We start from the raw sequence: 71,586 nt of genomic DNA on the forward strand, positions 1-71,586 counted from the left end.
GAGAGAGGAGTCCCCTGGGCAGGGGGCAGCAGAGTGGGCCAGGCACAGGCTCAAAATCACTGCCAACCTCCGGCCTGAGTGCTCTTACCTCGGAGATGAGCGTGTTCAGATCTTTCATTTTTAATCTGCGGCGGTGCCGACACCTGATTCTCAGACGCCTACAGGTTTTGTTCTACTCGACATTTTCCTTTATTCGACAGAAAACAGAAGCCAAGAAAATGGCAGGCTGACTGGCAGCCAGCGACGCAGTCCTTGGTTCGCAATGGCTTAACAAGGCGCCTAACGAGCCCTTTCTGCCTGTGTAATTAACAGCTAATGCCACATTTGCTGGCAGCAAATGGCACAGGGTACGCACGGTGTGGAAACCGTGAGAGGCTTTCGCTGTACCCGTGGGAGAGAGCCACGTAAGGCAGGTGGCCTCTATCTGATAACCGGATCCGCCAACCTATGTGGCCTTGAAATTCAGAGAAACGGGTATCTCCTCGCACATTGTGTAACTCTCCAAACTCTTTCTCAGCATTTGAGAAAATTATCACGTTATCCAGACTCCCCTTAAACACGGTGCACAGTGTGTAAACGGTCATGTGAGTCGCCCCTATCCCCACAGGACACGCTGGACGTGTAGAGCTGACGGGAAACCCCTCCATCTTTTACAACAGTAGAGTCCTTGTCACCGAGCTCCCTCTTGACTCTTTGAGACACCCGTCCCTTCCTTAATAAGGAATGCCCACAGATAACGTGCCCCCCCTCCCCAAGAAGTTCAGGTCCCCATGACCTGAAGTAGGCCCTTTCCTCTCCTAATCTGCTTTGGTCATGGTCCTTGTCACAGCGTGAATAAGATCAGGATGATACACAAACACACACACACACACACACACACACACACACACACTCAATTTCACATCTTGACTCAAAGCGAAAATGAACACAGATGGTTAGTGGCCGAAAAGGCCATGTAGAAGGACTTCCCTACAAATCACAAGAGGTGTGCTGTGTCTACGCCATCTACCCTGGCGGCAGGCCACCTTATTAAACCGAAAGTCTCTGGTGTGGCTATGTATGTACCCTATAGTTTGCAGATTAGAGCCTTGGAAACAGTACCTGTCTTAAAGAAAAAAAAATACACGTACTGATCTACCACAGTTGGCGTATGTGAAAGTGTTTTTAGTGTGCCTTCATGTATTCACATGTATCTTAGTTAGCTCTAACTGGCAAGTTGACCAGCCTAGAGTCACCTGAGAAAGGAGTCTCAAATGAGGACTTGTCCAGATCAGATGAATTCATCTTGACTGTTTCTTTGCTTGAGACGGGATCTCACTGTGCAGCCCTGGATGGCCTCAAGCTCACAGAGATCAGCTCGCCTTTGCCTCCAAAAGGCTTGAGCAACCACAGTAACTGTCCTGATTGTTAACTGAGGCAGGAGGGCCCAGCCCACGGAGAGCACGGCCGTTACCTGGGTCTTGAACTGTGAAAGAAGATTAGCTAAGTGTGAGCCTCCGAGCCACCCAGCACACATTGTCCTTCCACTGTTCCTGATTCACGCTTCTGCATGAGTTCCTGCCCTGACTTCCCCCCAGTGATGGACCGTGACCTGAAGTAGGCCCTTTCCTCTCCTAATCTCCTTTGGTCATGGTCCTTGTCACAGCGTGAATAAGATCAGGATGACACACACACACACACACACACACACACACCCACACCCATACACCTATTCATGCACACACACACTGCAGTTCTTCAGTATCAAGGACACCAGCTTTCAAAGTCTTAAGGACTGGAACCAAAGTCCCCGTTAAGAACAAAGCACAGGCTTGATGCTCCTTCTACCGTGAAAAAGCAAGCTTGCTGCAGCACAGAGCTTGCCACCAGGACCAAGGTAATTCCAGTTGTCACAGGTCTAAACACACACACACACACACACACAGTGCCACAATTACCACACACAGCACCATGCTTACATGGGGTAGGGCAGACACGCCAAAGTTCCCCGTGGCTTCAATGCTCTTGGCAATCCTAGGTATGTGACAGAAGTGTCTCACTAACTGGTTTCCTGGTCTGGCCAACACACTCCTGTCTGCAGGACAGTTAGAGAGAGGCGCAACCCTCCGCTGAGTGACAGGACTGAATCCCCTAAGACCGAAGCTCTGAGTTTTGAGGGTCTTCACGGTCCCTTGACACAACTTGGGCACTGGCATCCTCCAGGGACTGTTGCAGCATTCCCTGCGCTCCACCTTGGTAAAGACACCCAAGAAGAAGTTTTCATCTCTGTCAACTAAGTCACCACATCTGTGCCCATGGTAAACGAAAACAGAAAAGCCGCCATGAAAACATGAAAAGCCCACAGCCCACATGGCTTGCCCGCGAGGAGGGGAGCGTCCAGGACATCCGTCGCAGGGCATTTCCAAACCTGCTCTTCTCCTCGCACCCAGGTGGATGTGGTGGTGTGGTGGGTGGCAGAGGTCGGTGGTGGCCCAACCGTTCCGTGGCAGCTGAAGGCATTCTGGGCTGTCACTCAGTACTGGCTTCACGGACTTGGCCCATGAACACCCAAAAATGTCAGGGCAGAAGTCCCTTGCAAAGGGTGCCAGCTTGTCCTCTGGCAGTTACGGGTTCCATCAAAATTGCTGTGGAGCGTGTCTCTGAGCACCATGCAAAAACAGGTGAGATGGCATCCTTCTTTGCAGAGCCATTTGTCCATGAGCAGCTGCTGACAGAATGCTTGACTCTGAGCCCATTTCGTGCTGCCTTTCATGCCAGTGCAGAGGGCACAGTTGACAGAGATTTGACAGAGAGAGGGCTGCCTCTCTCTACCTTGTCAAATCTCGTTGCCATACTTGCTCGCTTTAAAGTCCTTGGGGTAGGGTGGGGAACTCATGGGAGGCCTGTATTGTCACAGCCACCAGGCTATACCACAGCAGACTCTCCGAGGCCGCATGCTGGGGAGTTAGCAGGGAGAGATGAGGATCTGCTATCAGGAACATCCCTGGGAGAAGAGCCCCCCAAAGGAAGGCCAAAGATGTTCTTCTGAAGCTCTAAGTTTCCATACATCACAGCGGGGGTGGGGGTAGGGAGACAGCACAGGGCAGCAAGAAGACATTCAATCCATGGCATCCAGGAAGCCAAGGCTAGCCTGATGGATTTTTGTTGTTGTTGTTGTTGTTGTTTTCTCTTTCTCCTCCCTCCCTTTCTTTCTCCCTGCCAGGAAGGCCAGAGCTTTCCAGGCATAGCTTGCAATACTCCACCCTGCCAGGGAAATCCCAGGCTGGAGTAGCCAGAGACAAGCTTCTGCCCCCGAGTTCTTTCCTCGGATACTTGGACCCGGTCTCTTTCTGCTGAGTCAAGGTCAGGAGGGGATTACCTGGGGCTGGAGGGGACAGGCTTGAAGAATGGCTTCCTTCCCTCAACTTCCCCTCTTGTGCTTGACAGGTATTGGGAATTGAGGAATGGGCTGCAATCTAGCTCCAGCCACCAGGTGTCTGGGTGGAGGAGAGTTCTCTGCATGGAGGCCAGAGTGAGGTGGCTCCTGCTGCATCAGCATCCGTTTGGACCCATCCTCTGTGGAGTCAGGGCTTGAAGAGGCCAGCTGGGCTCAGAGATTTCTGGCCTGCCAAGGATTTCTGTTACCGGGAAGCTTGGAAGCTTGGAAGCTTCATTTACTGCCCCAGGAAAAGCCTAACCCCTCCCCCCCCCACTGCCGGCCACGATACATAGCCTGGTAAGGTTGTGCTTAAAAACCTGTGCACTAGCCGGATGTGGTGGCACACTCCTGTAATCCCAGCACTCTGAGAGGCAGAGACAGGCAGGTCACTGTGAGTTTGAGGCCAGCCTGGTCTACAAAGTGAGTCCAGGACAGACAAGGCTACACAGAGAAACCCTGTCTCGGAAAAAAAAAATCAAACACCCAAACAAACAAACCAAACAAAAAACCTTTGCAGTTCCCAGGCCTAGGCACTTACCAAAGTTTGCCTGGTAGGTCTCGTGTAGGAAGATTGACTTCCAGCCCAGATCTGAGGCCCAGCCAATGCCTGAGGTCAGTGGGGTGCACTGACCTCTAGGTACCCTGGACTGTTGTGCTCTTCCACATCTTTGTGTTCCTAGCCGATTGCTCTGTGCCTCTCTCTCTCTCTCTCTCTCTCTCTCTCTCTCTCTCTCTCTCTCAGACCCTGGGTTGAGATCGTCAAGGTGTACTTCATTCATGTCAGGTGTCCCCAGGGAAACGGAGAAAAGTCTTGAGACGCCTGTCCCCTTTCCAGTTCTAGCCCTCACCCCATGCCTTCCTCCTCCTACCTTTCCAGGGCCTCTCCAGGCTGCCAGAACTTTTGTTCTGGGCTCTCTCAACAACGAAACAAGTCATATACGGGCTGACTCACCTGGCCCTCCACCCACCTACATAGGGGAAACAGTGGAGAAATAACCATCTTTACGTTGTCCTGCAGACAATTCAACGGGCCTGCCCTCGGGGTCCTGACAACGTCTTAGGTCACCATCTGTGTCCTATGTCATCGCCTGCACCAGGTGCTCGGTAGGTGATCCACCTGCCACCCCACAGTCATCTCTGGCTTGCTTCTTGTCCATCCCTCTTCTCTGCCTGTCCCTCTGATTCTCTGTCTCCCTCCCCACTCTGTGTTCTCTTCTCTGTCCTCCCAGTGTCTCTCTCTGACTCATTCTGTCTCTTTCTCTCTCTCTCTTTGCCCTCATGGTTCAATAAATCTTTTTGTACCACATCTGTAGCAGCACGTGTGGTATTTATCTAACAACCGTGTCCCCTGAGTTTGGTTCCCTGTTGCCCCTGCCCAGCTACCCATCACAGGATTAGCACCTTTCTTCTTTGAAGCTTCCCGCAGTCACCCTAATCCTGGGCAGCTCGGCTGAGCTCCTCATGACTGAGACCCTCCACCCCCTTCCTTGGGTAGGCTTTGGGCCCTCCAGTGGGAGCACCCAGGCCACGCCCAGGAAGTGACCTAAGAGCGGACTATCAGGACTTAACAGTAGTCCACCTGTAGAAATAGAACTGTGGATGATACAAAACCCAGCAGCCAGAACAGCTAAGGTGGAGAGGGACAGGAACAGCTGCCTTCTGTTCTGGCAGGGACCTTAAATATGTCCTAAATGGAGTTCTTTTGTCTCTGCTTGGATAAACACTAAGAGTGGGTAAGCATCAGCCTCCTTAACATTTGCAGTCCTGAGCTCTTGAACACAGCTTATAGGCTGGGCTTGTAGCTCTAGGTTTTAACAACAAGGAGACTGTGGCTCCAGGTATTTAAAGGCCGAAAGCCTGCAGCTCAAGGCCCAGGTTTGAGCACGTTCGAAGCCTTCGTAAACTAGACAGACTTTTGGCTCTGGGCCCTGAGAACCGGAAAGTTACCAGAGACTTGTGGGTTTTCAGGTCGGCAGCTTATTGCTTTAAGACTTGAAGACCAGCAGGCCTGAACTCAGAAGCCAGCACTCACCTCGGGGTCAAAGGCAACTGGGCACTATGAAGTGGGGGCGCAGTGGAACTGCTGGACTAGATTTGCTTCATGGGTAGAAAGATAGGTTTATTGAAGATGAAATTGCCAAGGCTATCTCTCAAGAGGCAGAGAGAGGAGCAACATGGGAGGAGGCGAGCAGATTTTACGGCGTCAGCGGGATGGGGTATTTGAGCTGATATGCTGTTCTTCGGATTGACTGGGAACTAGAGATCTTTGCCCTAAGTAGTTGACCTTTGGGGCTGACTAAGTTTCTTGTAAACAGAAACTGCCTTAAGATAGCTGTTTTTCCAGTAAACAGAAACCAGGCTTTAGGCTCATTTATCCAGTAACATTCCTTCTGATTACCCAGCCAAAGCCCTTCTGTTAAGGACATTGTCACCAGGGCTGCCATTTTGGGGTGCTGCTTTGAACCTAACAGGCACCGGGGAAGGTGTCTGTCAACTGTCGTTTAAGCACTGACTGTGACAAAACTGTACACAGAAGACATAGTAAGTTGACATTCCTAAGACCATTTAACCCATGTGCCCTCAGAGAGGGTGTGTATCCATGATGCATCTCAGATTTGGCTGTGAGGTCCCACGAGGGCCACTGACCCATGTCACATACAGAGCGTTCTGCCGAGAGGGTGGAAAAGGACCCACATAACTGGAAAAAAATTTCTATACTGTATTTACATTAGAGAACTTTAAGTCGTATACAATCTGCAGTGTGCGCATGTCAACTGTGTGGTAAACATTTATCAGCCCTACACACCCAGATAAGCACCATCAGATCAAGAAGGGGAACACTCCAGTCCAAGCTGGCATCGTGGGTCTGTGCCTAGTCACTCTCTAATAGGAGCTACTGCTCTGCTTTCTCTCACTGTACAGCAGCTGCACCTGCTATTGAAAAGACTGTGATAAAAGACAAAAACTGATGCCCTTGTACGTGTGTGGACTGTGCCTTATGTATACTTAGGTGACTCAGCCACGGTCAGCACCGCCCCCCTCCAGAACATTCCCACCTCCCCCAGCTGAAAGAGCACGGCAATAAGCCATTTCTCCTTCTACCTTCTGCATCTGTAAATTTGACTGATGAGGGGGCCTCATCTAAGTGACATCACACCGTGTCTGTTCTCTTGTGCCTGGCTTATCTCACTTCGTAGGAGATTTCCTCAGGATTTATCTAACTGTGGCCAAGGTCATAATGTTCTTCATTTTCAGGTCCAAAGGAAATGCCAATTCCCCAAGCTCCGAAAGGCAGTCTAAATATTCCGGACTGAGCTCAACCTAGACTATAGAAGGATTTCTGGCAGTTAGATAAAAGCCAGCATTCCTCAGGAAACTTTGAAACCAATTCCCTTTACCAGAAGGAGTCATGTCCCTTACCTCAGGCAAAAGGGACATATGGCTACCTTTGGTGCCAGGCTCCAAGGCTTCAGTAGCCCAAGGACCTGTTACATATTTCAAGGCCCACGCCAGCATCCTGGCCCTTCTCTCCTCCTCCCCTACCCCGAACCCCCTCCAGCTCATAGGCTTCCCTCCCCCATCTCCTTATTCTCCATAGAACCCTGCTATCCTTCACTCTCTTGCTCTTTCCCTCTGTCACTCTCCCTATGCTCTCCTCCTGCTTCTCTCACTATGTTTTCTCCATTCTCTCTCCCAATCTTCTCCTCTCTCTCACAGATAGCCCTGGCCAGGTCCAGTCTGCTTGTCATGTTCAGTCTACTTCCTCTCCTCTCTGCCCTGGACTCTTCCAGATGCTTCTGGCCCTTCTTTTTCTCATAGCTGCGATGAAAGCCTTGCCCTTAGCCATACCACGGAGCAGGTGGCTCATCAGTTTATGGTGCCAAACACTCAGGGATGGCACCAATGGACCCATTTCCAAGGGGCTCGGCCTCTCCTAACATAAACAACAGCAGCAACAACAAGAAAACAACAGCAACGAAAACCCCACTGACTTGAGTGTCCTAAGGTGTGTATGTCTGTTTCTGCTGGCTCCTGCCACCCACCATATTGGACTCTCGGTTTTAGAGTCTGCCTCTTCAACCACTTCTCCCCTCCATCTGTTCTCTCCTGGTACCAGGGTGTATGGCACCTCAGAGCGGCTTGCTCTTTCTCTAGCTCACTCCGGTCTCTAACCATGGACTCCTCCCATTCAGAATGCCGCCTTCTCTAACCTCTTTCCCTCCTTGGACTCAGAGATTCCATAACGCCTCACTATTTTACTGCAAGCGGTGAGGTCTCAGTACAGCTCAGTGGCTAACAGTGACACCCCGGAGTTGCAAATTCCCCCAGATTGTAACAACTGTTGCCACTACATAAACAAATAACCCCCAAATCTCTCATCTCTAATCTTCCTCTGCTCTCCACTCTCAAAAAAAAATCTCTGATCTCTGAGCCTTCTTTGCTCTCTGCTTGCTCTAGTTCCTTCCTCTGTATTCAGCCTTACAGAGATTCAAACGTCTTTTGGGTATGGATAATGTTTTTGTTTTTTGTTTTTTTTTTAAATTGCTTTATTCTGTTCTACTCTATTTCAAAAGCTGTCTCTGGGGTTGGGTTATGGCCTTCCCTCTCCAGACCCAAGCATGGTTGTCTAAAAGTTTCTTCTAAAATCTCTATCCTGGGTCAGGGTGGGCACCTGACTCTGTGATTATAGCCTTCTGTATATACTGTCAAGGTTAAACCTGAAGCAAATAAAATATTAAAAACAAGCAAAAAAAGTTTGTTTAAAATCAAGTATGCTTAATAGGTTAGATGATGGCCCTTAAATTCCTCAGAGAGCTCTGCTGAATATAGCACTTAAAGTGTTCAATGTAAAAGGTTTCCCGACAGACAAAAATAGCAGTTTCTGAGGCTACGTCCAGAAAATGGGCAGCAATGGACACCCCCTGGAGCTTACTTCAATTGTGGTAATGCTGTCCACAAATGCTGGGCAAATAACGAGCCTCACCTACCATCAGGGCCCTGCCTGAACTGTGGACACCATTGGGTAGACTGTGCTACTCTACCTCACCAAGGTAGGTCAGTTTCCCAGGCTCCTCCTCCACAGAAAAATCTTTTAGACCTTCCGGGTCTGGTGGCCGGAGGCTGAGGCTGCCCTGTGTGAAAGCCAAAGACTGAAAACCTCTGTCCCCAGCTAAGCCATCGGAGATCAGCATGGAGGATCCCAGGCTGGCTGTTCAGGTATCGGGCAAGTCTCCATCATTTCAATTGTTACTTCCCAGTTAAATTATCTGTTTCGGATCTCTGATGGTGCTGATGGCCAGCTGTAGCTTTACCAGTTTGGGAGCAGCTAGCTGACCTTAGTTCCGACCGCCAGGTCAGTTGCCTGGCCAAAAGCCAGGCCTTACTTGTTCTAGAGCTGCTAGGTCTCCTGCTGAGAAAGGCACACTCGCAGACAGGATTACAAGATTCACACTGTAAAAGATAAATCCATGGAACTCAGCGTAAAAACAAACTCACACTACCACGCTGCTTTTACTAAGTACAATTTTACTTTTTCTTTATTGGAAAAAAACAAAACAAAAACATAAAACTTGCTTTTTTGATGACTGCTCTTGGTAATCAGCCTTCTATGTCTCCAGGTAAATGATTGGACAAGGGGACAAGATTTAAAGGTTGTGAAAGTTGTCAGGGTCTAAGGAAGTGATTTAAAGTAAGGCTGCTTTCTCTCCCCTGTCCGTATCTGTCCCAGCAGATTTCCACTCGGCTGATGGACCCCATCCAGGAATCAGCGGCAGCCTGCCAGCTGCTCCAAATACTCCAGCCCCAGGTGGTTCTGCGGAATGGGCAAGCCCTGGAAAGTCCATGTAAACCGGTCCAGCTGACGTGGCTGTTCCTTGTCTCTTAAGCTGGGGCAGCAAACCAGATGCTTCTGACAAATGGCCCCTACCATTGCCTGAAGCTCCTCCCCCTTCCAGCCTTTGACCAGCATTCCGAGCTTTCCAGGGCCCCTACAGCCAAGAGGCAGCTGTGAAAAAGATGGCATCACTCCTCCTCATCAACAAAGGCGGGAATGTCAGGTCCAAAGGAAATGCCAATTCCCAAAACTCCTAGAGGCAGACCAAATATCCAGGAATGAGCTCAAGGAGAACTACAAAAGGATTTCCTCTGGTTAGTTAAAAGCCAGCACTCCTCAGGAACTTGCGGAGCCAATTCCTTTCTACCATAAAGGAGTCATTTCCCTTACCTCTGGGACAAGGGCTACCTTTGGTGCCAGGCTCCTTCAATACAACAAGTACCTACCACACATTTCATCCTAGCCCTTACCTCCTTCCTTACCCTAAACTCCCTCTAGCTCATGGCCTTCCCTCCCCCTAACTACTCATTCTCCTTATAACCCTGCTATCCTTGATAAGCTCCACCCCCTTTGCTCTTTCTCTCTCTCATCTATGAAAAAAGCCTTTCCCTTAACCATACCACGGAGTGACCATGTCATCAGTTTATACAGTGGTGATGGTGCTGCTGGTGCTGGTGCTGCTGCTGCTAGTGATAACGATAATGAAAATGGTAATAATGGTGTTGGCAGTGATGATGGCAATGGTGAGAAGGAGATAAGGATAGAATATTGTGGCGATGATGCTGAGTGTGGTGATGATGGTGATGATTTCCGAGTGATTTTTCAGAGTTCCTTAGAAGCTCTGTCATCTCAGGTTTGATCCATACGAGCTCTGTAAATACCTCTTTCAAACATGTTCGCGACACTGTCAGGCGCTGCGAGGTGCCTCAGTCTCATCTTGTAAGATTTTTGCTCCAGCCTTGGGCTCACTCCAGGTTATTCAGACTCCTCATAGTGTAGAGCCAAGGAGTCCTTGTACCCTCTGCTGGGAACCCCTGCTCTCAGGCATCTTGTTGGACTGAGGCACTGGATGAATAAATCACTGAGGGAGAGAATATCTTCACAGCAGGTTCACACTGATCCTGCCAGTTTCAACCCATCGCAACACACACACACACACACACACACACACACACACACACACACTCACTCCCATCCCTGCTGGGTTGCAATTTACCATCTACCAGGGCAGGATTGCACTTGCTGAAAGTCAAGTGAAAGTGGAAACTCCTAATGCCACAGCAATGGGAACTGTTTTGGAAATGTAGTGTTCACAGAGCCAGGTGTGGTCCCAGCACTCAGGAGACAGAGGCAGGTGGAACTGTGAGTTGGAGGTTAGTCTGGTCTACACAGCAACTTCCAGGCCAGTCAAGTGACTCAGTGAGACACTGTCTTAAAAAAGATCGTGTTTACATGTTAAAGTGAGGCCTTAGGGTAGACCTCTTCATGGGACTGGTGTGATTTAAATGGCATTTAAAGACTGACAGGGAGACTGTGCTAAGAGTCGAAAGAGAAAGGTGACCCTGAGCTGGAGAGACACACCTATAATCTGAGGGTCACCAAATATTGCAGGCGAAGCCAGAAAGTAGAAGACACTGCAAGAGTCCTCAGGAGCTGCCTGAAAATCACGCTCTTGAGTCAACTGGATTTTAGACATCCAGTGCCCAGAAGTCTGCCGGATAACAGACTTTCATTGTTTAAGCTACCCAGGACGCTGAGAGACCTCCTCACATCAGCCCTGCTGTCAGTGTGCTTCCTCCTAGTATGCAGCAAGATAGCTTGATGGTTTCAGCTGAAAACACAAGCGGGGAGGAAAGAGGACATCTGGAGACAGAATTTGAATTCAAAGCCATCTGTGTACAAAAGCCATATACATATTTTTTGAGACAGGGTTTCTCTGTGTAGTCTACATAGTCTTGGCTGTCCTGGAACTCACTCTGTAGACCAGGCTGGCCTCACACTCATGCAAAATTAATGCAAATCTGCCTGCCTCTGCCTCCCAAGTGCTGGGATTAAAGGCATGTGCCACCACGGTGCCCTGTTCTTTTTGTAGAACACCAAAATAAGCCAATTAGTTAGTGGATTTAAAATAAATTTTTTGAGGATGGAATTTAAGCCCATGGCCATGCTAGACAAGTACTCTCTACTCCCAAGCTATATTCTCAGCAGGCAGGTAGACCATAATAGTTGCTATAGAAGGTTCTGGAGCACTGTGGCCTACAGACCATAGGTTGAGAGTAAAATACTTAGGCAGGGCCAGAGAGATGGCTCAGTGTGTTCAGGCATTTACCACCAGCCTGAGTTTGATCACCAGGAATGGAAGGAGAAAGCTAACTCCTACAAATTGTCCTCTGGCCTCCACAAATGTCCTCATCCCAGTAGATAAATAAACAAAACCATAATAATACTTAAGGGGCTGGGAAAAATCAAAAGAAGAAGAGTGTTTCATGACGTAGAGAAGGGACATGAGCTTAGGAAGATTCCAGTTTCCTTGGGGCACACCTGTGCTCGTTCCCCATGATGGAAATGTCCTGGAGTTGAAGCAGACTGGTCATGGTATGACCTGAACAAGCAGATTTGCCCACTGGTCCTTTACGGGAAAGTTGGCCAACCCTGTTCTAGAATAGGCATTTGAACTGCGTCTTCTGTGATATGACAAAAGAGATTTCCACCCGGGGGTCAGAGGAGAGCAGGAAGAGACACCCAGGGGCAGGGCTGAGCACTGAGTTGTGATGGGGGGCATAAGGTGTTGACATTAATTTAGTCATCTACCCAGCAAGCACTGAACTCCTGCAGTGTGCCCGTCATGAGACATGGATGTGATGTGGAATTTACAACTCAGGTTTGGCTGGACACAAACCTGTGTGCTCTGTGTAGCAGGAGGACACACCAGAAGCTCATGGAGGCCCAGAGAGTGTGCTCCTGGGAAATCCAAGCATAAGGCACGGAGGAGGTGGCCCCTGGAACTGGCTGTGCTTCAGAGATGATGGTGGTCATAAGACCTGTGTTCTTAGAGATTTTGCCTGAGGACTCGGCATTCCTGCTATCCACTCAGTCTTCTGGATACCAGGTTGTCAAGAGGACCAGGACAGGAACCGACCCAGACCCCCTTCCTCTCACACTCAGCAGGTGCTGCCCCAAGCTCACAACTAGTGGCTGAGGAGTTGAGGCCATATTCCTCTCATGGCCTCCGAAAGGGGTCCCGAGAGCAAACATGGAGTCTTGGGGCTTCTGTCCCTTTCTCCCTGTGGGCTGCACCTCTTGGAACTTTTAGGAAGCACCATGGCTACGGCGAGGGAAGCCCAACTTGGCCTCGTGTCCACAGGAAACTTCATGAGATCGGATCTTTGCCCCTCCCTCCTCTACAGAGCTGATTTTACCATCTTCCAGCCTCTGCTGGAGATGCTTACTTCCTGTCTTCCTTGCTAGCCCAATAACCAATCAGGACCAGGGGATGTGTTGTCATTTCTTATCCCCTGTGCTGAGGAGCTGGAGAGAACAGGTACACTAGGTTGCCTGGTACGCTAGGTTGCTCAGAGAAGGCAGAATGGGGCAGATCAGGTGGGAATCGCACACGCCCCCCCCCCCCCCCCCGGCAGGATTCCCGTCCACATGGATGGATTCCCCCCATGGATCTCAAAAGTCACAGGCCCTCTGGAAGGTCCTCTGTGGCAAACGCTGCCTCTCCAGAAGGATCTTATCTGGTTATTGATCGCCCCCTTTGCGTTTTTCAATTTTATGGTATCTGAGTAAACTTCCCTTTTCTCTCTTGAGCAACTGCAACTACTAAACCTCAATTCTTTATCTCCCAAGCCCGGCAGCCCTCAGCCTGCAGATGCTCCCACAGAACCATCGGCACGTGGGCCCTTGGCCTGCTTTGTCTTGCCTGTGTGATCAGGCCTGGGTGTGCGTCCGTTCCACTCTGGCTTTGCTTTAGATGCTGGTCCCTCCTGTCATGTCCCCACCAGCTTCCTGCCACACGCTTCAGCCTTGTATCTCTTCCTCACGGGACTGCCCACCAGGGTTGCCAAGGTTCGTTCTTGAGGGTAGAGGATCACAAACCATGCTTCCGGTTTGCCTAGTGAAGGACTGCATTTCCTTAACACCCTGGCCACTTAGCTACCGTGGGCAGAGCATGCCCTGCTGGAAATACTTGGGACCAGAAGGTTTAGGAATCTTCACACACGTACAATGAGCTACCCAGAGGGTGGGCCCAAGTCTATGCAGGAGATTCACCTATGTGTTCTGTGCATCTTCAACGAAGTAAGCCCTCTCTAGAGCCCTGTGTTTACTGCAGCCTGACCCACAAAGCAAGGCATGAAATTTCCCACTTGCAGCACCACGCCAGCTTTTGTAATGTTTTGATTTGGATTCTGGGGTTAGGCTTTCCTAGCTTGAGTTCATCTGTTTTAACCCCTGCTGCATCTCCTCCCTCTCACACCCCTTTGATCAAAATCCCCACCTGCCGCCAGCACTCAGGCCTGACCCTTTTGTGAACTAAGCTTAGAGCTCCAGAACTTCTGAACCCACCTAACTTCCTGTGAGCAGGGTGGTGGGCTCCACCTCTGACCAGCATCTATAGTTTTAAAACTCTCTGTGTGTGTGTGTGTGTGTGTGTGTGTGTTCATAGAGGGTCTATGGGCATGCATGCACATGTGTGCATATTCGTGTGGAGGTCAGAGGTCAACCTGAGGGGTTGTTCCTCAAAAGCCATTTGCTTTGTTTTGTAAGTCAGGGCCTATCACTGAAATCTGCTAGGGTTTATCCATTAGGCTAGGCTGGTGGGACCTGCCTGTCTCTACCTACCTCCCCAGGCCTGGGTTGAAGAGCATTTATCACTACACACTACCCCCTGCCCTTCTTAAAGATGGGTTCCAGGGATCGAACTTGGGTCCTCACTCTTGCAAGGCAAGCACTTTACCCACCGCGCTGTTCCTCAGCTTTAGAACTTCCCAGACGGTGGCTCTTCACTACCCCACGACCTCAGCAGATTCCAGTACTGGAAATGTTCCCACGGCCAGCTATTTTGCACACCATCTCAGCAGACCAATGATAAAACCTGCAAAAGAAGTAACAGCCGTCAACAGAGCTTTCTTACAACCCAAAATAACAAAACCAAAAACTGTTCTTGCTGTCATCACCGAAGGAGCAGCCAGGAAGTACCTGTCTGTTCGAGATCGACCGGCCATTTTGCCGCACAACGGCCACACCCTGCTGACAGCCGGGAGAGAACTCACATTCGGGGTGGCATCTTGAGCCTTGCACTTAAATGGAAACGATCCCCTTACAGCCACACCTGGGGACCGAGTGCTATCTGTTGGTCATCCTGTCCCACACAGCCATCTGTGTATGATAGCATGGCTACAGGGACAGCAGTGACATAGAGACATGGACAATAATACTGAGATTCCTGTTTTTGGGCAGATAAACTTAGCTCTCCCTCCCAAGTGTGGCTAGAGACATGGGGAAAGAAAAAAAAAAAACGCCAATCGAGGGGTTACTGAACTTTCACATTTCTACCCAGGGGATGTACTGATTTTACAATCGTTACAAAGTAACAATTTTTCTGGTTGTGGCAGCGCCTACATTTCATCCCAGCACTTAGGAGACAGGGGAGGGGGATCTCTGAGTTTGAGACCAGCCTGGTCTACATAGTAAGTTCCAGGCCATTCAGATCTACGCAGATGAGAAACTGTCCAAAATAAATAAAGAAATAAACAACCTAGCAATTTGCCAAAATGTCTTCAGGGGAAGTGAGAGGAGCCAGCGTGGAGCCAGAGCTACAGGGAAGAAGAGTCGGGACTTCAAATGGGTGGGGATGTGTTGAAAGTCCACATGCCGGGGACTTTGGGGCTGTGGTCGGGATCAGGGATTGGGTTCTACGGGTGCTGAGAGGTCGTGAGTTTCAGAGGTGGCTCTTGGATGTGCTTAGCTTTTGAAAAGATGGGTGATGGATGTGAATAGCTTTCGAAAAGCTGCTGTGCTGAGAACACACACATGGCTGGAGGATAGTGCCGGCCCTTTGGGACTCTGGTGGCAACAAGGGGGAAAATCAATGGAATCTAGATGAACTTAAGGTGTCGAAACCATTGGAACTAGTGGTCATACCATCCCGAGCATTGAGGAGCTGGCAGGAACAGTGCAGGGAGGATGGATGGCAGTACCCTCCTCAAGGTGGAGAGCTGGAGAGGCTTGGGTGGGACAAAGGCTTCCGGCACAGCTGCTGTCAGCCAGGCCTGGCCTCTGCATGACGAAGGCGTTCTCTTGAGGGTCTGTGACAGAACGGGTTCCTCCAGTAACAGGCTGGTCCACAGTCCTCAGGCTTCAGCCTTCCACTCTGCTTCCCTGCTCTTCCCTGGCCTGCCTCATCAGTCTCCACCTGGGCCGATAGTTCTTCTGAGCCCACAAAGCGCCCAACACACAACTCCTTTATGCAGGAACATCTGGAGCCATGGTGGAAAACTATGGAGGAGGCCTGAGCCCCTGTCCCTAAAATCTACGTGAAGTTCTTCAACGAGCCTGTCAGCAGCCAGCCTGAGCAGAGACAGACATGACAGTTGCTCTCTGGCTGGAAAATCCCTGCACTGCCAAGGAGCAAGAACTCTTGCTCCTACACAGGTCTCAGGCAGGAGAACCAGAGCTGAGGGACTCCCAGGAATCAACAGTGGCAGGAGTTAAAGTGCCATAGCGCAGGCTGGTTAAGGCCACAGGGAGAGCAGGCTCCCCCTGAGGAAGAGCGCTTCCTCTGGAAGCCAAAGGCACAGAGGTGCTGATGGAGGCTGGGAGAGATGGGTATGCAGAGCTGACCTAAGACAGCAGCCGGGGCTGGGTCTCCCACCCAGGAGCAGCCTGAGGCGGGTCTCTAATTGGCTGAGAACCTATCAGAGGAAGTCGCTGGAGGCCTACAGGCTCTGGGAACCTCCTGAGAATCTCCAGCTCAGTCACCGGCAGGGAACTGTTCAGGACACACACAGCACCCAAACACTACTTCTCCCCCACGGAGACCTGCTTCTCCTGGGTCTAGCTGTGGCTTTGGCCGGAGCTCTGCTCAGCTCTTTCTCTGTTGCATAATTTGATTCCTTCAGATTGATAGTCAGCCACACACAACACAGGAAGTGGTGAGCATGTGTCCTGGAATGATTAGGTCGGGGTGGGGGAACCAGGGACCCAGGGCCATGCACATCGGATGGATGAAGGGACAGTTAATAGCTGGGAGGAGGAAAATGAGAAGAGGCTGACTTGAATTCAGGTTGTGTGGGTTCCAATTTTGAGTTCAAAGGCCACTGAGGTGGCTTCCATCTAGGGCTCCCCAGGGACTTGGCCCTGGCATAGTTTCTTTCTTCCAGCCCCAGTAATTGGCAACCTTCTTTGCAGTTCTATCCTCAAGAAGGTCCACGGTCCTCTTTACAAGGGGTCCCTCTGCTTTGTCCCCCAGAGTTCGTGTCTCAGATAAGGTAGCGCAATTCAAGCACCTTTTAGACCACAGTTTTGTTTATCCTTCTGAGCACCCGAGGCTGCCTGGTGGGGCTAAAAAAACCTGGCTGGCTGTGGCAGGCAGACACCAAGGTGCTGGGGTCGACTGTGTCATCTGCCCTGGCCTTGCACGGAGAAGCCAGCCACGCCGGCTACCTTGGCTCTGAAGGAAGCCGTCTGCTTTTATCCCCAGTGCCACCCGAGAGGCGCCCCACCCCCGAGCCTGCCTGTGATGTTCAGTCTCCATTGTCAAGTTGATGAGATTTAGAATCCCCTAGGAGAGCGTTTTCAGAGGGGTGAACCAAGGAGGGAAGATGTACCACAAATGCAAGCAGCACTGTCCCGTAAACTCGGGGACTAGGCTGAATGAGAGGTGGAAAAGGGGACCAAGCCTACGTTTCTGTCTGCTTTCTGACTAGGGACACATGGGACCCGAGTCTTCACGCTCCCTTCATGGTGTCTTCCTGCCACCAAAGATGGAAAGACCGTACTCTCACGCTAGGGACCAGAATCCACCCTTCCTCTCTCAAGCAGCTTCTTGTCATGCACTTACTTGGCCATCGCAGTGAAATAAGTAACCGCTTATGTCTTCAGCCCCCAGTTGACCCCACACCACCAAGAGCACAAGAGGCCAGCTGGTCCAGTTGGAGTGGGCCATGTTCCCCCAAGAGCCCTCGGAGATGCCCCATGGCATGCCTGTTATCCTGGGTTTCATGCTAGAGTCTACACACGTCTAACCCCAGGGTCTTCTAATTCCTTTGCACCCATTCCTGTACCCTTCCCTGAGTGTCAGTCCCTCTGCGTCTCCTCCCTGAGTGCCCACTCTGTCACTGGGGTAGATCAGACTCCTGGAGGCCCCAGCATTTTGGCTGTGACCTTCCTTTGCAGTTGGGTCTTTACAGGAGACTGGAGGCAAGCGGGGCTGTTGACTGAGCTCCAAGGCTGCAGAGCTGGTACTCTTAGAAGAAGATGAGACACTGATGAAGAAGATGATGCAAGCACGGGTTTAGGATTCAGCATCCATGTAAACGCTGGGTGTGAGTGTGGAGATGCCTATAACCCGGCTTCATGGAGGACAGGCCACCAGCCCAGCTCTTCCGGATTCATTGACAGGCCTTGTCTCAAGGGGGTAAGATTGAGAGAGAAGTAGTTAGGCAACCAATGTCCTCTGGCCTCTTCTCTCTCTCTCTCTCTCTCTCTCTCTCTCTCTCTCTCTCTTTCTCTCTCTCCAGGGTCTCACTATGAAACACAAGCTGTCCTGAAACTTACAATGGAGACCAGGCTGGCCGTGAGCTCACAGAGCTCTGCTTGTCTCTACCTCCCAAATTCTAGGATTAAAGACATCTGCCACCATGTCCTGCTACACTTTACTTTCATGTATATCTATGTGTGCATACATCAAACAACTCTGTCTCTCACACACTCACAAGAATTGCCCTGTTAAGGGGCTAGAGAGACGGTTCTTCAAGATGACCCAGGGTTCAGATCCCAGCACCCACATCAGGGGGTCCAGAACTGCTTGTAATTCCAACTCCAGGGGCCCCGATGCTCTCTCTGGCCTCCATGGGCAACTGTATTCATGATTACATGCCTCCCCCATAAGAAAAAATAAATCAAATCTTTAAAAATTCAATTAAGTATAAAGTGGTTAGCTAAATAACTCTAAGGGGGTGGAGAATGGGGGGGATTTAAAAGAGGAGAAGCAGGGAGGGGTGTTTGGGGAGGGAAGCAGCATCGCTTAGGGGAGCCAATCCTGCCAGGGTTAGAAAAGCTGTGGGGTGGGGCTGGAGAGATGGCTCAGCCGTTAAGGGCACTGTCTGCTCTTCCAAAGGTCCTGAGTTCAATTCCCAGCAACCACATGGTGGCTCACAACCATCTGTAGTAAAATCTGATACCCTCTGCTGTCCTGAGGCACGCATGCATTCAGAACACTGAATAAAATAATAAATAAAATAAAAAAAAAAAGAAAAGCTGTGGGGTGTCTTCAGCAGCTGCCACAGGGAAGCCTCACCCTGCTGAGGTGGAGTGGCATCTTCTCAGGTCTCTTCACACTTCCCCCTGCAGAGCTAGCATGCAGTCAGCTGACAGTGGTCAGCGGGGAGTCCCAGGTCCAACACGGCAACACTCAAAGCTCAGGACAGAAGCAAAGGTTTGGAGTCTTGCAGCCCAAGGCCAGTGACATCGGGACAAAGGAGGGAAATAAGGAAATGGGCGGATGGTGGCCTGGGAAGGCTTGGGTTTCTGTGGCCTGACAAGAGAAACCCCAGCGGGGCTTACCGGCTCCAACTACTTTGAGAGTCAACAAGTGACATCTTTCCAGGATTCAGCACACAGATCACGCAATAAAAGCCACACCCCGTAGTGAGGAGCATGCACAGCGCCCCGGGTTCTATTCCTAGCACCACATAAAGCCAGGCATGGTTGCACAGGGCTGTAATCTCAGCACTCAAAAGATGTGGCAGGAGCACCAGGCTTTAGGAGCACCAGGTCATCCTCAGTAAGTTCAAGGCGAGCCTGGGCTACAGGAGACCCCGCCTCAAAATGGAGTGGATACATATGAGCATTCTAATGAACAACGACTTGTAAAGTCAAGTGTCCAAAACAACGTGGAGAAGATATTTATGCAAGAGGCTAGCCACCCACACGCAGCTGTCTCAGGGTCTCTTTGTGATTCCGACTTCAGAAACTCATTTTTCTTTCTACACAGCCTTGACCCCACCCATGTGACACAGGAGTTTCTTGGAAAAATGTGACCAAACATCTAGTCACCAGAGACAGGGCACCCTAACAGAGCAAAGGACCGTTCCACTCATGCCTGCTGGCCTGGTGAGCCAGGGAGTTCAATGGGATTACTTACAGGCATGTGGGTGACTGAGGGGCAGCCGTACCACCAACCACTCCCAAGTGCCCCCAATGTCCCGAGCATCTCCCTCAGGTAACCACAGCTCTGGTTTTCAGGTGTCAGTGGTGACATCATGCTTGGAGGAGAGCGCCCTCATCTTCCCATTGTTTTTGTTTTCTTGCGTTTCCCTGCCCAACCTCCCTCTCCCAACACATGTGTGCACGCTTGCTTGTGCAAACACATGTACACAAATGCTCACGCTGGTACTGATCTCAGCAGCTCAGTGACAGTCCCCATCTCATATCCCCTCAGCTCAGCACACAAAACTGGAAGAGCCCACGATGGACCAGACGGACCCATCAATGTCCCACTGTTGTTACAGGAGTCCATTGTCTCACCCTGCAGGACTCCTGAGGGCAAGGTTGTTGTGAGCTTGCTAAAGTCTGCCTAGAGGCCAGAACCACCTCACCATGCTCCTGGATGGTTTCTATGCTTGACCACATTGTCACCAGACCCATAGGACAGGAGGAAGATGAGAGCAGTGTCCACCCTGGCCTTGTCCACTCTAGGCCATGTCTTCAACCCAAGTTGCTCAATTCTTTTTTTTTTTTTTTTTTGTCAGAGCTCAGGTGACTCCTCTGTCTGCCACTGGGTTTTCTAAGTGGCTTCCACGTACTAAGGAATGTGCCCAGGAAAATAAGGAAGATGTTATTACGTACAGTCCATTTTACAGACGGGGAAGCTGAATCTCTCTTGCTGTGATCCAGCAAGGCAGGAGTGGAGGCAGACCTCACTCCACCTCTTAGCCTCCATTGCCTTCCTTCACTCCAGAGCAACCTCCAAGCAGGCAGCTCTCCGCCTTCCCTTCTTACTGCCCTCTTCCCATGCCATCTCCGTGTCCAGCTAAATGGCTCATTCCAACTGCACTGTGGGACAATCCTCCAAGCCTCGGCCCCTGTGGGGTGTTTCTACACTTGTTTGCAGGGAAATGGGATATTAGCCTGAACTGTGTACTTGGAAAGTCCCTAAGTTTTCAGCCTGAGAGATGACACTCGAGTCCCTCACGACAACAGTGCCAGGCTTGCGCCGCTGCATGGACATTCTACCCCAAGGCAAGGCTCACCCCGCCACGGTGCCACCCGATCCTGCCCTTGCTGGAAAATCCCTCGCTTCTAGTAAAGAGAGGAAGCACACAGAGGCCGCAGACACAAACTGCTGCAGCCTTGGCCACTGCAGAGAGAGAAGATCCCTCCCAGGGTCACTAAGAGCACCCATCACTAGTGCCCGTTCATGCTCCTACCACGTCCCCTTAGAGCGGGGAGGACCGAGAGTGCTGTTCAAGACCCCAGGCCCCAAAGTGCCATGCATGGAATCAGAGGGCGTCAGGCCATGTGTGATAAACCATACACGGGGACACACACACAGCCTGCTCACAGAGACACACACACACAGCCTGCTCACACAGACACACACACACACAGCCTGCTCACAGAGACACACACACAGCCTTCTCACAGAGACACACACACAGCCTGCTCACAGAGACACACACACAGCCTGCTCACAGAGACACACACAGCCTGCTCACACAGACACACACACAGCCTGCTCACACAGACACACACACAGCCAGCTCACACAGACACACACACAGCCTCCTCACAGAGACACACACACAGCCTGCTCACACAGACACACACACAGCCTGCTCACACAGACACACACAGCCTGCTCACACAGACACACACACAGCCTGCTCACAGAGACACACACACAGCCTGCTCACACAGAGACACACACACAGCCTGCTCACACAGGGACACACACACAGCCTGCTCACAGAGACACACACACAGCCTCCTCACAGAGACACACACAGCCTGCTCACACAGACACACACACAGCCTGCTCACACAGACACACACACACAGCCTGCTCACAGAGACACACACACACAGCCTGCTCACAGAGACACACACACAGCCTGCTCACACAGACACACACACAGCCTGCTCACAGAGACACACACACACAGCCTGCTCACACAGGAACACACACAGCCTGCTCACAGAGACACACACACACACAGCCTGCTCACACAGGGACACACACACAGCCTGCTCACACAGGGACACACACACAGCCTGCTCACAGAGACACACACACAGCCTGCTCACACAGAGACACACACACAGCCTGCTCACACAGAGACACACACAGCCTGCTCACAGAGACACACACACAGCCTGCTCACACAGACACACACACACAGCCTGCTCACACAGACACACACACACAGCCTGCTCACACAGAGACACACACAGCCTGCTCACAGAGACACACACACAGCCTGCTCACAGAGACACACACACACAGCCTGCTCACACAGGGACACACACAGCCTGCTCACAGAGACACACACACACAGCCTGCTCACACAGGGACACACACAGCCTGCTCACAGAGACACACACACACAGCCTGCTCACAGAGACACACACACACACAGCCTGCTCACAGAGACACACACACACAGCCTGCTCACAGAGACACACACAGCCTGCTCACAGAGACACACACACACAGCCTGCTCACAGAGACACACACACAGCCTGCTCACAGAGACACACACACAGCCTCCTCACAGAGACACACACAGCCTGCTCACACAGACACACACACAGCCTGCTCACACAGACACACACACAGCCAGCTCACACAGATACACACACAGCCTGCTCACAGAGACACACACACAGCCTGCTCACACAGACACACACACAGCCTGCTCACACAGACACACACAGCCTGCTCACAGAGACACACACACAGCCTGCTCACAGAGACACACACACAGCCTGCTCACACAGAGACACACACAGCCTGCTCACACAAACACACACACACAGCCTGCTCACAGAGACACACACACACAGCCTGCTCACACAGAGACACACACAGCCTGCTCACAGAGACACACACACAGCCTGCTCACACAGACACACACACACAGCCTGCTCACACAGGAACACACACAGCCTGCTCACAGAGACACACACACAGCCTGCTCACAGAGACACACGCACACAGCCTGCTCACACAGACACACACACAGCCTGCTCACAGAGACACACATACAGCCTGCTCACACAGAGACACACACACAGCCTGCTCACACAGGGACACACACACAGCCTGCTCACACAGAGACACACACACAGCCTGCTCACACAGAGACACACACAGCCTGCTCACAGAGACACACACACAGCCTGCTCACACAGACACACACACACAGCCTGCTCACAGACACACACACACACAGCCTGCTCACACAGAGACACACACAGCCTGCTCACAGAGACACACACACAGCCTGCTCACAGAGACACACACACAGCCTGCTCACACACAGACACACACACAGCCTGCTCACAGAGACACACACACACAGCCTGCTCACAGAGACACACACAGCCTGCTCACACAGAGACACACACACACAGCCTGCTCACACAGAGACACACACAGCCTGCTCACACAGACACACACACACACAGCCTGCTCACAGAGACACACACAGCCTGCTCACAGAGACACACACACAGCCTGCTCACACACAGACACACACAGCCTGCTCACACAGAGACACACACAGCCTGCTCACAGAGACACACACACAGCCTGCTCACAGAGACACACACACAGCCTGCTCACAGACACACACACACACAGCCTGCTCACACAGACACACACAGCCTGCTCACAGAGACACACACACACAGCCTGCTCACACAGACACACACACAGCCTGCTCACAGAGACACACACACAGCCTGCTCACACAGGGACACACACAGCCTGCTCACACACACACACAGCCTGCTCACAGAGACACACACACAGCCAGCTCACACAGACACACACACACAGCCAGCTCACACAGACACACACACACACAGCCTGCTCACACACAGACACACACAGCCTGCTCACAGAGACACACACACAGCCAGCTCACACAGACACACACACACAGCCAGCTCACACAGACACACACACACACAGCCTGCTCACACACAGACACACACAGCCTGCTCCCTCTCTTATGTGGAAAGCGGGGAACATCAACTTGAGCGGTTGAGTGTGTGCTGCTCCTGCAGAGGACCAGAGCTGTCTCCCAGCACTCATGCTGGGCAACTCATAATGCTCCTAAGTTCCTTTCCAGAGGACCCAGCACCTTATTCTGGCCTCCTCTGGCAACTGGACTCAGGTGCACTTCCTACACACACAGACATACACATAATACACATCACACACACATGCACACACCACACACACACATGCACACAGACCACACTACACACATCACACCACACACACACACACACACACACACAGACACCCACACACACACACTTAAAATCTCTTCTAAAAAGTTGACTCAAGTGTCGAATAATGATTACCGGAAGAATAAAATAGAACTCTGAAGTTCCACAAAGTCCATTTTATTCGTAGTTGTTTCATTTGCAAGCTTGTCCGTATTTTGTGCATCTTTTCACCAGGTTTGGCAGCTCCCATCCCACCTGATTAGTTCTCCCGGGGACTGAGCAGCTCCCAAACACCCTTCCTGGACTCCACCCTTGCCTTCCACACTGGTGTGCAAACACTGTGGGCACACAGCCTCGAGGCATCTCCAAGCTCTGACCCACTTAGTGACCCGATCCTTGTGCACCTGGCTGTCTCCGCCTCCCTTACTTTGTGGGCTCAGTTGTGTTCTCCGAGTGGCACCGTCTTCATTAGAACCTCGAGACCTTGAGCTCTTTGGCGTTCTGTATAATTTTTGCACAACATACGAAGTTCAAAACAACGAGAGGAAACACCCTGTAGGAATACGTCTTAGCTTACTTTCTATTGACCGAATCGCCTCAGGGCAGGAGAGAGTTTATTTGGCTCAAGCTTGCAGGTCTGCCAGTCACTGGGGGTAGACAGGGTTGGGGCTCACAACTGGAACCAAGAAGGAGGGCCTGAAGCAGAGATCATGAAAGAGCCCTGATCAGGGGCCTGCTCCCCACGGCTTGCTCCGTCTGCTTTCTTACCCAAATCAGGACAACCTGTCTGGGAACAGTCCTTCCCACAACAGATTGGGTCCTTCACCGTCAATGATTAATCAAGAAAGCGCCCCAAAGACTTCCCCGCACGCCAGTCTGATGGAGGCATTTTCGCAATGGATGTTCCTTCTTTTCACTTTCTGTCAAATTGTCAAAAAAATAAGAAATGAAAAGCCAGCGCAATTGACACCTTGTCAGCTTGACACACAAACACATGACTGTTAAACCATAATCTTCCTTTTATTGTTTATCCCTAATATCTCATGATAATATCATAATATAAATCACGGTATAACTTTAAAGGTCCCATGGCCTTAAAAAAAAAAATCAAATACTTCAAAAGCTCTAGTCTCCTTAAAAATAAATCAGTCTCTTAACTGTGTAAAATGACACAGTCTGAAATGCTCAGACTGGCTCCTCTCTCTACCCACTGCAGCCCTTGATGGTTACCCCACAATCCTGGCATCTTCAATATGCTGGGGTCGCCACCGAACTGAGGCCGTTCACCAACGGTCCCCTGGCCTCTCTTCAGGGACTCTGGTCCTGACACACAGTGTCGAGCCTCAGCTTCGCTCCATGACCCCCTTAATCGTGGGGTCCGCACTGAATCTGAGGCTCTGCCTTCCCCAATGGCCTCTCTTGGGCTCTCAGTGCCCAGCCTCAGCTGCTCTCCATGACACCTTCAGTCTAGCAGCTCTCATATTGCCAAGAGCAGTATCATGAAGGGGACTCCCGCACGCACGTTACCAACTTTGGCTGCTAGCTGGGGATGCAGTCCCGCTCCCCTCTGGACCACGGCTCTTGTCTGCTGACACCAAGGAAACACTTCCCAGAAGATTCTATCCCATGATGCTGGTCTCTTGCATCTTCAGCCTCAGAGGGATGCAAAAGTTTAAATTCCGCATATGTTTTTCTCTTCGTTATCTTATTGATTTAATCACTTTGCAGCCTGATCGAAGCCCCCTCACTCCTTTCCTCCCAGTCCTACCCTCACACCCCTCCCACACTTCTACCCAGGGAGGTCCCCCATGGGTACCAACTCATCCTGGCACATCAAGTTGCAACAGGACTAAGCACATCCTCTCCCACTGAGACCAGCCCAGCTATGGGAAAAGGATCCAGAGGCACATAATAAAGTCAGAGACCATCCCAGTTCCAATTGTTAGGACACCCACATGAAGAGCAAGCATTTCTGCTTCGTAGGTGTAGGGTGCTTAGGTCCACGCGTGTTCCTTGGTTGGTGGTTCAGTCTTTGTGAGCCCCCACAGGCCCAGGTAAGTTGACTCTGTAGGTCTTCTTGTGGTGTCCTTGACCTCCCCTGCCTCCAGCTCCCTCAATTCTTCCTCCCACTCTTCCACAAGATTCCTCCAAGCTCTGCCTATTGTTTGGCTGTGGGTCTCTGCCTCTGTTTCTATCAACTGCTGGACGAAGCCTCTCAGAAGACAGCCATGCTAGGCTCCTGTCTGTATGCAGAGCAGCGTATCATCAAGAGTGTCAGGGGTTGGCTCGCTCCCATGGGTTGGATCTCAGATTGGGCTAGCCATTGGTTGGCCATTCCCTCTACCTCTGCTCCAGCTTTATCCCTACGCTTCTTGTAGGCAGGACACATTTTGGGTCGAAGGTTTTTATGGGTGAGTTGGTGTCCCGTTCCCTCCACTGAGAGTCTCACCTGGCTATGGGAGGTGGTGACTGCAGTTCTCCATAGCCCTGGCTGCTGAGAGTCTCACCTCGGCTCACCTCCATAGACAAGTCTGATGGAGCTAAGTCCTCAGCCTTTCCCCAGGGGACTCCAGTTTGTGGCAAGTTATCAAAAACTACTCAGTGCAGAATGTCTTCGAAATTTCATCAAGTCTAGGGATCAGCTGGGGGAACTGAAGTCATAAATACTGGCTTCCCGTTCATGGACATTTCCTCTAATTTCAGCTAATCTTAATTCCCCTCCCCGGATCTTGCTTTTTGTTGTTTTCCCTTTTGAGGAAGGGTGTCATGCAGTCTAAACAAACTCACCATATAGCTGAGGATGACCTTGAATTCGTGATCCTCCTGCCTGTCAAGCACTGGGGTTACAAGCCTGTGCCATCTTGCTCATCTTCTGCTGTTGTTGTTTTTGTTGCCGTGCGCCTTTGAGCATCATTAATTAAATTACCCCTAAGTCTTTTAAACGTATAACTGTTGTTGTTACTGCAAATGGGATGCCTTCTAAATTTATCTTTCAGATTATTCAGTGCTGTTATGTAGAGAAGCAATCATTGTTTAGTATCGATGTAATCAGCCAACCAGCAAAACTCCGTGACATCATGAAATAATTCACCCATACAGTCTATTGGGTTTTGGTGTAGACAATCATGTCAAGTGTGAGTGACGACAGTCACACGTCTGCCAGCTAGTCCTTATGATTTCATTTCTTTTTAAAGCCCTGCCAGACTAGCTAGCGCCTCTAATGTTGAATGACTGAGTGACAGCGGGTGGTCTTTCCTCCTCCTTCCTTGCAAAGGACCTAATAATGTTTTGTCACTAAGGATGATTGCTTGGCTGTAGAGATGACTCGCACTTACTGCTCTTTCAGAGGGCCTAGATTTTGTTCTCAGCACCCATACCGCCACGCAGCTCATAACCGCATATAACTCCAGTTCCGGGGGAGCCGACACCACCCTCTTTTGTCCTCTGCGGGTCCTTGTACACAAGCGGTGCTCACAGACCCACACAGGTACACACATCATACACACGAAAGGAAAGAAGGAATGATTTTCTCACGACCCTTCTGGGGTCAGGTGACGTTATCTTAAGTCCATACCAAAGGAGCTGAGGGAGGGTCAGAGTGCTTTTTGCATACTCATGAGGACCTGAGCTCAAGTCCCCGGCACCCAACGGCTGCTCACGTTTATAACCAAAGAGCCTTGAAGAGTGGAAGCAGGAGTATTACGAGGACTTGCTTGTGTTTGACCATGGGCAAAGCTCCTCCAGAGAGAGAGATACAGAGAGAGAGAGAGAGAGAGCACAGAGAGAGAGAGAGAGAGAGAGAGAGTACAGAGAGAGAGAGAGAGAGAGAGAGAGAGCGAGCAAGAGCACATTAAGTCAAAGTAATAAAGCAGGACACTCAGTGTCCTCCTTGGTGTCCAAAAGCATGTATATGGACACATGCCCCCCGTACATGCACATACATCACACATACATACATACTTACACACAGAAGGAGGGGAAGAGAAGAAAGAAGAAACAATTAGGTTCCTGCCTAAGAGATTGGTTTCTTTCTCTTTTGTTTTTCTTCATTTTTATCACTTCTTTTATCTTACAATGCGTTTGAGCACAGTCACTTTTTTTTCTCTCTGCCCCCAAACCTATCCCCCCTTTCCTACCAACCAAACTTCGTGTCCTCTTTAAATGATATTTGAAAAAAAAAATCAAGGACAGTTTGTGTTGCCCTTGTGTATGCAGCCATCACTGAAGGGTGGGCACCGTGGACCACATTCATAAAGAAAATTAACTCTCCTTCTCCCAGGAGCCACCAGTTGCCAATAGCTCTTTGGCTGGGGGTAGGACCTCATGCCCACACCCACTCTTCATGTTGGGATTTTGTCTGGCCTGAGCCTGCAGGGCTTTGAGTTCATATATACAACTTCCCTGCTGTCCCTGGAAAACAGTTTTTTTTTATAGCCATCCACCACCAACCACTTTTTGGAGCCTTGGGTGAGAGGGTTACTGAGTGTGTGTATGTGTGTGTGTGTGTGTGTGTGTGTGTGTATGTAAGACAGACACACACACACACACACACACACACACACACAGAGTATATTCAATTTGGGGCTGAACATTTGGTTGCCTCTGATTGTCTGCATCTTTGTGTCATGGATCTCCATTTTGATTGGCATCTGCTGCAAAAAGATGCCTCTCTGGTGAGGATTGACCATGCACTAGTTTATGGGCATAGAGGGGAGTATAAGGAGTTCAGTTAGCAATGGTAGCAGGTTCACCCCTAGGGCCTATGACAGGTCTAGCCACAGGATCCTGGCCCCAGCAATGGTGCCAGTTACGGGTTTCAGTTTATGGGGTGGCCTTAAAGCCAATCATCAAGTGGCTGGCTAGTCCTGTAACGTTCACCGCATAACATTGCACTTGTGAGGACGTGGGCATTTCTTTCCAGGGCAGCCATTGTTCTAGCCCATAGGGTCCACAGATGGGTAATACTGATGAGCTCTTTTCTCCATCCGTAGTGTACATACATGGCACTATGAACACTGGCCAGCAGGGATACAACTTTCAGTAACTACAAGCTGAGTTCTCCATGTCCTATGACGGAAGCATGTGGTGTCTTCTGTGATGGGGTCTGACGGTCAAGTTCTGGAGCACTAAGAGCACTGACAATAGCCTGTAATGGGAGGGGGCGGTCTATGGGATCTTAACTCAGACAACTGCAAAGGACATATATTCCTGGATATATGCCTGTCAGCTGATGAATATAACAAGTATAACACAATAACAGCCATTATTCTGATGTCAAGAAGTATGCAATTCAAGGTAAACGTTCGGGGCGGAAAACAATCATTCTGAGGGAGGTGACCCAGAAGGACAAATGACGCACGTTTCCTCTCATTTGAGGATGTTAGCCTTGAATCTTCAGAGGTATGTGTTTTATTTGGAATATCTATGGAGATCAGGATGTTAGAAAGGTGGGGGGGGATTTCAAGAGGGAGATAGAATGAAGTGGCATAAAAGGTTAAAGAGGACTAGGAGGCCAGGAAGATTTTAAATGGCATTACCTTATAATGGGACAGCAATGCCCCCTACGAAGCACCAGAGGATAACAAATTAAAGGAGGCCCATTTTCAGTGAGAGCATTTCCCATGACCCCCCTGGTCATCATTTGGTTCAAGGTCAGCAACTAACAAATACAAATATCACAGCGTTATCACCTCTGTGTAGCTGTCCTCTGACCCTCCACTCTTATCTGTCCCCACCAGCCATTTCCCCATCACGCAGAGAACGGCCAACAGATGAGTCATAGTCAACCTGGCTTTCCACATCAGCTCCGCCTGCTCGCTCACTCGCTCACCCACGCCTGCTCGCTCACCCACGCCCATCACTGTTTTCTGCAAGGACGAAGTCTGCTGTCATCTCCTCATTAGTCACAAGACATTTTCCATACCCCAGCGGGCACATTAGTTTACACACGTCTTTACATGTAGACTCTGGATCATGCAGTCAATTCTGGTTCACCAGCAACCCCCACCTTCAAACCCTGCCATTGTGTGAATGACCCCAAGAGGATCGTGGAATCTTAGGCTTTGTGTTTATACTCAAAAAAAAAAAAAAAAAAAAAAAAAAAACCCACAAGCGTTTAGTCTTCCTCCAACATTCCCTGCACAGAGGCTATATAACACACGCACCCTAGGGAGAAATAAAAACTGAACCATGCTTTGCACATGAAATCCAGGAAGGGGCTGGTACAGCAGCTCGCAGGCACAATAACAGCCTACAATTGTTCTCCCCAGTCCAGAATGCCACCACCGAGTGTGTGCCCCTGGTTGAAGCGATCCTTACTGAGTCAGAATACGACTCCGGAGCTGGAGAGATGGCTCAGTCCGTGAAGACTTGCTGCGGAAGCATGATTACCTAAGCGTAATGCCCCCAACTCCCACAGAAGCCATGCGTGGTGGATCATGCATGCAGCCTCGGCCATGGCAAGATGGGAGGGGGCGACTGATGGATCCCTGGAAGCTGGCTGGCAGCTAGCCGGGTCCTACTTGATGAAGTTCTAGGCCAGTGAGAGATCCTGTCAGGAACCAAAAGGGTAAGGTGCCTGAAGAGTGACACTCAAGGTTTTCCCAGCTTCAACACACACACACACACACACACACACACACACACACACACACACACACACACAGATTTTCAGTTGAACAATAGCAGATAAAAATTGGATGCTCCGTTTAAAGATGGCAGATGTTAGCTTTTCCAGTCGATCCTGAATATCACATGATTATGACAATAGTACTTGGACATCAGGAATGGTCAGCAAGAGCAAGAAGGAGTGACCAGCTGTCAGTCTCATCTGCTTATTCCGAGGAGCAGTAGTGACTGAGTGGTGACACAGCTGTCACCAGATGGCTTAGTGAGGCTATCGGTGCCCTTATCAGTCTCTCCATCATCGCCCAACACTCTCTCATTTCCAATTTGGACATGTTACCTTAGCTAGACATAAAGCCCCGGGGTAGAGAGAAAAGAAGAGACCGTTGTGGCTGTTAAACGCAGCTGCTTAGAGTTGAGAGTTGCACCATGTAAGATTCACTTTGTAAAAAAGAAGTTTGACAGCCCCCTGAGACAGTTAGTGTAGGGACGTGGTGGCCATCAATGAACTCAAGGGACACATACCTGTCTTGAGCCATTACCTCAGAAAAGAATGACTTTTTCTCTCCCAGCAACAGCTAACAGCTCCTCGGGTTGGGGAGGTGTGGGTCCTAGAAGATGCTGGGACCTTGGCCAGTTTGACCTTGTGCAGGCAGCCACAGCTGCAGGAAGGGCATGGCTTGAGGGGCCATTTTGGCTCCATCTCTCCATGTGCGTATTCTTGGGCCGTTCAAATCTAGCACCGAGACGGTGGATTTATTACTTCAGCGGCTTTACTTTTTAAACTCTAAAAGCATGAGGGAATTCATGTTCCCACACCCATTTAGTAGGGGAAGTCACCGTCCGTCAGAGCCCTACCTTCTTCTAGTCCGCTGAGCCTACCACATCGTCTGCTTTGAGGTCCTGGCTTGCTAAGCTTGGCATCTGGCTGGACTCATGCTCAAAGGCAGTTCCATGATCTACTTCCCCCAAGCCCTTCAGGAATGGATTAGACTTTTTTTTTTCGAATTTCTTATATGAGTTTTGCCGAGATCTGAGCATTTTAAATAATAAATCATAGCAACTGTAGGTACTGGCTTTCCCTCTTCCCCTTAACGCTTCATGTTGTTATTGCTTGTTTGGTCAGTACTTTATTTTCAGGGTTTGGGATCAACTAATTCTTTCAAGCCTACCTTCCCGACTATTCCCAGTTTCTAACGGCCCTGCCAACATTTTTTTTTCCTCCCCGGGATTTTCAGCCTTTTTCCTAGGAGTTGATTTAGTTTGCCATCAGCTGCTTCATTGGTAGGCGGTTGTATTTAGGCCTCTCTGCCAGTTAGATCTTTACTCATCAGCTTGGGCCAGGCGTGCGGGCGGGAGAACGCCCTGTTTGGAATGTTTGTGAGTTTGCCTGCGTTTGGTTGGAAGTTCATTCCTCCAGCCAGCCTCAAGGTAGCCTCAAGTCCGCGCTGTGCTGCAGGCTTCCAGCCCAGTGCCATTTCACCGCTAAGCCCATCTTCCTACCCAACAAATTCAGGTCAGAGTGGATTACTGCTCAGTTATTGGTCAGCCCGCATTATATGTGAGCTGGTCAGTCAGTCAGCCCGGTGAGCTCTGCTGAGGGAACTGGGCGAGGTCTGGAGGATTATTCCAAGTCAGAAATGCTTTTTGTTCTAACCTCTCCAGAGCAGATGGTACCCACACAGGCAACCCTCCCCAGCCGTCAGTTCTAGAAAGCTGATCTTGTCTGTACCTCCCTGGGCTCAACACTTAGCTTCTGGCCTTACATGTCTTGGAGCTGGTACTCCTTCTGTGTTGCCGCTCACTGCAACTTATTTGAAATCTTCGTTGTGTGTGCATATCAGGCTGTATGTATGGAGGTCACAGGGCAACCTTGGGTATCCTCACCTTCTTTACCTTGACAAGGCCCCTAGCTGTCATTTCAGTGCATGCCAGGCTGGCTGGCCTATGAGTTTCCGGCTATCTCTTGCCTCCACCTCCCATCTTGATTTTAGGAATGCTGGGATTAGCTTTACGTGGTTTCTGGAGATTTGGATTCACTTGCATGTATTTTTGGCAACTTCTCTAGCTCTCTTTTGAGGAAAAAATCAGTCAATGTGATTCACCATCCTCAAATCCCCTGTCTTCTGTGGCCAGAGCCCAAGCACCTGAGTTGGGGGATGCCAGTGAGGTCAGCCAGCCTCTCCTGGAGCCTCTCCTACAGCTGAGCCCCTGACGGGAGCTGTCTCAGGATCTTCTCAGGTTTTCCCTATTGTCACGGCCCTTCCCTTTGAGTGGGAACAGCATGGATGAAGGGAGCGTCACAGGTTGGATCAATAGGTTCAAGTTTAAAGTGTCATGTTGACGATCCCACTTCCAGTGTGGAATGTGGCAGTTTTGGGAAATGGGGTCTTTACAGGGGGGATCAAGTTAAAAATGGGGCCATTGCTATGGGCCCTAATTCAATTTGAATTAGGGTAATTGGACACAGGGACAGGTGTACACAGAAGACACACAGGAGGGGGCTCGTGGGAAGAGAGAGTGAAGAAGCTTCTGCAGGCTGAGGAATGCCACAGATGTCGGATGACTGGCAGATCACCAGGTGCTGGGGAGAGGTGAGAATGCTTTCCCTCGGGTTTCATGGGGAGAGGGTTCTGGGGGCTCCTTACTTTTGGATGTTTGCCATCCAGAACTACAAGGCAGTTCCTTTCTGTCTTTCAACTCTCCGTTTTGTGGCTGCTTCATCGTGGCACCTCTGCGACTCAGGCTGTTCACCATGATGGCCTGGCCTTGCAGCTCCACAGGCCAACCCAGGCCTGGGAAGCGCAAAGGATTCTGGTAGTCTGCTCCCTGTGGGGGAGATCAGGAGCCACAGCGAGGAGAGGGAACTCTGTCTTCTTGGCCATGCCCACCCAAAGCAGAGTGGGTCCTGGGCAGGGCAGCAATGGCTGTGAAGCCACAGGCAATGACCCTTCTGTCCCTGCTGTGGGCTCTTAGAGACTGTGAATGGCTGATGCTAATGTCCTGTGAAATGTGCATCCCCTGGGGAGCGGGTTCGCTGTGTTCCCCGTAACATCATCTGGAAAGGAAAGAGGCCTCAGCCAACAGCGCTTTACTCCCTGGTTGTCTCTCCATTTCTGGCCCTTAGAGACAAAACGGGTTTATTTAATTCAGAGGTAATGGTCAGAATCTAGAACGAGTAGACTCCTAGTCCAGCGGGTGCATCAGCCTGTGGCTCAGGAGGTTTGCATCTCACGCCGGCAGCCCCGAAGGGCCTCGTGTTCCTAGAGGGACCTTTTGTGAGCACCTCGTCCTGTCACAGGGAGCCCAGTGACTCAGGGCACAGTGTTGTAGACACTGTAATTGTCCTTCTGGGTGATGTGTAGCTTCCAGGGGAAGAGGCGCTTCTGGGAGGGGAGGCCTTGGGCCTGCCTCACCATGAGTCCCACGTCCTCATCGGACAGCAGCCGAACCAGATCCCCCTCGGCATCCTGGTAATTGAGGGCGATGTCCTCTCTCTGGAACTCACGCCTGGGGGAACACAGTGGGGTTAGTCCTGGGCTCCCGGGAGAGCCCAGGGTCTTTGGATTTGAGTGGTATAGACCCTCGTCATCCAAGCAGCCTTATTCCCGTTCTTCAGATGAGGAAACTGAGACCTCAAAGGAGGAGAGGCATTTGTATCCCACTGATGTACAGCCGGAAGCGACTGGCAGATGAGTGGGTGCAAGGCTTAGGAGTTTCCTAAAAGAAGGAACGGCAGCCAACGGAGGCTGGTGGGAACCGGCTGACAGCTTTGGGAGGAAGACCATGCTTCCCCTTGGAGGGCGGAACAAGATCTGAAGGAACTTCCCACAGACCATTTGACCCCTCAGGCCCAGCCTAATCGTCTTGCACACACTTCCACCCCATGGTCCCAATTCTTGAGAATTATCCCCCAGAAAATAATGAGACAGTAAATTCGGTTGACCGTGGTTAATAAAGGGGGAGGTGGGATAAGCCACTGAGGCGCCTTGAGAATGGTGGGTGTGGCCAGGCTGTGTGTGTATGTGTGTGTACATGTTTACACATGTGGGTGCATGTGCTGAGGAAATCTGAGCACACAGCAGATAATTAGAGGGCTGATATGTGGTAACAGACGTCGCATCCTCATTACAAGCTGATTGTTTTCTATCGTGAGAGGTGGGACAGCGCTATTCGGTTCTAGGAAGTAACTGTTGAGCACCGGCCTGGACCTCGAGGCTTTCATCTGGAGAGACGAGTATTCTAACATCGACAGTCACACACTGTGACCTCAGCTGAGCCCTTGCCCCTCTGCAGCCTGCTCGGCTCCTCTCTGAGGCACTGTGGGCCACAGGGCATAGAGCTGTCACATGTGGCCACCTCCCCCTCATCCTGTTCTCCTCTCCAGGCTTCCTTCCTGCTCTCCCACCCAGCCTCTCACCTCATGAGTTCTAGCAGGTCTTTGAACCTGGGGGTGCTGTTGAGATCCTCCTCCACTGCAATGTCCCTAAGGGGGACAGAAGAGAGGACGTATTAGGGGGACATGCTTGGGGGACAAGTACGAGCTCTTGCTACAGCCACTCTTGCTGCTTGTGGTTTATCTGGAAGGCAGTGGGAGCTACAACAGCTGCAGGGCAGCGGAGAGAAAACGCGGCGCGTTCCCTGGGAGACAGTGGCATCATGGGGGTGGGGGAAGGAGGGGCAGGAGGGGCCTGTCCTCCCAGCAGGCCACCAACTTGATGGTTTTGACTGTATCTTCGTAGTAGTAGCAGCGCAGCCAGTTAGTGGTGTCATCTTCTTCTGGGAAGTCCTTGAGGATCTTCACAAAGGACCCTGGGAAGATGCCCGTGGCTCCCTGAGCTGTGCCCTGTAGGGGAAAGAAGAAGCTGCTTCATGGCGAAGTCAGGCCCAAGGCCGGCACTCAGAGACACACTCTCTATAAAAAGGATTGCCCTAGATTGACTCCCAAAGTCTGTGTGTCAAGGGCGTGGTCTCCAGGCTGGCTCTGCTGGGGTGTTGTGGGAGCAGACACACAAGTCCTAGTGGAGGTGCCTTCTATCTCCGGGAAGAGGGTTTCCTTCCTCAGGTAGTGGGGCCTTCTCCTTTCTTCTTCCAGGTTTTTCAAACTATTTTACTTATTTTTCTTTCTGACCATACTCTTGCTCTCACAAGAGGTCACAATGAGTGGCCTCAGCGCAGGAACTGGGGCCTCCAGGACAGTGAGCCATCGCAAACCTTTTCTCTTCATAAGCTACTTGTCTTGGGTGTTTTGGTAGAGCGATCAAAGTCAACTAACACACAGAGAAAAGGTGAAGAGATTTACCAAGCTGCCCAACCCAGAAGACCTGCACTTAGGTTTTAGAAAAACTCTGAATTTATCTGGAAAAATGCATGCCTCTCCCTCTCTCTCTCCCCACTGTTTCCTCTTCCCTTCTTCCTTTCCTCTCTCCCTCATTCATTCTTTGCTTCAACACACAGTCCCTATTATGCCCAATCTCTGGGCTCTGGCGTCACAGAATCACTGCTCCCTTGTCCAGCACTCTTGGCCGCATAGAATGGCTGCGGACATGCGAACACACAGGCCCCCTGTGGCAGAGAGCCGCATGTATAAAGGAGGAGAGCGGGGGAGGGTGCAGATGTTGTGGTTACAGAGACACCCAAAAGTGCTTCATGCTCCTTCCCATCCTCTGGGTGTCACACAGAGGCTCCGGCTTCTCCGCTAAGTGCAGGCCCAGGGCGTGTGAGCTTCTGCCTTTGTGCGCTGAGTCGTAAGAGGAACTGTTTTTTGACCACTGTCCTGTTTTCTGGAAAGATTTACTGTCTGGGATGTCGTCACCGCCAGACCTCAGGCTGCAGGAAGAGGAGGCTCAGTTTACGGGAGGATGTGAGTCCCGGGGCTCATGTGATCACTTACAGCCTTCACGATCATGAGACAGAAGATGAATTCTTTCCTGTGAGCATACATGTGTGCCTGTGCACATGTAAAATACATGTGTGCGCGTGTGCACATGCTCATGTATGTGCATGTGTGTACACATGTCCGTGCCTATGTGTGTGTATGTTAGCGTGTGCATGTGTGTACATGTGGATGTGTGTTTATATGAGTGTGTGCATGCATATATAGCCCAGAGGACGACTTCACATGTCATCATTCAGGCTCTAGCTCCATTTTTGTTTTTTCCTTTTGAGACAAAGTCTCTCATTGACCTGGGACTCGTCTGTCAAGTTGACATAGCTAATGTCATCTGGGAAGAGGGAGCCTCAGCTGAGAAAGTTCTGTCACCAGCTTGGCCCGCGGGCGACCCTGTGGAGAATCTTCCTGATTAACGATTGGTGTGGGAGAGCCCAGCCCACTCTGTCTGGGGCCACCTCCGGGGAGAAGGTCCTGCGCTGTAGAAGAAAGCAGGCTGAGCAAGCCATGGGGAGCAGGCCAGTAAGCAGCACCCCTCCACGGCCTCCGCTTCAGTTTCTGCCTCCAGGTTCCTTCCTGTCCTGACTTCCTGGAATGAGTGACAAAGAAACCCTTTCCCCTCCAGGTTGCCTCTGGTCATGCTGTTTGTCACAGCAATGGAAAGCAAACCAGAGCATGGCCCATCTGCAGCGGTCTGACTGGACAGCAAGCCCTGAGGGTCCACTTGTCTCCGCCGCCCCGGAACTAGATGATAAGTGTAAGCTGCCATTGCTGGCACTTTACTGCGGGTCCTGGGCCTGAGCTCAGGTCCTGTTCGCTGCCCGAGTTATCTCTGCAGCCCCAGGAGTCATGACACCACGCAGACATGTAAACCGAGGCCCCTCTTCCTGCAGCTTGAGGTCTGACGGTGACGGCATCCCAGGCAGTAAGACTTTCCAGAAAACAGGACAGTGGTCAGCAGTTCCTCTTATGACCCAGTGCACGCAGAGGCAGAGGCTCAAACGCCCTGGGCCCTGCACGCCACACTCACTGCTCTCCAGCCTCAGAACACCAGGGTCCCTGCCTCAGCCGGTCCCAGAGCCTCCTTCAGACACAGCGAGGGCCAGAGACTGTCCAATAGTGACAATATCACGATAGAGATGGCCAGGCCCAGGCCAGGGACCAGGTACACAGCCACCCCTGTCAGTATGTCAGCTTCAGGGTCTCATGTAAGCCTTCCCAGTCCCCTCGCATGCAAAGGGAACGAGGCATGCAGACTCTCTGGGGACAAGGCCGGGACAACATCCGCCTCTCCCTCATCCCTGCCAGGAACCGCTGAAGAAACAGTGTTTTCGTCATTTACAGAAAAGGAAACCATAGGATTGAGCAACCTCCTGAAGTGCGAAAGGCTGGCTAAAAACAGCGAACTGTTCAGACACGCTTAGTGAAGCTATCTATTGTTTCACATTACGCATGGTGGGACCCAGGGCCTTGCACGCTAGGCAAGCGCTCCTCCACTGAGCTGCTTCGGGCGTGGACGTCCACTCTCAATTACAGTCACTCTTGCCGCTGGCCAGGAAAGTAATATCCTGCCTGAGCCCCCACGTCCCTCAAGGGAGGAAAGTTTGACCCCCAAAGCAAACACAGGGAGACCTATGTGATTGCTGTGGCGTGGTACAGTGCCAGCGCCTAGTGGGGGGCCGGGGTACTGTTGGACACCCCGCAATGTACACAGCAGCCCACCCTCCCCCAGAATTCAGCCCCCCAAAGCCAAGAGGGTCAGTTCTTAGAATTCCTGTTAGTGGTCAAGAAACTGAACAAAACAGACGGGGTGTGAAATGGTTCGGGGGATGGGGAGGCTTGATGACGACCTGAGCTCCACCCCCAGAACCAGCCTGGCGGCAGGAGAGAACCAGCTCCCGCAAGCTGTTCTCCGACCATCACATACACCTGGCTCCACTTTGCCTGTGACCCACAGGTCACCCAAACCTGCCTGGACCGCCAGGATTGTAACAGAGGACTTATACTCTCCGGCTTCCCTTGACTTTTCATGGTGTCTGCCTGTGGAATACCCAAACTACCCATCTGTCCTCATCTCTACCTTTGCTCCTCCCCCTCATCTCCACCCTCACCCCCATCATCATCTCCAGTATCAGCCCCATCCCCACTCCTATTCTAATTCCCACCCTCATCTTCATCCTCACCCCGTCTTCATCTCCAAGCATCACCATGCTTGCTCCTATCCTTAACTCCAATCTCACCTCTATTTTCACCCCTATCCTCATCCCCCTTCTCACCTTCACCCTCACCTTCACCTTTACCTCCATCCTCACCCCATCCTTACCTCTATGCTCAACTCCTCCATCACCCATCCTCGCCTCCAATCCCAACCCCCACCTCGCCTCCTCCTTACCTCCATTCCCACCTTTATCCTCACACCCAATCTCGTCCCCATCCTCACCCCATTCTCTCCCCTCCTCACCTTAATCCTCAACTCCATCCTAACTCCAATCTTCACCTCCACCCTCATCACCTTTCTCGCTCCCATCCTTAACTCTAATCTCACCCCCACTCCCATCTATAACTTATCTCCACCTTCACCTCCCACCTCACCTCTAACTTCATCTCCACCCTCACCTCCACTGGTGCCTCTGCCCTTTTCCCAGTCTCGTCTCGTCTAATCTCCACCCTCACCTCCAACTTCACTTTCGCCCTCACTTCCACCATCATCTACATACTCTCTGACATCACCTCCAGCTTCAGCTAACCCTACTGACCCCGGCCACCTCCATCTCACCTCTAGCCAGTCTCTGTTGATCCTACCGAGAAGGAAGATCACATCCCCAGCTTTGAAGCTCAGCTCCAATTTGCTGTTCCCAGTGAAGTCAAACAGGGCCTGAGGGGGTGAGAGGGAGGAAATGCCGTCCCTTTACACAGGTAAGGAAACTGCAGTCTGTAGGGGTGTTGAGACAGCCCCTCTATTTGTGGGGTTTCATTTAGAACCCTGCTCTCTCCAACTGCAGAATAGATGGTTCTCTCAGAGCTGGTAGGGTGCAGCTCTGAGGGGCGGGTGTCCAAATTCTGTGCTGGGCTTGTCCTGCTCCCCCACCTCCCTGGCCTCACTGTGAGTGGGCTACAGCTTTCCCATCCCCCACTGCTGTCTACCAGGGCACTACCCACCCTGGCTTTTGGAATGCCATTTGTGTGTTTCTTGGGGGACAGGGCCCTGTCTGAGGCTTCCTCATGAAGCTAGGCTGGCCCAAGAAACCCAGCCAGCTGAGCTGATGCTTGGCCAGCTACTCTTCGGCTTCTACAGGCAGCAGACCAGGGCGGCCAGCATCGGAGCGGAGGCAGCTCCTGCCCTGCACCCAGCACCATCCACGATACACAGTGGCGCACAGCAGGCGGGCACAGCTGCTGAGGATGAGGTCTAGCCTGTGGGTACCTCCGCTCTGGGAGCTTCCATGCGGTCCACGCTGGCGCCTTGCGGAGACACGCCCTTACTGTGGAAAGAAAGGGGGGTGTCAGCCGCGGGGATCCCCCGGGGCTCAGCTCCTGGCTTCTGGGCAGCCACCAGCCAAGGTTGCGCTCGCAGCTAGCCCTGCGTCCTGTATTCCCACCGCTCTCCCGCAGACGACCCAGAGGCAGAGCTTGGCGAAGGAGTGGAGAGGAGATCATGGCTCAGCGCCTTTAACTCTCCATCTGGTCTCAGCTTGGCTCCCGAAGCCAAACTCTCCCACGGTGTCACTATTCTATTTCAGCCCCGAGGAAAACAGGCTGTGGAGAGGTGCCTGCGTGGCTGCGGTCCAGATCAGGCCTTCCTAGCTGCAACGGGAGGTGATTGGGAAGAAAGGGAATTTGGGGGAGGTCAGGGCTCAGGAACCCTGCCTGCTTTTCCTCGGCTCCTTGAAGAAGTGGCTCGCTTGGAAACCTGCAGCATTTCACCACTGTGGTGCCTAGAGGCTTGCCTGGTTATTTTTTCTGTGAGGGCCAGGGGTAAGAAGGGAGCCCTGGACTCTTCGGAACGAGGAGCAGCAGCGACCCCTGGGTGTCAGGGATTGGACTCAGTCTCGGGCTTGGAGAGGGCGCAGCGAAGGCCACCTACATTTTGCGCGTGCGCGGTCGGAGCCTCCGGAGTGCTTGGGGCACCTGCTCGGCGTCGTAAGCAGATTGATAGAAGAAGATCCTGACGTCGGGGTCCATCAGCACGCAGACCGGCAGGCTCAGGAGGTTCTGTGTGGAGACGGGCAGGACAGGGCGAGCAGTCGACCAAAAGATCTGGACAGTCCTGTCGCCACCCCAGCCCTGCCTCCTCATCTCCACTAATGAATGCTCAGGTGGTAATAATAAAAAAACGGGTGATTAGCCCTCAGCTGCTGAAGGAGACAGCTCCAAAGCTTTGTTCCTCGCCCAGAATGAGCAGAGCCGGGAGTGAGGGGATGGGGAGGGGGGGGGGGTGTTGGCTTGAAAGTTCATCTGAAATCACCTAAAGGTCTCCAGAGATGGGTTAAGGGGGCAGATTACACCAGGAACTTATCCTGTAATAACCTGGAAGCTAGGATCAGAGAGGGAAAGGGTCTGCCCAAAGCCGCACAGCTTAGTAAGTAACACAGCTGGGCACCAGAGCCGCTGAAGATGCTTGTGTCTCATGTAGCCTAGCCCCGCCTCAGACTTGCTACTAACCAAGCTGGGACTTTTGATCATCCTGCCTCTACCTCCTAAGTGTTGGGACTGTGGCTGTGGGCCACCATGTCCACTTTCTTTGGTCCAGGGGATCACACCCAGGGATTCTTGACGCTAGCCAAGAACTCTATCAACTGTGTCGTCAGGAGGTACAGTGCCTGGCTGGGGAGGGAGAGGCAAATCTGGGAGGTGATTGGGATGGGGGGCTTGTAGATTGATGTCTCCTGCTCCACGCACACTCCTCTCCACCTCGTGCTCACACACTGTGACTAAGCTATGAGGGCATGGAGCAGGGAGGCCTGACATGGCTACTACCCCCCTAGCCCCACAGGGCTCAGGTACTCTGCAGAGCTTCGGCTAGTTTAGGAGGGTTACAGCTCTGTGGGAAATCTTTCAGGATCACAGTATAGAAGCAGGTTCACAGCTCTGGAACCACCTTCACCTCATGCTGTCCATAGAGCCCAGCTTCAGTCTGTGAGAGCGGAGGGCTGGAGGAGCTGTCTGTTTCACAACAGAGGCAGCCGAGGCTTCTTGAGAGGATTGCTTGCTCACTCCAAGGTACCCATCCGAACAAAAGTCTCCAAACCCAGAGCTCTCCGTCTGTAAAAAGCACCTCTGAACACCGAGGAAGGTTTTCCATCAAGCCATGGCTTGGATGCTTCCATTGATGGGGTGTTCACTACCTTGCATGGCTGTGACAGGAGGGCATCCCTTCCTGACCACCCCGGCCTCTGCCTCTAACACCGATTCTTCTGTGTCCCTGTGCCATAGAAAGCTGACAGTGTGCAGAGGGGGAGTGCACAGAACACCCCTCCAAGGGCAGAGAGTGTAGCCCAAACCCTGTTGTGCTTGGGTAAAAAGAGGTATTGGCTGGAAGGGGGCCCTTCTCTGGTCTGTGGGAGGGGATGTGATCAGCTGTCATGCCCCCATTGTGCGGGCAGGAGACACCTCCGTGTGAGTTTGTGGTTCACCAGCCACTGGCCCCGCTGGGGAGCAGGTACTGTGTCCTAGAGCCGGGCACGGATATTCCCCTGGGCATGGTACACTCAGGGGTTTGTCAAGCATGACTTCTTGTGAGCAGGCCTCTGGGTCCCTGAGAACATAGCCCGTTTCTCTCTCCAGCTAGGTCTTTCGGGATTGAAGATGGTGTCATGGGGGCCTCAAAGAAAGCTCAGTTCTCAGATTCACGCCCCAAGGTACTACCCTGCCCACTCAAGCACCAAGGAAACGTGGCAGCAGGTACCTTCATGTAGGCATTGAGGGCCGGGATCCGAGTCTCAGCAATCTCCTGCTTCACGCCCATGTAGACTTTGGCTGAGGAGAGAAAAGCTGCCTGGACCACACGGTGCCTGCCCCACCGGCCAGATAGCTGCCCAGTGCCTCTCTCCCCAGCTCAGAGCTCGTCCTACCTTCTGTCATGGTGCCAAGGTGACACCGAGATACTTCCCAATTGCATCTTCCAATCACATCATAATTAGAAGACAGGAGTTCTCTATGCTGTGCCTGCTCCTACACACAAAGGTATGCACACATATGCACACTCACACACTTATGTATGCACACACTCTGCACACCCATGTAAAGCTCATACACACAGAAACCCCTGCACACACACCATCACTCACACAGACACATGCATACCCACTCGCATGCGTGCACATGTAGAGAGATGCATGAACTTATACATACATACTTACATATGTGCACACAGATATCACAGATATACCTGCACTCAGGAACATGGTCATACCTACATACATGCATACCCACATAGACAGTATGCCTGTGTGCCCATGTGTATACAAACATATATATGCAAATACACATGTAAGAATGCCACAGGGTTCTACACACAAGCATACATACACACACACACACACACAAAACATTCTTTAGCAGCTGCACATGCATGCACACAAGCCTTAGCTCTGAGCACGGGATCCCTGTATGCCCTGGCCACAGTGCTGTCCCTAGCCTCAGGCTTGGATAACATTCAGGTCACCACCAGAGCTTCTGAGCATCCTGCTAGGTTGAGTTTCCCAGAACAGCCACCTCGACATCTTGAAGGTGGAGGGCTTCCTAAGGTCCCATTCATCAAGCTGCCTTAGTTAGAAACTGGTCCCCGAGCCCCACTCACACACACTGACACTGCCGAGGACTAAGAGTTGGGTGGATGAATAAGCCATGCCCCTAATGCAAAGAGTGTTCTGGGGCAGAAGAGACAAGTGATGTCCAACCAAATGACAAATGTCTTCCCAGAGCCTTTAGACAGGCACCCCGGGGAGCTGCCATCCAGAGGGCCACCAGAAGGCAAACCTGTCCAACCTCTGTGCCACAGATAGGCATGGGGGAAGAGAGTGGGCAGAAAGGAAGCCTTCAGCTTTGGGACATCAGATCAGAACCAAAGGACTCTGTCCTGAGGGAAGTGGCAGGATAAAACCCAGGCAGAGGGAGATGCCAAGGTGAGGCCTGGAGATGCTGCTACAAAAGGAATGAACACAAGGTCTTTGGGGACTCTGGGGACAGGGGGTGCAGAAGAGAGGCTCCCCTCAGGTATGCTGCAGGTGGGGGTAGAATGGGGTGGGGTGGTGAGACGTCTATGCATTCGACTTTGGGGGGTGGGGGTGGGGGAGGCAGTGTGTCAAGGAGACAGGCCCAGAGCTCTTGAAGGGATGTGGGGAGTGGATGGTGGAGGGGTCAGCTCAGAATGGCAGAGTCCCCTCCTCACCACTCAGAAGGGGGAGGGAGAGGGAGAGCGGGGAGGAGAAGCCCTTGCCTCTCAGCTCAGAGTCCTTGTCTGAAGAGAACACGGTTCTTTCCCGAGTGTGTGGAAGGTGCACACTTGGGAGGTTAGCTGGAAGAAGGGAAGATGGGCAGGCCTCTGAGGCTTAGGGAAGATGTGGTATGATCTTCCCTACAGAGGCATCTCCATCTCTCTTGGGCAAGCTCAGGAGGGGGTGGCACGGGACGTTTGGAAGGGAGGGCATGCGGGAAAGAGGCCGAGAGGACAGGGAGTGGGGTTGGAGGCTATTTGTACTCAAAACCATGTGGTACCCTGCCTCCCTAAGGGACAGAGAAGGAGAGCCTGGGAGATCTGTCCAGGCTGAAACTGTTTGACCGGCTGGAGAGCTGGCCTCATGGGTGGCTGGGGGAGACAGGAAAGACCAGAACCCCGGGTGCTGAGTGCTCTTAGCCTGGGCTCTCTGGGTGATAGATGGATGTGGCAAGGTGGCTGTACTGAGCCCCAGAGGTCAACCGTTATGAGGCAGGCACTTTAGAGGGGTGGCAGTGTAGAGGACAGAGGTGGCAGTCAGGGGTGGGGGTAGGGCACTGCCAGCCTATGGCTACAAGAGGAACACTGCCAACCAGCCAGTGTTTGCAAAAAGACTGAAATAAGATCTGCAGAGCTAGGGAGTGAGGCAAAGGCCAGGGCGAGCTCTGGGCATTGGGCATCGGACAGCCTACCTGGCAATGTGGGCAGGCTGCAGGTGAACGGGCTACTCTTGCTCTCTGGCCCGAATCGTTCCTCTAGTTTGCTCTGCAGGGCATAGAACTGGCGATAGCGGCGGTAGATGAGGTACTTGGATCCTCCTTTGGTCTTCACTTCGATGACAAAAACCTGAGAAGAAGAGAGGCCTGGAGGGGGGAAGCTGGGAGGTGTAGGGGTCTGAAAAGTGAATAGGATTGGGGGTGGGCTGGGGAGGGCCTGGGAGGTGGGAGAGCTGGGGAGGTGGGGAGCCTGGAAGGTAGACACACTGGGAGACGAAGGAGGATAAGGGAACCCATAGATTAGCACAGGGCACTGAGGTACGGAGGTCCTAGAGGCAGGCAAAGAACTAGGAGGTCATGGAGAAAGCTAGCGGGCACAGGATGAGGTCAGAGGTCACACAGAGAGAGAGAACAGGCTTTCTCAAGCCCTGCACTGTACTGGACGAGGTGAGCCTTCCCTGGGGTGTCCCATGCTTTAGGATGTGTTTGGAAGCACCCCTACATTCTATCCAGGGTGTGCAGGCAACCACCCTGTCCAGAGAAACCACAAAGTGTCTTAGAGAATTGTGCCAGGTGTTCCAACAGAAAAACGGCCCCACTGAGGCAGGAGACGAAAGGTGGAGGGTCAGAGGTTGGAGGGCAAAGGAACCGGGGTTGCTGGTGCTTACAAAGTGGCTGGTGAAGCCCCTTTTCTCCTCGATGTCAGCAATGTTGGCTGAGATGGCCACATCATCAGGAAGCTGCTCGAAGTCGCTGTAGGAGGACAGAGGGAGGACACCAGTTACCGCTTTGCCTGTTCCGGGCAAAGCCAGCTGGTGATGCCCTGCACTCCTCATTCTGAACTTTGTCTGTGCCCGTGTCAGTTCTCGCTGATGCTGGGAACCCAGAGACTATAGAACCACGAGCCCAAGTAAACCTTTTTTACCTCATATATTAATTGACTCCAGTATTTTGTTATAGTAACATGAGGCTGACTGACGGAGAGCCACATCCCCCTGTCAAGAAAATGGTGGATCAATTGGAATCCACTGGAAACTAAGGAGGTTCTTCCAGCCGGTGGGAACAGCTTATGCTAAGGTTCTGAGCCCTGAGGAAGAGCTTAGATTTGCCAACGGCAGAACCTGATGAGCTTTGAGGTGGATAAGTTAGTCTGAGGGTCTTGGGAGTAGGGAGCTAGATTGGCTTTGGGAAATCCTGGTTTGAGAAGGTCACAGGTTGTCAGCAACGTGGATATAGAAGAAGAGGCAGAGACTTAATGAGACCTCCCCATGGGAAGCCCTCAGAGTGAGGGGTGATATGGGGCAGGACACACAAATGAGAGGACCCCAGAAGATGCTGTTAGCATTTTGTGTGTCCCTGTTTTTTCCTGGCCAGTCAAGTGCCAGGCATGCTCAGCTTCGAAGGTGCCTAGCTTGGAGAGGCGGCATGTCATGATTGGCATGAACCAAACACAGCAGTCAGATTCCTGTTCCCACCTGCCCTGGAGGCTCAAGGCAATCCCGTGACTAGCTCTGGTCAGTGAGATGTCATGGGGGTGGAGCTGACATCCGGATCTGCAGCAGCCACAGAGCACCCATGAGGCAAAAACATGATGCAGAACGAAAGCGTCTGTAGCGTTGGTGTTGAGCTCCCTGAGCTAGGGAACTAGTTACAGCCTCTCTCTGGACTTGTTCTATGAAAAAGAACAGCTGGCCACCATTTGAACCGAGACCAGGCTCTCCTTTCCCTGCAGCCTAATGCATTTCCAAGGGCTACATGACCAAGATACGGCAGCCGAGCTGGAGGGGAAGAAAAAGACACAGCAAGAGTGCTGCCTGCATCTGACCAGCACAGGGAGGTGCAGGGCTGGGAGACTCAGGCCATGCTAATGTGAGAGGTCTCTGGGTAGACATCCAAGCAGGACCCTGGTGTGTAGGTGTGGAGACTGTCATGGTGAGGCTGGCCTGAGTGGCTAAGGTAACAGCCACCTGCCTGTGGCTGATGGCTGTGGTGAAACCCCTTAAGCAAATGGAAGAGGGCTGAGGAGGGCAACCAGAGAAAGCAAAAACAGGCCAGCAGACACAGGCAAGGTCACCAGGCTAGCCGCCTGCACACAGACAAGGAAGCAGGAAACAGGTGTAGCCAGGCCTTGATGGCACAGATCTGTGATCTCAGAAGTTAGGAGTCTGAGGAAAAGGGAGTCAGGATGGGATGGAGAGTTCTAGATCAGCCTGGGTTGCAGCATGAGACTCTATTTCAAAAGAGGAGAAAGAAGAGGAGGAAGCATAGTCCAAGGGTGAGGCGGAGACGGGGAGGAGGATAACGGGATGACAAGGAAGAAGAGATGGATGAGAAAAGAGGGTAGAAAAATATGAGGAAGAGGAGAGGATGAGGAGGGGGAGGAGAAGGAAGAGAGGGCTAAAAGGATAAGCTAGAGGAGGAAGACGGGAAGAGGGATGGTGAGGATGAGAAGGAGGAGCTGGAGAAGCAATTGGCTTCCCCTGGCAGGAACTGAGAGACAAATGGGACAATGTGTCCTGCACCTCGAAGCGTGTACGGGCCCCATGAACCCCTTACACTCTCATCCCAGTTCATGCTGGTCCCCTGGTCTGTCCCAAGCTGGTACCTCAGGACCTAGAAGTCACCAGGCAGTGACTAGGGGAGTCAGCAGGCCAGCAATGGATGTCTCCCAGGCTGGGGCACCTCTGTGGACACGGGTGACTTTCCATTTGCCCGAGAGGACACCCTTGGGAAGAGTGGTCTCACGCACTCCCCCCAGAGGCTCACTGCGTTACTTAGTGTATCGCCTCATTCAGTAGTGATTTCACCGGCACCGAGCCTAGGGTGGGGCAGGAAGGAACTGGAAAGGGAGAAATGGCTGTGGGCCATGACCCGATAGCTGGGCGTGTTCACTGAGAGAACATCCAAGGTGCGTACTCCTTAGAGAGAAACCCACCTGCTGAGAGATGTGGAAACTAAGGCACAGGGAGGTTAAGGAGCTTGCCCAGGTGAGGAGGGGATTTGAGACGGAGCAGCTGAGAGAGCTTGGATGAACCCCAGCACTTGGCCTGTCTCCACATTCTGAACAGATACTGCCTAGCACGCTAAGATCTGGTCTGGGCTTCTTGTGCCCCATGGTCCTGAGGAGTGGGGAAATTGGTTGCCCAATAAATAATGTCCCTGCTTCACCACTGCCCAGGCCTTTCTTCAGGAGAGGTGACCCTCATGACATTATTCAAGGAATCAACAGTGGGACAGAGGACAGCTTGTGCTGGTTAAGACTGCTAGAGGGAAGCGGGGTTCCCTACAGCCGAAGGTAAGGAAAGCACAGGGGAGTTGGCTTATGGAGGCAGGGAGGGCCTTTTGGGCAGGGAGGCAGTAGACAGCACAACCCCCCACCCTGGGGCGGGGACACGTAAGACGGGCAATGTCATGGAACCTCAGGGAGGCAGGCATGGCCAGAGCACACGAGGCAGAGCAAGGACAGAGGAGGCTTGACACAGGCAGACCCCATATAGGGGGTCTTCATGCCTTGTGGAAGAGCCTCAGCTTATCTGGGAGGCGGGGCGGTGGGGGAGAAGAACCCAGAAGTGTTCTAGGCACCAATGGTATCAGACCAGGGCCTGGGACCAACCTGGCCTAGGACTAGAATTCTATTCAGCTCCCTGCCAGGAGAGACCTTGTGGGGCCTCTCCGTCTGCTCTGACTCCTCCCACCCCTCTGGAAATGGAGACACACCTGAGTGCTTATGTCATATGGTCAGGAGGTGGTTGGCAAGCAGGGTCCCTTCAGTCCCACGAGAGCAGGGCTGCCCTCTCACTGCATCCCCAAGCGCCCAGAAAGGCACTAGGTGCTGAGTAGGCTCTCAGCAGTTACCTCCACCTGTGACGAGCTGGTGGGTGCAGTGTGAGTGGCAGGGCAGTCTGCTGGGTTGGCAAGGAGGCCATGGTGTGGGGATAGGGCCTGGGCCTGGGAAAGTAGCTGTCCCCTCAGGCCCTTCTCAGGTTGTTTGGGTCCATCCCAGGCTCCGTGCACACGAGAGCTACCCACGGCAGCCCACGTGTGGACCGGATCTGGAAGAGCTCTGAGAACTCTTGGTACCTCAGTCACGGCAGGAGCTGGCTATGTGGCTTTCGGAACTAGGTTCCGCAGATGACCTTGAAGAGGTCTTTGGATGCTTGTCCACAAGTTTCTAGAAAGAGCTGTTAGTTGTGCTGTCTCCTCTCATCTGTACCTTTGCTGGGCTGGTTCCCAAAAAGGACACCGGGGATGCTGGATCTGATGGCCCTGGGACCTGGGTCCGTGACCCCGAGAGAAGCAGAGGAGGGGAGACGCCCCTCTGAGGGCGGAGGACAGAGTGGGCGGAGGAAGCACACAGCCCTGCTGGTCATCACAGGCAGCCTCTGAACCCTGCACCTCAAGAAACAGGAAGGGACCCAAACTTCAAGCGGCTACAGTTTCTAGAAGATTCCAGTTCGCATGGTCTGTCGGTCTCCTAGGAGAACTGGAAGGTCAGCGGGGCTGGGACCATGTCACGCGAGCTCCTTCAGCACCCCAGCATCCTCCATAGCTTTGGAGCCATTCTGACCCCCACCCCAACACAGACAAGCCTTCTCTGACCTTTGACCCGAAGAGGACCAAGCAGTTTTCGAGATCCCTTGGGCTCTTTTTCCTCCCACCTGGACCTCATCAGCCAGACCCAGTTCTGGTGTCTCTCAAGCCGTTCACATGGACCCTAGCTCCCTAATGTTGCTTTCTGTTTGATCCAGGGGTCGGACTCCCAGCTCTGTCATTTGGATCTCCACCCACAGACCTGGCTCCAGAAGACACACAGAGCAAAAGCTGACTGAAGGAAGTGGCCAGGCTCGGGGCTCTCAGGCCTCGCAGTCCCTATCTGTACAATGTCAATGTTGTCCAAGATAGATCTAGGTCATTGTTGAGCCCTAGCAGATTTCTTGAGCACTTAGGGTGTAGCAGAACTCTTCTGCCTCCCAGAGACAAATTTGTGATCCAAACTTGTGCCAGACATCTAAGGGCTGTGTAGGAAAAGAAGATGGAGTGAGGGGTCAGGGAACAGAGCCAAGGTTAGACAAATCTAAAGACAGGAAATGCGGAGGCCATTTCTGCCCGAACAGCAGATGGAAAAGCCACGCCTGACCGCAATGTGGAACCAGGAACCCAGAAGAACCCAAGCCTAGGACCCAGGACACCTGTGCTCTCAGGCTCTACCGCTCACTCATCCCGTGTCTCTTGGCTACAGCCAAGCCACTCCCCTTCGCATTCTCGCTGGGACCTGAGGCCTACAGAGACAGTTGCAGGAGCCTGCATCTCTGAGTACCCGAATTTGACTCCGTGTTCATACTCTGGTATCAGGTGACAGGAGGGTACAGGATCTTACCACCCCACCCTCCCCCATCCCACTCCAACCCCACCCAGGCCTGCTGGGATCAGTGAAAAAGTGAGGCGATGGGGGCATACTCTCACCTCTCCGATCGCAGCTGCTGGGCCAGGGCCATGGCTGCGGGTAGTCAGGACAGCAGGTGGGGGAGGGCCTTGCCCAGCCAAGCCCTGGCTGAGTTCACCTCTCACTTCCTCCTGTGTGCATCTGGGAGCCTCCTGCGGCTTGGGGGAGGGGGGCGTCCCCAGGAGCAGCCTTTGAGGAGGTCCCTTCCTCCCCAGCTTCTCTGGACCCTCCCTGAAGTACCTCCTCCGGGCTCTGAGCTGCCTGGCCTCACACTTCTGCTCACCCACTTCCCAGCTGCACTGCAGTTGAGGAAGTGCCACACTTGGGTGCTGGGCTTGTGTGAGGCCATTAGCTTTGGGGACTTCCTCAGTGTCTGTTTCTGGTGCTGAGCTCCACCCATCACCCGGCAGTTTCAACACTGGCTAGTCCACAAAGGAGGGCTGTGGTCCTGGGGACTCTGCTCATGCTCCTTTCCCGAGCCCCTTGCCCAAGCTTCCGAGGCCTGCTTCTGCTAGAAGCCCTCCTGGTGTCCATCCCTCTGTTACGCTAGGGTATGAGGGTTGGCGTGTGCCCCATCTTCGTGCGTCTGGTGCTCTGGGCTCTGAGATCTCACAGTCAGCTGTCCCGGAGCTGCCAACCACATCGGTGCTCTCCTTACTATCAGCCTCCACCTCCCTATTCTGCTCGCCTGCTGGCCTCAGAATCCCCAAGGCCCTGCCAGCTGCCTGCTCTCCCAAGCTCTTCCTTCCCTCACTGCCTCCTTGTTCCCAGTGCTCCCTTCCTGCCTCCTGTAGGGCCTCCCTCTCGGTGCTTTCCCTGCAGCAAGCTCCTACCAGCCGGAGTTCCCTGTTCCTGTTTGTTATACATGTGTGCTGGTGGGTTAGGCTTCTTCTAGGCCAGCACCACTCTGCAAACACCTAGAAAAAGGGAAGTTCTTTGTAGACTCCTTCTAATGCACAGGGACCTTTGATTCTGCAATGAGGGCTCCAAAAGGAAGCCTGTGCTGAGAATGGGCCCAGCAGCATTCAGGATGCCCCATCCTTCCTTACCCCCTGTACATCTGTACCCCCATAGCTTCACTCACTAAGTGTGCAGAGGTAGGAGAGACAGCAGCCCGCCACAGTGTCTCTGGCCACCACCAAATAAATAAACCTCTGCCCACCCCGCCTGAATCAGGATCCTGTCTCCCAAATTGGGGATGGGACTGTGGAAACAGGGCCCTTCTGGCCCTGACTCAGCCCAGAATGGATGGATCCAGAGTCCCAGGATAGAATCTTCCCAGTGAGAACTGCCATCCACCCACCCTCATAGCCAGGCAGGGCGAGGTCTCCTGGGGAGATGGACGCGAGGTTGGAGAAAGTCGCAGGAGGGTACAGGAAAGACAGCGGGAGAGAGGCCCTCCGCCAGTGGCTGTTACGTTCATCAAGGTGTTTACGCCGCACAGATTGATCAAGGTGGCAGAGGAATGAAAGGTGGAAGGCCCAACCTACCCCAAGCACATAAAAATGCCCAGCTCACGGGTTTAGGTCTTTCAAGCATACATATCTCTGTTCAAGGGAGGGAAAGGTGACCCACAGGTTCTAAGATGGGGCAGGAATCATACCCAGGACTGAGACTGATCAGCCCAGCCCCGGGGAACAGCAAATACATGTGCTATTAGAGATGAGTCTCCAGTGACTGGCTGGAGACCAGGGGTAAGCCACAGGTCTGGCTGCTGGCAGGACATCGACCCTGAGCTCCCATCAGAAGCTGGATTTCACGGCAAACGCTGAAGAGGATTTCTCAGCAGTTGGCCTGGCTGCCTGTGGGAGCAGAAGGACTCTTTTGGCTATGGGGTGGATAGAGGGAGCTTACACAATAGGTCAGAGTCTCAGGCCTGAAGCCCCCACTGGCATAAAATCCAGAGAAAATCTGGCTCTGAACTATGCTGTGGAAGCAATTTGGAGTCAGCACCAATGCAAAACTGCAAGCCAGGCGCCTTGGGCTTCAGAAGAATTCACACCTGAAGAGCTAGACACAACTCGGAGGCTCTGGCTCGGGCCTCGGGGCTCAGGCCGTCCCGGCTTTGGCATAGAGGAGGGTGTCTGCGAGCACAGAGGTGCAAGCTCGGCCCACGGGGGAGGAGAATGTTGGTCAACAGGTGGTCAGGAAACAGGAAATGATGACATTGCTTCTACAAGAGAATGTCACATAACACTAGTGAAAGACCGTGTCACACGAAATATATTCGTTTGGGGGCTGGGGTGTGGAGCATTTGCGTAGTGTGAGTGAGGGCTCAGTCTCAGCACTGAATAAAGACACGTGTGAGTACACCCGGAGTCCCCGAGCTTTGGTGGTGGAGGCAGGAGGGTCAAGAGGTCCACGGCCTTCTTAGCTGTGCATCGATCGAGTGCAAGGCCAGTTTGTGCAGAGACGCGCACAACCGTGTGTGGGCAGGTATGAGTGTTTCTGCAAGGTCTCCGAAAGACCCTGTAACACAGAGATTGGTGACATTACAAACAGAAGAGAATACTCTCTCTGATGGAGTGTTGGTGGTGGCCCATGTTGAGACACACACACACAGAACACATACACACACTGGCAGCGTGTCCTCCCATGACTCTCTAAGTCATTTCTCATTTATTTTCTTTTCTGGCTGCCTATGTGTGTGTGTGTGTGTGTGTGTGTGTGTGTGTGTGTGTGTGTTTTACGGTCTCACTCTACTGGCCAGGCTAACTTGGAGCTCATTATGCGCTATATAGCCCAGGCTGGCCTCTAATTTGAAACCATTCTTCCACCCCAGCCTAGTGTAATGTCAAGATTACAGCTATGAGCCACCACGCAAGACGGGACATTTTCTTTTTTGTCGTGGTCCGGTTTTGAGACAAGGTTTTACTGTGTAGTCCAAGTTGTCATCAGATTTGCTGTTCTCCTGTCTCAGCCTCCCACATGCTGGAATTACAGCTGTGTGCTACCACAACCAGCCAGCAGTTTTTATTCTTCAGTGTGTGTGTGTGTGTGTGTGTGTGTGTGTGTGTGTGTGGCCCTCTAGGCCACCCGCCCAGGTCCTACCCCTCCCCCCATTCTCACCTTCCCACACTTGACCATCCTTTCCCCTAAGGATTATCTTATGTCCCTGACCCAGCCTAGGAGCCACCTGGGCAGCAGGGGCCAGGGTCTGTCCCTAAGATTCCTGGTGCCCATGCTGGGCCAGCCCTGCCCTTTCTCCCTCTGTCTTCTGCCCCTGCTTGGGGTTCTGCTGAAGGTAGCTGTTTCTCTGGCTCCTTTTACAGAGAACACTGCTGCTAATTTTGTGCGGAGCTCTGAGGCAGTGTAATTGGAAGCCAGACACCCCGTCAGCAGTCCTGAGCTCCAGTCCTGAGCTGCCATGCTCCCTTCACTCTTGCCTGTGCCCGCTCCTCCCCCGCCCCCGTCCCAGGAAGGCGAGAACCATCTGGGTTCCTCCTACGTCTCCCAAGCAAGTGAGCCTCCGCTGCTCTGCACACGGACAAAGAAAACCCTGGCGTGATCTTCCCGACTCCAGCCTGACTTCCAACGGCCTCCACCCTCAGCGGCCTGACAGTAAACAAACAAGCAAAGGTGACATGGAATCTTGGGGTTGGGGCCAGCCTGGGCTACATAACGAACCATTCATTGTCCCACACAAATAAATATCCACCTCAGCCCAAAGGTGACATGAAGACTGGCATGTTTCATTCACAGAAGAGAGTTCTCCACCCCTCACTTTCTGGAGTGTTTCTCCTACCCACTCCCAAAAGTAACAACTTAGCAACCAGAAGAGGGACTTGCAAGGAGCAAATCAGGAGGAGGAATGACCCAGGGGAAGTCAGGGCTTTAAATGAAAGTCAGGGATTTAAATGAAAAAATTAATAGGGTCCAAAATGCTAAAGCATTTAAAAAGCAAAAACAAACAAAAGCGCACCATGATCTCAAAAGCAGGTGTCAAGGGCCATTCAAGAAAGGAGCATCTCCTTGTGATCCAAACTCTCAGATACCCCCAGGGTGAGACCGAGTATGCTCAGAAACTAGCTGGGGGTCCTCTGAGTCTGAAGAGAGAGAGAGAGAAAGGGAGAATGTTCAGGTCTCAAAATGCTCAGCACTGTTCGACCCCTCCTTGTGTGGGCGCAGGGCACGGGAAACAGCAGACCCCAGTCCCATTTAGGGGGGTGAGAAAGAGCGCCGTCAGGCAGGGCAGGGTGAGGAGCCCCAGCAGCAGGGCCTGAGGGGCCCCTGGAATGCTAGTGGGCTGGTAGTTCTGCGGTCTGCATCAGCTACTCTCTTGGGAACAGAAGGAAAATCCCTGATTAGAGAGAATGAGATTCCTGGGGCTCCCTCATGCACTGAGTTCCCCCCCTCCTGACCCACATGTGTCTCCCTACATAATTTATGAAGGGGAACTTCACTGGACGTCTCCCTGAGCCATAAATAGCCGCCACTGGCAGGTCCGAGGCAGAGCCGAGCACCCGGGGGCCGAGAAGGCAAACTCCATGAAGGTAGGGCCCCACCCTCCTGGAGGCCGAGCTGTTGTGAAGGTGCCCTAGCTTTGCTGCCTCCTTGGCCATGAGGGCATTCAGGTTTGTGCATTCCGTGTTCTAAACTGAGAGTAATATTTGTCTCCTAGAAGTACGTTAGGCATCTGGGCCCGTGAGATGGCTCACTGGACAAAGGGGTTTGCTGCCAAGGCTGCCCGCTTGAGTTCAATCCCCAGGACCCACATGACGGGAGAAGAGAACCGATTCCCAAGTGTTGTCTTCTGACCCTCACATACATCCTGTTGGCACGGACGGCTCGGAGGTTAAGAGCACCACCTGCTCTTCCAAAGGTTCAATTCCCAGTAACCACATGGTGGCTCACAACCATCTATGGTGAGATCTGGTGCCCTCTTCCGGTGTGCAGGCACATGTGGGCAGAACACTGTATATGTAAAAATAAATAAATCTCTTTAAAAAAATAAATACATTTGAGAACAGTAGAGCTGTCATCTAGTCACAAGGTAATGGGCACCTACTGCATACATGGCTCAGAACACACCTGGAGACACTTGTGTTAACCAAGGAAATGATTGCTTAGTCTAACATCGAGTGTATAGTAGGTGATACAGGAATTATATCATTAACATTAGCTATGATAGTTTCCTTAGTGTGACTTGACCCTTCCTTTCTCTCTCCCCGTCACATCTATCTCCCATCCATCTCTCTAGGATACAGTTTATCATGTTGAAATCTCATTTCCCTCCTCCATATGTATTAGCCATTCTCACCAAGGAGAACAGCTCTCCACATATTACATTTTTGGTGGGGAATGAACACCAGGGGGCGCTATGAGTAAGTAGTCCGGCTTCCTCTCGGCAGCGCCACCTAGAGGAGGACTTGAGCTTTACACCCACTGGATCCGGGTAGATCTCGGATCAAGGATACTGATGTCCGCTGACCGTCGAGTATGAAAGCAGCCAGCGTGCACAGAGAAGCGTTTGTGTTAGCACACGGTCTGTGGGCTGGAGCTGTGCGGCAGCCCTCAGGACAGAGCTGTGGGCCAGCTTGGAGTGGGGTGGCTTTGCTTACTCCTCACTTCATCCTCACACTGGAGTGCACAGAATGGGTAACGGTCTCCTACCTGTTGATGAGAAAACCGGGGTGCTACTAGATCAGGAAACTGAGGGGACCTAGCGAAAGCCAGAGTGAGGGGTGGAGCTCCACTCTGGCTGACTCCCAAACTTATGCTGTTGCTAACTGTGTCATAAGGCCATTCATTCATTCATTCTCTCATTCGCTAGCCACACAAGCATTCAGTTGTCCTCCCCTGTGAAGCAGATAACAGCAGGCAGAGACAAATCCAGTACATTGCTGCCAAGGGTCTCAGAACGCTGTTAAGGTACACTAATGAACCCTGTGTACTGCACACATGGACAGATGCACGCACACATGGACAGATGCACGCACACATGGACAGATGCTTACTCATGCATGCGAATGTACACTCACACACAGGCAAACACGCCCACACAGTGGAGCGATAAACATACACATGCATGCCATATACATTCCTTCACACATGCACCATGAGGGAGAGACTAGGAAACCCATGTTTGGGCATCTGGTTTCTCTGATCCCATTTCCAGCACGGTGCCTTCCACAGGGGCATGACAGGTCTTCTCGCTGTTTCAGAGGGAGTCTGGGAAAGTCAAGGGGTCAAAAAGACTAGGCTCAGAACTGGCTCTTGATGCTCTCGCCTTCTGGCACTGACCTCCCAGAGGTCCATGGATCTCCAGTTTGTACCTGTCTCTAGGTTGTCCTTCTCAGTGGACAAGAGATGGCTGCTCCCAGGCACCAGTTCTCACCGGCTCAGAGAACAAATGTCTCAAGGGTCAGAGCCCCTGCCTGGTGGTGAAACTATTTCCCTTTAGCTCCAACCCTGCCTCCTGCTCTCAGCTTTTCTTGTCTATAAAGAGCACTTGGCTAGACCCTCATGTAACTGAGGGTTCCATAAATATTTGAGGAGGGAAGTGGAGGAGCAAGAGATTTCCGGTCTGTTGCTGACATCAGTGCAACTTGAGCACGTTACAAACTGTGCCTCAGTTCTTGACGACTGTGGCAGAGACGGCTGCCTCTCCACAATCCAATCTTTCCCATCTCCTTTACTCAAAGAGTCTTTGAGGAGCAAGATGACTCAAGCCACCCAGGTAACAATACTATTTCCCAGTTGAGTGAGTCCGTCGTGTCCCTGCTGTAATGAAATACCCGAGGCTGGTGAGCTGATAAAGAAAAGAAGCCTATTTAGCTTATGGTTTGGGAAGCGGGGAGTCCAGGTAGTATAAGGTTGGCTCCACCGAGGCATTGCCTGGCTGCATCACACACACCGCCGTGGGTGACATCATGGGGTGCCTGTGGCAAGGTGTTCACGCGGAGAGTCAGGAAGCCAGAGCCAGACTCAGGAGTCAGGATCCAGTTACAGGAACACTCAAAAGCCATGTTGGGGTGGGTCCCCACTAGAACCACTGCAATCCCATCCTAGGGTGGACCCCTCAGAGAAATGAGGGCCACCCACTGGAGCCCAGCTTTTTAAACTGTGGGATGTGACCCCCACGTGACTCCTCACCCTCCCCCCGCACGGGATCACACAACTAAACGTGGAAATCACAGACAGAAATTATTCCCCATAAAGAGTTTCTGAGCTGCCCTCAACCAAAAACAAACTCGAAACCAGATGTGTGACGGCCCTGGTGCTTCTGGCAGTTTTACCATGTGACGTCACTGCAGTGGGGACTCTGAACACACATGTGCACTTTGCTGCCTCGTGACGTCACTGCAGCGGTGGTTCTGAACCCACACGCGCGCACTTTGCACAGGACATGGGGTCGAATTTCAATCGCTGAGGAGGCATCGCCTGAGACGCACAGGCTCGGATTCCAGGCGACTGTACACTATGAAATAAGGTGTTTTTCACTGTGTGTGGTTTCTGTCTCAGAACTGTATTTCTTTCTAGCATTTCTCACTTTATAAGCATCAGATCGGGGTTTCTCTGGGTTGTGTTGTGTTAGGATGTTGGATTGTTAAAAACTCCTGTTGGAGTGGCGGGCTTGAGTCTCGTTGTTTTAAGGTATCGTTTGATGAGTTGTGGCTGGGAGTCAGTGTGGAGTCTCCACTGTTTGAAATGGTTCTAAACACCCTGTCACTTTGTACTGTCTATGGTGGCGTCCTTGCTAATGATTATAAAAGCAAAATATCAGCTCTGAAAATCATTGAAGGATCCTATATTTACCCTAGGTTTAATTATTTATCAAAAATAGCAAGCACGCCCTTCTCATTAATATGCTATTTTAATCTTTAGTAATGTTTTGATCTTTAATAAATATTAAAATTATATGTATACCGAAGGACTGCTTTAAAATAAGATTTTATGGTCAGCCAGTATTTGATTTGCATACCTGTCTGTGCACCTATATACCCAGGTCCTGTATAAACGTGTTATGTGTGAGGCTGTGAGTAGGTCATTTCAGAGGCAGGCACTGGATCACCCCGAAAAAGTTTTACCACCACCTCTTGTGTTCCAACACAGGAATCCTTGGGTGACAAAGCATGTCACCAACCTGCCTCAAAGAGTGCCCTATGCTGGCCAGTGCCCTGGAAAGGGAAGCCAGGGGTTCATATTTGTTAAAGGAACCTAGCACACACTCCATTCTCCCTCTCTACTCCCAACCTGCTGGAAAATGGCTGAGTGACAGTGAACCCCAGCCTGTCACCTGGCTTCGTTTGGATTGTCAGTGCTGAAGAGAGAATTGCCACAGTGCTCTGCTTGGTGACAACACAAGGCTGCCAGCCGTTTTCAGAAAAGGCTAGCTAGTAAACACTTCGGGCTTTGCGGGCTGCCGTTCCGTCACGATTGCTGAACTCTGTTGTCATGGCGTGAAAACAGCCGTAAACAGTGAATCCCTGAGAGTCCTCCAGCAGTCCAGATGCAGCCGTGGCTCTTTATTTCCTGAACCCTCTCTGGAGTCACCAGGGAAGAGTCAGGGCTTCCGGGTAGGGAGTAAGTCCTCAGGAGAGCTCAGCGGGAGTGAGGCTGAGTGCTGCCCGAGGGACACCTCCTACCTGGCTGTGAGCAAGGCTGTGTTCTGTCACCACAGAAATGCTTCCAACCCCTAACACTGCAACCCAGAGCTGCCCTTTCCTGCTGTGGGCCGAGGTGCAAGATAGATTTTGGGGCATGTCATGTGCCATGCTGATCTTGGACATCCCTAGGGTCCAAACAGGTCTGCTGTTTAATGTGTGGGAGAAAGAAAAGGAAAGAGAGGAAAGAGCTGGCGGACAGGGAAGGGGCAAGCAAATGGTCAGAGGAACGGGAGCCTGAACTCTGAGCTCCAGCAGCGCCTCCTGTGGGACTGCTGCCCTTTTCACATCCTCATGGGTTCCATTCTGGGTCTGCTGGGGAAAGCTGTCTTCTGTCAGGCCCGCACCATTGCAGTGACTGCTGGACCCACCACGCCTCTCCCTGCTGCATTCTCCCCCCTACCCCCGACCCTGGCCTCCTGGAACAGAGTCCTCAGCTTACAGTTTATCTTTCCATTGTGAGGGTCTGACTTTCCTTTACTGGCCTCCCAGCCCCTCACCCTAAGGTAAGCTACTTTCACCAGCGACCTGCTGTCCCTAAAGCACCTGTCCCTGCTGTGTTCTGCTGTGGGCACAGCTTCAGCTCTGCTTGGGCCCTTCCTCCTCTCTGTTCCATCTCTCTGCTCCCAGGGTCCTCTACAGCCTTTCCCAGACTGCCTCCTTGCCACTTGCTCTCCCTGGTTGTGTGTGTGGGGGGGGTCACTTCTCACGGGTCTCTCCCTGTGCCCGGTCCGTGTGCCGCTGTCCCCGTTGCCCAGCATTCTCTCTCTAAATAGAATCTCCTCCTCACGAATTCCCTGCTCACCAGACATCACCTTGGCTCCTCCCTCCTCCTCCTGACAGCCTGGTAAGCCCTCCAGCCTTGTCCCAGATCACACTGCCATCCTCTGTCCTTGGATTATGTCAAGGACTGTCTCTCAGGGTCCTCCTGTCCCAGGCCTCCCATCCAAACCAGCCCCTAAATCCTACTCCCCTGTCTGCTCCTATTCCTCCAGTCTCTCCCTGAATGCAAAGAAGCAACACTCCTTTAGCTGACCAGGCTCTGGTCTCAACTCAGCTTCCTTCCCTTCTCCTCCCAGAGCAACCCCGCCCCCCAGGCCACCATGCTGCCTATGGAAAAACACCAATTCTGCCCTAAGGAAACGAGACAATGATTTATTCTGAGTCAAAGATAAATGACCGTGGCAGGGGAACATGGATCCGAGTTATCCTGAATGACACGTTCTGAGTGGAAAAGGTCACATGGACTTCGACAGTCACAGGAAAGAAAGTCATAAATCAGTATGTTCATAAAAACACAGAGGTCAGGACATCAGGTAGATGGTTGTAGCAGGGTGGGTCATGGGTCTACAGGGTTTAGGCCAGAGCCTCAGCTTTAGCATTGGGGGATGCTAGAGGTATGTCAAGTTTATCTACATTCTGAGTTGTTAAAAAAAAAAATGTCTGCCAGGCGTGCGTGTAACGTCAGGACTCTGGAAGCAGAGGCAGGGGGATCAGGAGTTCCATGTCAAACTCAGCTACATAGTGAATTCTAGGCCAGGCTGGGCTACCAGAGACCCTGTCTCAAAAACAAAACAAAACAAAAAGTAGTTAAGTCATGTGCAGAGGCAGATAGGCAATGACTACTAACAGTGGCCACCAATAGGGCTGATGAGATGGCTTATGGGTAATTACCTCAAGGCCTGCTGACCTGAGTTGGATTTTCAGCACCCACATGGTGGAAAGAGAGATTCTAACCTCCAAATGCACGCTATGGCATGTGCAAGCACACAGACATACATGAATAGACACGTGGAATAATTGTCTTTAAAAGACGGTCCAAGCTGACTCTGGCCGTCTATGCCCTCTCTCCACCATCACTGTCATTGTGTGCTGGCACCTGAGGTCTTTCACAGCCGTTTGCTCCCTCCCAGCATTCTCCCTGGTCACAGGCATGGCTGCTGCTCCTGTGGTTTCTTTCCATTGATTTATCAATATTTGCATCAGAAATGCAGGTGCTCAGTTTACAACCACAAAGAGTATTGATAAGACCCCTCCTCCCTCCCCACACCCAAAGAAACCCAACCTGGCTACAGCCTCACCAGGTAAATCAGAGTAGCAACAGGAGAAAGTGCTCTCTTAGTAACAGGACAGTATGGAGGGCGTTGGGCCAGACCCCCGAGCAGCCATCTTTTCACCTGACATGAGCCTTCTGTTAGAAAAAACATGGGAAGGGATGAGGTCCCATAGGGTGGACCCTGGAGTTGTTTATTAATCTTGCTTTTGTGAGGCTCAGGAGCATTCAGACCCTGTGAATTAGAGAGAAAATATAAATAATCAATAACAATAATAGTTAGTTTTTGATTCATGTCTGGTTTTCATTATAACCAATTTTTGCTCCATATTTCTCTGGCTGTCACTCCATGTGTGAAATCTCTGGTTTCCTAGGGATGGAAAGGGTGGGAGACCCTCACTCCTGTCTGGTAAGTGTTTTCTGCATTCCTCAGTTAGATTCCCTGTAAATTCTTAGTTTTTATACATTCATTCTGGTTTACTTATTTATTTATTCTTTAGAAGTTATATGTTAGTCTCCTCTTCCTGTAACTGAGAACCCAGTACTTTCACAAGCCTGACACCCCCTTTCCCATCTCCCCAACAATGGCCTGGTGTTCATTTTCATGACCACATTCTTACCTATTTAGGAGTCTTTGTGTGTGTTGCGGGGATCTTTCCCTCCTGAACAACTTTCCCCTCCCCCTTCTCCAGGAATCAATGACTGCTATAAGTTTTTCATTTGACAGTTAGCCCTTTCCTTCCTCTGCCCCTTGGATATAGTTTCCACACATAAGCTCCCAGCTGTTGCTCCAGCAACCACGCCTGCCTGCCATGCTTCCAGCACACTCCCGGCTGTGATGGTGTTTTAGTCACTGTTCTATTGCTGTAAAGAGACACCACGTCCAAGGGGACTTATCAAAGAAAGCATCTAGTTATCTTGCTGACAGGGTCAGAGGGTGAGTCCCTCACCATCATGCTGGGGACCACGGGAGCAGGCGAGCGGGCCTGTCCCTGGAGCAGTGGCCAAGAACTTACATCTTATCCACAAGTTGGAGACAGAGAGCAAGGCTAAGTTTGCAGTCCCTGTTCTGGGTTCCAGGGGACGACTGATGGAAGAAAGACAGACACACTGCAGGCTGAATTTAGGCTTCTGAGCAGCAGAGCAGCAACCTCTCCAGGACTGAACGCTAGCAGCTCCACAGAAGCACTTTTTTTATTGATTGTTACACAAAAGGCCAATTGCAGCATACCAACATCTCTTATCAGATCTTAGGGAACCATTACCTAAGCAAACATGCTCATTACAAGAATTCCAGATTTGCTAGGCACGTCTTATGACTGAGGTCATGCTGAGGTTCTGAAATTCCCTCGAGCAACCCCATAAATTTCAGATAACAATCACTGATTATTCACAAGCGATTACTTCAAGGGTAAGCGCCTGACGAGTAAATGCAAGGTCCGATGGCTCCTTCTCAAATCGTGCTATAGCTTTGATCTTTTGTTTAGGTTCTAAGCTCAGTGTCCCCATTCTGAGGGCTGGGGTCCTGGGAGCAAAAGACCTCTAGGAGAGAGTGTGGGGCCAGATGGGTGTTCACAGTGCCATGTGGCCAGGGAAGCTTTCCAAGCCCTGTGGACAAACTCTGGGGAGGTGGGGGGGGGGGGGGCGGGAAACGGGTCACCCATTTTCCGAACTCTGTACAAGTTTCAAAATAAAAGCCTCCGAAAGGTAGTAGTCTAGAGATGGAGGTGACCTGTGGAGGGGCAGGATGGGGCCTGGGAAAGCAGATGGGGAAGAAGCTAAGGCCCAGGAAGAGAGGGAGTTTCTGAGGAGAAAGGCACATCAGCGGGCCCTTGGATGCTGCGTGTGGACCACACAGTTGAGCTTAAGGATTTTGACTCCTGGAGTCAGTCATGATGTAAGCAGCATGGACTCCACTGTGGCTCAGGGCATTGGCTTCTGTACTCGGCCTCATCGGCGCACACCTGACCAAGCTCTTTGATGCCTGGTGTGTGTGTCTCACACTGAGGTAGGCCCTACTGAGGTGGGGAAGGGGGGTGGGTCAGACAAGCAGCAGGTACAGCTCAGAGTCAGGGCCTCGGAAATGGTGTGAAGGGCTGAAGATAAAATGGGAGGGGAGAAATGGGGGAGGAGAGGAGTTCAGGAAGCCTTCTGAGTCACGCCGTCACACTGAGCTCCTCCACCTGGGAGGCCAATCGAAGCGAGGGTTGTGGCATCTGTGTAATCCGAGGTCCTGTGAGCTTGTTTCTAGGTTGTAAAAAGGAGAGAGGGCTCACCAGGTGACGAGTTTGCGGCGTAACCCTGAGGACCTGGGTTCAAAACTCCAGCACCCATGTAAAAAATAGCCAGGTGTAGCAACGCCGAGCAGGAGGTCAGCAGGCAGACTCCCCGGGGTTCCCTGACCAACCAGTCTTGGCGAAGGGATGCTATCTCAAAACACAGAACAAACCAACGTAAAATCGAAACGGCATGAGTTTACCAAAAAGAGGCAAAACTCAAGCACACACACATACACACACACACATACACACACACACACAGTGTAATCTGAACTTCAAGGCGGTTGGACAAAATAATGAGTTTAAACGAAATAGAAAAACCTCACATTACCTGGCATAAGGCCTCCCCACTGGCCACAGTCTGGAATCATTTGTGTCTCCCTAGGTATCCCAGGCTGGCCTCAGCCTTCTGAGTGTTGGGATTTCAGGACAGTTACACCACGCCTGGGTTTTTCATGTTTCAAAAGAGATCAGCTTACATGACATGACATGACATGACATGACATGACATGACAGCAGGCGCTGTTGAACTGCTCTCGTCTCTCGCTGGTGGAAGCTGGAAGTGTTCAGTTTGGTTGTGCTATGACCCAAGTGCTCTCAAGGTTGAGGAGGCACATGCCTGCCATCCGGCCACTTAGGAGGATCATGAGTTCAAGGTCATCCTCAGCTTCTTGGTGAGCTCAAGGCCAGCCTGAGCTACATAATAAGACCCTCTCTAGAAATAAGAAAAACAGAATGTCCTTAGGGTAAGCAGAGATGGGTCAAAGGGCATGTGCAGCTGGAATTAGATGCAGGTGACCAGACTTTGCTCTTTAAGAGAGCTTTTTTTCCAGCCTCCCCTCCTCACTGTCACTTCCGCTCACCATTTAAAATATTTTTTAGAATCTGATGGATTCAGGTCCTGGCTTGGTTTTATGTTTATTAGGAGACAAGGCTGAAAGAGTCTAAAGCATTCCTTGCCTGGTCCTCTTTCCTGTCAGCTTCCTGTTTGTGGCCAGGGGCCCTTCCCTCCCGATTTGTTCATCTCTACCTCTGCAAGCTGTGTGCTGTCCATTTCTCCATGGCATGCAGTGAAGGCATTTATTCCCATTCTCTTGATTGTTTTTGACTGTCATCTTTGGTGCTCTTTTTATTTATTTATTTATTTATTTTCTTGCCCTGCAAAGCTTTCTCATTTTCCCACAGTAGCTTGTCCACCTATTTATTTCTGGTTTCTAGGCAGCCTGGTGGCTGAGGAGGCTCCTTGTCAGCAGGTCGGAGCCGTGTGCTCTCTCAGCCACTGGCTGTGCCCCGAGCGCCACGCCATCCCCCATGCTGCCCCTCGGAAGACTCAGCAAACCCGGTCCTTGGCCTGCTCGACCTGACGGAGAGGGACACTGCCTCGCCTTTCACGGCCAAACCCGGGGTGCTCCAGGTTTGGTTCTCTCTGGACACCCAGGACCTTTTAAGGAGTTATGCATCTTATACGTTCCTTAATCCCCCGACTAAATTTACCAGCTGTCCCTTGCAGCCAAGACATTGGCTAAATTAAACTCCACGGCGGTGGACACGGTGTATCAGATGCAGCTCTGTGAGCTGTGGCGGGGGCGGCCACACCCGACCTGTCCTGAGGCCCGGAGGTCAAAGCTCCGAAGGGGGCCTTTCCGTTCCCTCCAAAGCACTGTTACCCCACGGGCTACCAGGACTCCGTTGCTCTTTTTCCTTTTTAAACATGATATTATTTTACTACTCTCATACAATGAATTTTGATCCTATTCATCTCCACCGTAGCACTAGCTGCTCCAAGAGCTACATACACCTCTACCTTCCAACTTCACATTCCCTCTCTCTCTCTCTCTCTCTCTCTAATAAGCCATCAAGTCATGCTTGTGCTGCCCGTATGCTCACCGGCTTGTGGCCATCACTGGACCATGGCTAACTTACGAGAGGCCGTACTCCTAAAGAAAATCGACTCCCCCTCTCACCAGAAGCCTCAAGCTGTTGTTAACTCCTCATCTTGTGGTGGGAGCTCAAGATGGCTCCCACCCTCCACGCTGGAGTTTTAACTGACTTGACCTTCTGCAGGCAGGCCCGGCTCCTGTGAGCTCATGAACGCAGCGATGACCCTGTGGTGTCCTGAAGACACTCTTGCAGTCTAGCCAACATTTTTAAACGCTTCTTTATTAAAGATTTACCTATTCTTATTTTCGTGTGTACGCGTGAGTGCCTCCACGTCTGCCTGGGTGCTGTGTGCGTGCCTGGTGCCCACGGAGGCCAGAAGAAGTTGTCGGATGCCCTGAAGTAGACAGGCAGTTGCGAGCCACTTGTCATGGGTACTGGGAACCGAGCGCGGGTCCTCTGGTTCTGAAAGAGCAGAAAGTGCTCCTAACCGCTGAGCCACCCTTCCAGCTCGCTTTCAGCAACACTTCGGGCAACTTCGTGGGCCGGAAGGACACCTGTGATCCTGTTTCAGGGACGCGCACGTGAGTGAGAGCCCCACACTCAAGAGTGCGAGAGCCTTAGGCGGAGAGAGGAGGGGCTGGTGGAGGCCAGGTCCCGTTGAAGTGGCAGGAGACGCCTCTCTGGTAAGCTGGCTTGTGTACAGCAGGAGCTCTGTGGGCATCTGGAAGGTTCCAGGCAGAGAAAACAGTGGGGTTATTGGGCCCTAGGGAGGAATATGGAATGACTCTGCCCAGGTGTCACAGACCAGCAGGACGTCCCCCGCCTGCCCAGTGGTATGGGCCGGCTGGTGCCAGGAGTCAAGGTAGTCTTCCACAGGCAGTGCTAGATGAAAGGAGGGTTAAAACCTGAGAGATGAGCCTTCTCAACTCCATGATAAGTGACTTTCCAGTGTACTGACCTCAGCAGCAAACGGATACAGAAAAACCAGCCATGGACTTGAGGGAAGAGAGAGCCAACGGGGCTGTTTCAAGTTCTGGATCCAGCTCTTGGCAATTGTCCGAGTTAACAGAGCCGCATGCATGTTGTTGCTGCTACCCCTTACTTAAAGCAAAGGTCCTCCACCTGGTGGATCATGATGTCCCGGGAAGTCAAATGACTTTTTCACAGGGGTTTTCCTGAGACCATCAGACAAACATATGTATTTACATTACAGCTCGTAACAGCAGCGGAATCACAGTTAGGAAAATAATCTTATGGCTGGGAGTCACCACAGAAGGGGGAACTGTATTCATCATGAAGTTTGTCTCAGGAATGTAACTCGCTAAAGCTTGGGAGATGGGGTCGTTTGTGACTGTCAGCACGTGCCTGGAAGTCCCGTGGTCCAGTGGGAAAGATAAAGGCTGCCAGGGCTCCTTCTCACAAGTCTGCGGGAGCCTTTCCCTAAACGCCAAATGCATTTCCAGAGAGCTTGGAACATCCTGGGGCCGCTGGCTCAGCAAGTTCATTGTGTTCGTTCCTAAGAAGAGCGGATAAGAGAAGCAGAGCCTGCAGCAGATCCAGCGCAGGGGGCTGAGCTGCCAGCACTCTGAACACATCAAAGGGGAAACATCCCCAGGCAGAGGAGTCTGGCTGCCAGGGAACAGACACCAGGCTAAGCACACAGATGTCCTCGGGTATAAGGTATTCTTTTTGATCACACACGCGCACAAAGAAGGCCTGCTCAGGAGCAACACTCGAAGACTAGAGCTGTCGCAGGAGAGGGGCACGGTGGCAGGCCGCAGCTTTGATAACAAAGAGAAGTGGGCATCACAGGGTTCAGCTGTGCCCTTCCCGTTGCTCTTCGGAAGCTAACTTTCCCCCGCCTGCTCCCAGCCTCCCTCTGAGAACGTTTGAGTCTCTCACGCTGTAGTCTGAACTACAGCTTTCTGACCACATGGGCAGACGGACATCCAGAGAAACCCGGGGAAGAGAGAGCAGAAAAGTAAAGATGAAGGGAGGAAGGGGACCCCTTAAGCACTGTTGGGAAGTACGGCCATTGTGGAAAACAGTGTGAGGCCTCTCCAAAGTTTTAAACTGGAACTGTTGCGTGAGGAGATGGCCCACTAGTGAGCACACAGCAAGGGAGTCTGCAGTGTGCTGAGGGGATGTTTGCACCTCACATCCATTGCTGCGTTAACCACTGGTGCCAGGACACAGCACCAACTTGCTTTTGTGAACGGATGGAGGGACAAAGTGGTCCAGACATGCTGTGGGGTCAGCCTGTTGACGGTAGTGAAGAGAGTGCTTACTTGAAGCTGGGTGGCCTAGCAGGCGGTGAGCGGCCACTAGGGACAAAGACAGTGACAAAGGAAGAAAGGCCGCTAGCTGTGGCTAACGCGAACAAGTGTAACGTAGCTTTCAAATGAGCTGGAAGAGAGGATTTTTGAATTTTTATGTCAAAGAGATGAGGGCTGGAGGATGTATCTGTTGTTTTTCTATTGCTGTGATGAAATGCCATGACCAAGGCAACTTGTTTTTTTGTTTTGTTTTGTTTTGTTTTGTTTTGTTTTTTTCTCCATTACACAAGAACCAGATAGGAAGCTCTCTCGGTGTGGCTTGACCTACTCTGATAACCTGTGTCTCTTACAGGCTTTATTTACACACAAAATAATTTCCTCAGAGATTTTGTTTTTGTTTTTGAGTTTTTGAGACAGGGTATACTTGGCTGCCCTGGACTCACATTGGTTACATCACCTTTCAGGATACATTTTTTTCCCCAACGTCTTCCTTGATTACATAAGCGTATTAAAATAAAAGAAACAAAAAGAGCAAACAACAAATTTCATGAGAACTAAAATTTATTATAATTTAACATTATAATAAAATTGGTTTTCTTTTAACTCGGTGTCATAAAGCCTTGAGGTTACAGAGATGTGAGACAGGATGGCTCTCTTTGAGTTTGATTCTGTATAAAAGTCTGACACAGAATTGATAGATCAGAAGTTGTTTCCTGCTACCTGCTGTATCAAATTTCTCTTTCTATTATACAGGAATCAGATAGGAAGTGCATCTCAGTACAGCTTCTCGGAAGCTCAGTCTCTCAGTCTCTTGTTTAATTCTTCCTTTTCCTCTCTTATTTTTCTCTTATATTTGACATAAGACCACCATCCTTGCCTTTGATTCTTAAAATACAGTGCAGCCTTTCTAGCACCACACAAACGTTGCTTAAGAAAAAGCAGTATATCCTTTGTTTTAGTCTACAATATCAGAAAAGTCCTGATGTGACAAGTCTGCTCAGGAAGGCAGTTAGTTCACTGAGCCAAAACGTTCCTCTCTGCGTCTTTGTCATAAACCCGTGTTTCAATATGATCCCTGTCTTTATTGCAATCCTGTAAAGAATAGAAGAACGTCAGGATTCCTGAGACCACTTGCTTTGCCTTCAGGAAGGTGTCAAGGTTTGCCATGAATTGCATGTAGGCTCAGATTTTCCAAAAACCTACTTTATTCGGGGTTCCTAAACGCTTCTACCTCACTTCTAACCCACTGAGCAGAGGTAGGAGAGAGAGAAGATTATTAGGAAAAGGAGGTTGTAGAGTTTTTTGTACGTACTTCCTTGGGGTGATTCCACTCTGTTCCAGATACCAGCAGTCCAGTCAAATAGCAAACACCAAACAGCAACAGGAATCAACGGCAGCACCACAATTCAGCAGAAACAGCCAGAATCCGCCAAACCAGAACAAGTCAGCGAAAGCAGTAAGAAGTTCTCTGGCGAGAGAACTTTAGCGAAGCAATGGGGACCGTTGCAAAATGTAGCAATCCAAGAGCATTTTTCTCCTTGTCTGTGGCTTCTATTGATCCCCTCTCAGAGTCCACACAAGGCTGTTTAAAAACCAAGCCCCTTTCCTGAGACAGCTTCCAGCAAAACATCACTCTCCCTTTCACATGTCTGTTTTCAGCTAACCAAGACCACGAGTTTGTTTTCAACTGAGGATGAGCTAAAAACATGTCCCCTTTCTGTTTAAAAAAAGAATTGTCTTCTCCACTAACGTTAACAATCTACACACAATAAGCATAATTGTGAGAACCATAAAACTAGAACCTTGCATCATATTTTTAAACAAACTGCTTATGTACAGTACATTAGACAATAGTCAAAAATAACTTTAAACTGTTGGAGGTGGCTTTTAACATTTCAAAAACCCACACCATTCTCCACTAGCTCTCTCTTTGCCTCCAAAACTTCCATGAGTACACAATAATTAAATAAGCTAATCTTAATTTTCTACCAAAACACAATAGTTAAACGGAATAACCTTAAATTTCTATCAATACACAATAGTTAAACAAAATAGCCATATATTTCTATGTATATATTATTCCCTTTTCCCTGTTTTCCCCATTATTAGGTAAGAGAGAAAGAGAAAAGAAAAAGAAGAACAGAGGAGAGAGATCGCTGCCTTAAACTTCATTTTGTTTCCTCCCGGACCATAACCGATAACAACCAGCCACCCCAGACGATAACAAACAACCGTAACACATCAAATGACCAAAAACTATCCATCCAGCCTTTTGGAAATGGGGGAGTCGTGTTCTTAAAATCACTTATCTGGAGACAAAGATATCTTTCGGTGCCTTATGAAAACTAGGATATTGGCCAAGTCCTGGGAAAGCTACCTGCATCTTTTTCTGCCCAGTATCTGTGCTGTCTGTCCAGTCTCTGTGTGATCGATCCTTTGGGCTAGCCCTTTTGAAGATGATTTGCATACAGATTTTGAAAAAAAAAATCAGTAACTGAGGCAGTCCTTAAAAGTGAATCGCATGGGCTATTTGCTTTGTGAAGACGTTCACCTCTCAGCTGATATGAGGTTTTTCTTGGTCAGATCTAATCTTTATAAGTTTTGTGGCTAACCGTATATTTTTTATTTCTCGTGGATACATAAGCATAAGGGCATCCCCATCTCAAAACTATTGCAGGTTTTTAATTCTAATGTCAACACATCTTTATAGCATATTGGTTGATCTAGTTCTTCAGTTTTTTTCTCGGATACTGTTGTTTCTTTTCCACTAACATTAAGAAAACTTAACGTTAACACGGCATTATTTAGTCTGTCCTGGGGTGGAGGTGCTTTTCTCTTTTAAGCTACAGTTGACTCTTTCTACAACTTCTTGCCCCCGTAGGATTTTGTGGCGTACTAACAATGTGCTTTATATTGCAATATGCAAAGAATTGCTTCATCTTATTGGATATATATGTGGGAGCATTATTGGTCTTACTTTGTGCAGGTATCCCCATAATTGCTATTATTTCCAATACGTATTTAATTACACAACTAGGCATTTTCAGAGCTTAAAGCAGGTGTCCACTGAAACCTTGAGTAGGTGCCAGTGGTATGGTGTATATACCTTTTTCTTGCAGTTCTGAAAAAAATGAAAACATCTATCTGTCAGATTCCACTACAATCATATGATCAAAATCTCTTCCTGTCCACACTAGATCCTTGTTTCTGAAGCTGGACGCAAAACCCTAATGATTCAGTTATAGCTTTCAGCTTCTAGAATTCCCCTAAGTTTTTCTTCTCTAATGGTTTTTCTCAAATCCTCTGTCCTTGTGCTTACTAATATCACTTATTAATGATATAAATGTTATGTCTAAGTGATGGGTTCTATGGAAGAATCAATTTTCTGCATTGCTGTTTTCCCCCAGGGAACTAGTTAGTTTTATTCTTACTAACACCAGCTTTGGTTACATTGCAACATTTAAAAGAAAATGTTTAATTCTGCTTATGCTTCCAGAGGTTTAGAATCCATGATGGGGGGGTGTAGGAAGAACAGTTCAAAACCTTCATCTTGAACCACAAGCACGAGGTAGAGTGTGTATTGGGAATGGTTCACCCCCAGTGAAACACCTCCTCTAACAAGGCCACGCTTCCTAATCCTTCCTAAACAGTTCCACCAACAGTGGACCGAGTATTTAAACATATGATCCTGAGTGTGTGTATGTGGGGCAGTGGGGGCTGGGGGAGGTCATGTTAATTAAAACCACCACAGAGAAAAAAATATTACGTGCTCTTACTGACAGCTACAGAAGATCAACATGTGCCAAAGCATCACTCAGGCCCCAGTAAGTTGCACGCATGTTGTGTCAAATACAAAATAAAGTGTGTATGCAAGGCTGTGCATGCCTGTCACCCCAGCACTCGGAAGGAAGAGGCAGGGATCTCTGGAGCAAACCAGCCAGCCAGACTAGCTGTTCCGGGTTCAGCTGGGAGAACTCACCTCATTGAACGAGGTGGAGAGTGACTGAGGGAGACGCCTCTGTATGGATGTACGCACGCAGCTGCACACATGCAAACTCACATACACTCACATACGTGCACTACACATGTGAGGGAGAAAACAAGCCGGTTGGGTGATCTGTGCATGGGGGAGGCAGAGAGAGGGAGGCAGGTTCTCTGGGGGCTACATGGCCACCCTAGCCTGCTTGACAGGCACGGGACAGCTCTGCCCTCTTTGCTCCACTGCTCCACAGTGCCCTCCCCCAGCGCCACTTGTCACAGTGGGTGCCAAAGTGAGTCACAGAAGATGCCTCAGCAGAAAGGGATCTAGGAGAGTGATAAAACCGAACCTTCCATCCCTCCCCTCCCCTTGGAGAGATTCCTGCCTTGGGAAGCTGCCTTATCTTTTATTTTCCCATGGTGCAATGAGTGTTTATTTGGCCTTGATGCAGGGTCCACCAGCACCTAC

The 71,586-nt window shown here is 51.2% G+C and overlaps 1 protein-coding gene across 1 annotated transcript; it reads right to left on the bottom strand.

The window, feature by feature from the left end:
- Positions 1-33,646: 33,646 nt before the first annotated feature.
- On the bottom strand, positions 33,647-50,487 carry Ncf4 (neutrophil cytosolic factor 4). Its single transcript, XM_060389105.1, has 10 exons — positions 50,065-50,487; positions 45,270-45,354; positions 44,578-44,731; positions 42,356-42,426; positions 40,535-40,662; positions 39,875-39,932; positions 39,227-39,325; positions 35,276-35,406; positions 34,981-35,046; positions 33,647-34,070 (listed from the first exon to the last, which is right to left on the bottom strand). The coding sequence occupies exons 1-10, from the start codon at positions 50,094-50,096 to the stop codon at positions 33,875-33,877; spliced, it is 1,020 nt and encodes a 339-aa protein (XP_060245088.1). The 5' UTR covers positions 50,097-50,487; the 3' UTR covers positions 33,647-33,874.
- Positions 50,488-71,586: the final 21,099 nt, after the last annotated feature.

The sequence above is a fragment of the Meriones unguiculatus genome, chromosome 8, assembly GCF_030254825.1.
Source record: "Meriones unguiculatus strain TT.TT164.6M chromosome 8, Bangor_MerUng_6.1, whole genome shotgun sequence".
Classification (NCBI taxonomy): domain Eukaryota; kingdom Metazoa; phylum Chordata; class Mammalia; order Rodentia; family Muridae; genus Meriones; species Meriones unguiculatus.

Excerpts from the sequence above, each read along its gene's own strand:
- Ncf4 (XM_060389105.1), bottom strand. The coding sequence starts at position 50,096 with ATGGCCCTGGCCCAGCAGCTGCGATCGGAGAG. Across the intron at positions 44,732-45,269 it reads GGGGCTTCACCAGCCACTTT|GTTTTTGTCATCGAAGTGAA; the intron begins GTAAGCACCAGC and ends TCTTCTTCTCAG. Across the intron at positions 35,047-35,275 it reads GATACAGTCAAAACCATCAA|GGACATTGCAGTGGAGGAGG; the intron begins GTTGGTGGCCTG and ends TGTCCCCCTTAG.